At 44.4% G+C, this 60,948-nt stretch overlaps 2 protein-coding genes across 2 annotated transcripts; one reads left to right on the forward strand and one right to left on the reverse strand.

Moving 5' to 3' along the window:
• Nucleotides 1-10,755: 10,755 nt before the first annotated feature.
• EAF2 (ELL associated factor 2) lies at nt 10,756-19,926 on the reverse strand. The gene is made up of 6 exons (XM_063429194.1): nt 19,756-19,926; nt 16,187-16,281; nt 14,041-14,177; nt 13,572-13,717; nt 12,749-12,985; nt 10,756-11,668 (listed from the first exon to the last, which is right to left on the reverse strand). The coding sequence occupies exons 1-6, from the start codon at nt 19,856-19,858 to the stop codon at nt 11,622-11,624; spliced, it is 765 nt and encodes a 254-aa protein (XP_063285264.1). The 5' UTR covers nt 19,859-19,926; the 3' UTR covers nt 10,756-11,621.
• Nucleotides 19,814-60,721, forward strand: IQCB1 (IQ motif containing B1). Its single transcript, XM_063429193.1, has 14 exons — nt 19,814-20,243; nt 47,999-48,107; nt 48,198-48,360; nt 49,650-49,779; nt 50,048-50,141; nt 51,291-51,390; nt 51,993-52,165; nt 52,355-52,464; nt 54,189-54,298; nt 54,769-54,911; nt 55,763-55,911; nt 56,018-56,149; nt 58,091-58,247; nt 60,047-60,721. The coding sequence occupies exons 2-14, from the start codon at nt 48,011-48,013 to the stop codon at nt 60,310-60,312; spliced, it is 1,824 nt and encodes a 607-aa protein (XP_063285263.1). The 5' UTR covers nt 19,814-20,243; nt 47,999-48,010; the 3' UTR covers nt 60,313-60,721.
• Nucleotides 60,722-60,948: the final 227 nt, after the last annotated feature.

Consider the following 60,948-nt stretch of genomic DNA (forward strand, 5'->3'; position numbering starts at 1 on the left):
CAATGCTGCGCGGGATACGGTTAGAGTCGCAATGCTGCGCGGGATACGGTTAGAGTCGCAATGCTGCGCGGGATACGGTTAGAGTCGCAATGCTGCGCGGGATACGGTTAGAGTCGCAATGCTGCGCGGGATACGGTTAGAGTTGCAATGCTGCGCAGGATACGGTTAGAGTCAAAATGCTGCGCGGGATACGGTTAGAGTCGCAATGCTGCGCAGGATACGGTTAGAGTCGCAATGCTGTGCGGGATACGGTTAGAGTCGCAATGCTGCGCAGGATACGGTTAGAGTCAAAATGCTGCGCGGGATACGGTTAGAGTCGCAATGCTGCGCAGGATACGGTTAGAGTCGCAATGCTGTGCGGGATACGGTTAGAGTCGCAATGCTGCGCAGGTTATGGTTAAATTCGCAATGCTGCGCGGGATAAGGTTAGAGTCACAATGCTGCGCGGGATACGGTTAGAGTCGCAATGCTGCGCAGGATACGGTTAGAGTCGCAATGCTGCACAGGATACGGTTAGAGTCGCAATGCTGCGCGGGATACGGTTAGAGTCGCAATGCTGCGCGGGATACGGTTAGAGTCGCAATGCTGCGCAGGTTATGGTTAAATTCGCAATGCTGCGCGGGATACGGTTAGAGTCGCAATGCTGCGCGGGATACGGTTAGAGTCGCAATGCTGCGCAGGATACGGTTAGAGTCGCAATGCTGCGCAGGTTATGGTTAAATTCGCAATGCTGCGCAGGATACGGTTAGAGTCGCAATGCTGCGCAGGTTATGGTTAAATTCTCAAAGCTGCGCGGGATACGGTTAGAGTCGCAATGCTGCGCGGGATACGGTTAGAGTCGCAATGCTGCGCAGGTTATGGTTAAATTTGCAATGCTGCGCGGGATACGGTTAGAGTCGCAATGCTGCGCAGGTTATGGTTAAATTCGCAATGCTGCGCAGGATACGGTTAGAGTCGCAATGCTGCGCAGGTTATGGTTAAATTCTCAAAGCTGCGCGGGATACGGTTAGAGTCGCAATGCTGCGCGGGATACGGTTAGAGTCGCAATGCTGCGCAGGTTATGGTTAAATTCGCAATGCTGCACGGGATACGGTTAGAGTCGCAATGCTGCGCGGGATACGGTTAGAGTCGCAATGCTGCGCAGGATACGGTTAGAGTCGCAATGCTGCGCAGGATACGGTTAGAGTCGCAATGCTGCGCAGGTTATGGTTAAATTCTCAATGCTGCGCGGGATACGGTTAGAGTCGCAATGCTGCGCAGGATACGGTTAGAGTCGCAATGCTGCGCAGGTTATGGTTAAATTCTCAATGCTGCGCGGGATACGGTTAGAGTCACAATGCTGCGCGGGATACGGTTAGAGTCGCAATGCTGCGCAGGATACGGTTAGAGTCGCAATGCTGCGCAGGATACGGTTAGAGTCGCAATGCTGCGCGGGATACGGTGAAAGTCGTATTGTTGCTCTGTACCAGATACAGTTACAGCGCTTATTACAATGAGAAATCACTGAGCAGCTGCTTTCATAATGAATGCGTCCTCAGGAACTGCGCAGATGACAATCCTGGTGTCAAACCGATTCCTTCTAAACATTGCTCATAAACACTCGGAGGTATTTGTACGCACTCTGTGAATTCATCCATAACTGGGACTTACATCGCAATAAGGACAACGCGTTTCACGCTAACGCACACGTGAAGGCGCCCGGAGATCACGGGGCGGAAATCTAATCAGATCTTAGTTTGAAAGCTTGCGATAAATTATTAGCACGTGAAATAAAAGCACAGCACACCCTGGAGTTCAATTTACTTTTCATGTCGACTACTGCTGCGCGATCAAAAAAATGATATTATAAAACATTTCCATCTAAGTGACCATCTGTCTCTAGTTAAAGCAAACTTCAAAGAATGGAGCGTATCCCCTTCTTAATTATTCCCAGGAACACGAAAACGAGGAAGAATTTTACAAAGATGAACTTGGGATCCAGACAATTAATTCCGTTCAGTAATGAACATAAACTCGTAAAAACATGATCTGCGGTGGGAAGGAAATTGGGAGAAGCCTGCCCTCTGCTGTAGGTAGGATAGTACTGCGCCTTTTCAAAATAATGGTATTTCGGACTCCAACCCATGAGACCAAGGCGGCTGAAGAAGGTGCGGGACATATATTTTGTAGTTTGACATTCTGAAAATGCCAACGATAGGACATTCGGCATAACGCCCATCACCCCAAACGAGGACCTCTGCAGGCGGCCACTACTCTCCCAGACCTCCACCAGCCGTAGCCGGAACGCGGCAGTGACCACAATACTCAGGGGCCCGGACTACAGCAGGGCACCACAGTGCATAAGCATAAGTTGACTGTTTTCTATTGTTTCTGCTGTTTTTTTTGTTTTTTTTTGTTTTGTTTTTTGTTTATTTATTTTTCTTTCTCTCTCTCTCTCTCTCTCTGCTAGTATATTTGTAAATTTCTTACTGGTATTGCTGGCAGGTTTTATCTAATCTAGTACGGTTTCATCTAAACTACAACGACCTAGTTTAGCCAATCAATCCTGATATATACATCACCTACCTGCCTACAACCTATGCAAATAAGGCCGGATAGTTAAGTCGTGTTCACCCAACATGTCGGCTCTGCTGATAGTACATCCCCTGTAATCTACCTAAACATGCTACACATAGGCAATCTTGGGCACATACCCACCTATTTTCTAGCCTCTCTGTTTAAACTGCCCACATAACGCTCACTTATGTTAGCAAGAAATGTCGGTACAGTGCTTTAGCTACGAGTAGGAGTATCCTGTTCCGGTTAACTCTGTAAAGCCTTTGCTTTGCTTTACTTTAGTCCAGACTACTGGAATGTCAGCTATAGACTTTACTACCTAAACGAGGAACAAACAACACAGCGCACAAAAGCATAAATGATAGCAAGTTCAAAAGTTAATAAGGCTGTGTTGTTAATCCCACTTCAACTTAGCTGAATCTCCTCCACTCCACACGTAACTTTCTCCAATTGCCATACCAGATCCTACGTGATTTCTTTATACATGCTCAACACACTATATACAAGCGCAGTACCAGCTTCACTATGTTGACTCACTTATTTTGTGTCATGGCATTACTGGACAGTAAGGCGATAGCAATCGAACCATTTTTCTTAACCTTCCCCACATAGTCAGCCAATATGACCGACAAGTAATCTACAACTCGACTGAACGAGACGCTACCGTCGACCAACACATAAAAATAAAAAAAATAGGCATTGTTTAACAGGAAATGTGATTGATGCTGTATACACCCTAACCAATGTGCCACTATTGCATTTCCCCTCTCTTCGTTCTGTACCCCATTACTCATGCCTTAATAAAAGAAAGATTGACAAAAAAAAAAAAAAAATAATGGTATTTGATGGTTATCAGATGCGTTAATTAATGTGTAATGCATATAAATGAATACCAGACATGTTGAAGTCTCTGGTTTAAAATGGTTCATATGCATCTAAATTTATATAAATGGTTTATCATCCGAGAAAAAAAAAATCAATTGATCAGGAGTCAACAGACAACAGGCTGTAAAACGAGTAGGTCACTTTAGTGAGCTAGAATTCTGAAAGATCGTAGTCTTCATTGTGTTGCAAAGTTTGAGGACATCATTTGCATATAATAATAAAAATTAGGGACAAGGCTGCAGCACACAGCTATGTATTCAGTTTGTGCGATGGTCGTATGACCTGGATCCATACCATCTGGATAATGTGACCTGCTGTGACGTGTTTGAAGGATAGGGTTCATTGTGTGCTTTGGGTTAATTATGTGTCGTACCCTGGTAAAACCAGTTACAGAGGGACTTCAGTCTCTCAAAGTCCCCCAATTAATATTTATAGTATTTCGCCTCTTTGCCATTGGTTTAACCATATGAATCACTATATCTCCATCTCAAACTATTTCATGGATTTAATATTTTTGGATAAACTTTTCAAATGATCGAATACGTTAAAAAACATTTAAAATATTTTCAAAATATTTGATATATTTATATATCTTTTACATTTTAACCTTTTAAAAATTTAATTCTAAAAGTTCATATACATATAGAACTATAAAAAAGTTTATCCAAAAATATTACATTGCGGTTTATGTTTTTAAGACGTAAAACTACTGGCCACCTTTGTTTTTCTGGTGGTAACTACAAAACGCCGCAGAGGGGTCACTGCATGTTAAAAACAAAATCCCATCTCAGTGATATTATTTGTGGTTGTGTGATTCGAGCCCCGTTAGCAGATCCTTTGAACCTTAGCACTTCTTGGTAGGTCCCTCTGCACCAAACATCTACCTGTAGAATTAACTTGCGTTACCAAAAAAAGCACCATTAATGGCACTTATTCACACAATGACAACCAAAATCTCAGAACACAAGGATTTAACCCATAAGAGACAAAACACAATCTCTTACGCAGTTTGTGCGATGAAGGGTTAACTTATTCTGCTCCTTGTCTCCCAATGACATTATTTGAAAGGATCAGTCAGTAAGCAAACATGGCTAGGGGCCAGAAAGGCACTCAACAAATTCCACTAATCTGTCTTGGGTGCTTAGAGGTTCTGTGGATTGATCAGGAGCTCACTTCACATTTCGCCATTAGGCAAATAAAAAAGATCAGAAGATTTATCAATAGAAACTTGCCATTGATTTTCCGTAGAGATGTTGATACATTGCCGCTGTTATCAATAAACAACTGGAGAGCGAATGGCTTGTTCTATTCATTTTTCTTTTTTCCATATCTTGTCCTCAATGCAAATATCTTTAAATGGCTGTCAAGACCTCTTCTAGGTATTAAGATAAAAGGGAATCTCCATGAGCAATATTGAACTTTTTTTTTTAAAGGGGACACTCCCCAGAACCCTAATCATCTACAGTTATATAGATTTAGCTATACTAACTGCTCTGCGAGAGGCGTACACACAGGCGACGCATTTTACAATATTATGCTCTAACACAGAATTATAGTGTCTGGGGGAATATTATAGTGACCTTGTTAGGGTTTATTCTTACTAATGAATGTCGCTGGAAGGACAGTATACTCTTAATGAATAGCCGCCATGATTTTAGGCGCTTTCTAGTCATGTTTAAAGTAAATGGTATATATAACGATGTCCTCAGTACTTTTTTTTGTCAGTGACCCTTATTTCAGACATGGAATTAACTTGATGCCCCATTCTTTTATTGTGAACTATCTAATTGCCTTATATCCTTCAGAGTTTAATTTAAAGGAACACGCCAAGTACCATAACCACTATGCACACTGCAGTACCTATGTAGCTTGGAATGTTTAACATAATTCTTTCGAGTTTTACTCGGGAAAGGGATACGATAGGCACCAACACAACTCTAGATTAAATAGCCAGGTTTGGTGTACATAACATGTCACTGCAATCACACTGCAAAATGTGTGCATAGTTAAAGTCAATTTCACATTTAAGGCCAAACAGCAAGTCTGAAAAAATTCTCCATGTCAGCTGTGCTTCTCACGTTGGTAAAAAAAAAAGAAAATAAAAAGGTTTTTTTTTCCCACTTACATTTTCCCCATATTGATTACTTCCCCCGTAAGATATAAGTAGAACAATCTATAATTGGGCCCAGATGAATTACTTCCACAAACAGGCACGTCAGCTTTATACAGAAGCAATAAGGAAGCGTTTTGGAGCCATTGTTAGAAGCAGGTTACAGTCAGACAGAAGAAGAAATCAGGTTAATAATTGGGTAACAATGAGAAAGGCTGAGAACAGGAAAGAGAAGCGGTTTGTTTTGCCAAACTATATGATTAATGAGTCCTTATCGTCTTGTTCTGCAACTCTCCGCACCTTTGTGTCTGTTCCAAGCCACTGCTAATTGCAAAGATACTAAGTGTTATGCAAAGGATACAAAACAAGAGTGTTTTATGCACATTTTACAAATTATCCCCCCCCCCCCCCCTCCATTAACAGGAGAGACTCAGGAATAGAGGCTGAGATAATGAATTACCCCTTCCTATGCCACACACATTAAAACCTGTGAATGGGCATTTTATTTTGATTCCCAGCTCTCTCTCTCTCCAGGTAATTGATGAGCGGTGCATTCTGCCGGTTTGTTAATAGATGTCTGGACACAGATAGAGGATCAGGCCCCGCACTGTACATGTTTTAAGGCAATCTCCAACTCTTCACCACTTGGCTTTTAAAGAGAACGTTTTATGCTGCATCCACAGCGTCGCTGGTTTCAATGGATTCCATACATTTGCATTAAAGACACTATAGTCACCTGAACAACTTCAGCTTAATGAGGTTGTTCAGGTGAGTACTACAGCTACCCGGAGCCTTTTTCTTGTAAGCACTGTGTGTTCTGAGAAAATGCAGTGTTTACATTGGAAGCTTGGAACACCTCTTGTTGCAGTCAATCAGACGGCCATCAGAGGGACTTCCGAGTTCAGAGGCCCTAAAAAGGCCTCGTTCACGTCTGACGTATTCACGCATGGGTGAATACATCAGACGGGCTATCAGCACACAAAGCACTGTGAACGCGCTTTGTGTGCTGAGGCTGTCAGCCCTGCTGTGGGCGTGGCTTCAGCTGACAGCTGAAGACCGAACTCACAGGGACTCTTTCTGGCCACAATAGTGGTTGAAGGGGAGGGGGGGGGGGAGGAGACCTACTCCCCTTCCCCCCCCCGGCCCCCACCCCTGGGCGGCGGGTGGGGGCCATGAAGATAATGAGGGGGGGACCTACTGTCCTCCCCCTCTCCGGCCCCCACCCCTGTGCGGCGGGTGGGTGCCCTAAAAATAACAAAATTGGGGGGGACCTACTGTCCCCCCCCCGGTCCCCCCCCTTTGTATTTAGGGCCCCCACCCACCGCTCAGGGGTGGGGGCCGGGGGGACAGTAGGTCCCCCCCATATTTTTAATTTTAGGGCCCCCACCCACCGCTCAGGGGTGGGGGCCGGGGGAGACAGTAGGTCCCCCACCTATTGTTATTTTTAGGGCCCCCACCCACCGCTCAGGGGTGGGGGCCGGGGGGGGACAGTAGGTCCCCCCCCTATTGTTATTTTTAGGGCCCCCACCCACCGCTCAGGAGTGGGGGCCGGGGGGGACAGTAGGTCCCCCCCCTATTGTTATTTTTAGGGCCCCCATCCGCCGCACAGGGGTGGGGGCCGGGGGGGACAGTAGGTCCCCCCCTTATTTTTAATTTTAGGACCCCCACCCACCGCTCAGGGGTGGGGGCCGGGGGGGGGACAGTAGGTCCCCCCCTTATTGTTAATTTGTGTGTGTGTGTGTGTGTGTGTGTATGCAAAGACTAGATATATAGAAAAATCTCTATATATAGTGTTTGCATGCAAAGTTTGGAGTAGGAGGGGGGCGGGTATAGAAAGCGAGCTGAGCTGTCAGTCAGACAGCTCTGCTCGCGAACGCGCATTCCTCGCACATGCGCGGTAAAACGCTGAGTGTCTTCATAGGGCGGCTATCAATGCCGCTCTATGAAGAACGCGATTGGTGCAGCGCGAAGCCGCGCATGCGCACACCGCGATGACGCTTCTCTCAGAGTCCTATTGGGCCCCGTGATTTCGTCATTTTGACGAAAAAGGTGGCGCGGCATGGCTGGGAGCTCGGCGCTGGAACGGAGGTAAGTTTTTAATATAAAAACACCTCGAAAATATTTTTTGGTAGCTGAAAGTACATATAAAAGCAAGAAGGAAGGCTGGGGGACCTGTCTTTCTTGCTTTTATATGGTGGCTATAGAGTCCCTTTAAATTAACGATGATTTCATTTTTTCAAACTATCACTGGCAGGAATAGATTAACACATGGACGTGATGACGCTGGACGCACACAAAACCAGAAAAAGACGGAACACCATCTTGAAGTATGCGGACGGACGTAACGGTCATACAGAGCAAGTGGGGCAAGAGTGTTTATGTTGTGGGTGGATCTTTTCTGTATTGGGAGGTTGGAGATGGAAGTTCTGACCTTTGCCTAGTAATAGAACAAACCGGAAATACCTTATTTGGTATTCCAATTACCACACCTGCCTTAAGGACCACTATAGGCACCCAGACCACTTCAGCTCAATGACTGACAGCCGCTAGAGGGCCCTATTTCACCTTGCCCTGCAGAGCGTCTCAGAAGGAAGGATTTCCCAGGTAAGTGGGTTATTCTTACAAGAGCAGGCAGTAGGTTGCTAGGATAGAATCCGCCAAAAATGGGGTACACTGACGTTGTGGCAGGATTATACAATGAGTGATCATATACCGTAACTAAACCCCCATTATCTTAGTCCAAGCCAGGAGTTGTAAAAACAAAAACACACAACTATTACCTTTTTAGAGCTTTGCAGTTACTGTTGAGTGAATAAGTGAGTGCGCTGGGTATGTTGTATGAATTGGCCCTATAATGTATGCATGTTCAGGTGAGTGCAGCCTTCCAGGTTTCCTTATATATAATACACACACACAAACAATAGAGCTACACTCACCTGAACATTATACATATATAATCCATGTCCATAACTAGCACCAGGCATCCCCTCATGCCCCCCCTCCAGAGTAATTTAAAAAATAAATAAAAAAATAATAATTTACTGACCTTTTCTCCAGCTCTGAGTCTCCGTCAGCACTGCCGCACACATTTAAGTGACAACCTGAAGGACTTCCTGCCAAGATGACTGCCCAATCCAATTCTTCTCATTGAGGACCATAGGCACATGTGTGGAGCTTGCCGCAATCCGCCAATGGATCTCTTGTCCTGGTTCTCCAATTCAGACAGCTCAGATGCCTGGCTAGACGCGCTTTCGAGCCTTCTAACTATTAAAATTTTGGTAGTTTATATTATTAAAGGGACACTCCAGGCTCCCACATGTTAGATGCACTGTGTAGGTTAGGTTACAGTTAGTTATACTTGGTGGGTTTATATTATAAAGGGATACTCCAGGCTCCCACACACGTTAGATTCACTGTGTAGGTTAGGTTACAGTTATACTGGGTGGGTTTATATTATTGAAGGGACACTCCAGGCTCCCACACACGTTAGGCGCACTGTGTAGGTTAGGTTACAGTTATACTGGGTGGGTTTATATTATAAAGGGACACTCCAGGCTCCCACACACGTTAGATGCACTGTGTAGGTTAGTTACAGTTCGTTATACTGGGTGGGTTTATATTATTAAAGGGACACTCCAGGCTCCCACACACGTTAGATGCACTGTGTAGGTTAGGTTACAGTTATACTGGGTGGGTTTATATTATTAAAGGGACACTCCAGGCTCCCACACACGTTAGATGCACTGTGTAGGTTAGGTTACAGTTATACTGGGTGGGTTTATATTATTAAAATATAAACCCACCCAGTATAACTAACTGTAACTTAACCTACACAGTGCATTGAACGTGTGTGGGAGCCTGGAGTGTCCCTTTAGCAATATAAACCCACCCAGTATAACTAACTGTAACCTACACAGTGCATCTAATGTGTGTGGGAGCCTGGTTAGGTTACAGTTAGTTATACTGGGTGGGTTTATATTATTACAGGAACACTATAGGCTCCTACACACGTAAGGTTATATAAGTTATACTGGATGGGGTTGTATCATTAAAGGGACACCCCAGGGCCCCACACACGTTAGGTATGCTGTACAAGTCCGATTGCACTTAAATTAGCATTTTTTTCTTTAAAGAGACACTACAGTCAACAAAACAACTTTAGCAGAATGAAGCAGTGTTGGTGTATAGATCATGCCTCTGAAATCTCACTGCTCAATTCTCTGCCATTTAGGAGTTAAATCACTTGTGTTTCTGTGTATGCAGCCCTAGCCAAACCTCCCCTGGCTGTGACTCACACAGTCTGCATAAAAAAAACTAAAAATAAATAATAATAAAGTTTCACTTTCAATCACATAGTAATTTGATTTTAAAATGTGTATTATCTGCTCTTTAAATTGGAATTTGATCACATACAGGAGGCTCCTTCAGGGTCTAGCAAACTTAATAAAGCAGGAGATATTAAATTTTTAATTAAACAGAATCTGCAATAAAGGAAGTATAAACATTAGATGACTCTACAGGATGTGTTTAGAAAATGTGTGTAAGTCACATACAGGGAGGTGTGGCTAGGGTGCAGCAACAAGGTGATTTAACTCCTAAATGGCTCCTACACACCAAAACTGCTTCACTGAGCTAAAGTGGTGATTATAGTGTCCCTTTAAAATATAAAGAAAAGAAAAAAGCTAAAATGTAATTACAATTACTTCCCATAAAGAACTGCTCATGAGATAAGTTCTGTGGTGCTGCAGAATTTTAGTAATGTAAGAATTGGACAGAGGTCAATTATCAGCTGATGCAAGTGCACCGTCCAGGCAGTCGTTGTTAGATTCAAGCCATGGCCCAAACTAGTGAACCCTGCAATAGTATAGCGTCATGGAGAGAATATGGCACTGTGACTGTGCGCTCCATTTGCCAGAACCAATTCTAAACAAACTATCAAACCCAACGTGTGTGGTCTGTTAATTACTGGGTCATTCGCCTAAATGTAAAGTGTCAGCAAAGCAAAATTAATTTAAACGTTTTGGGCCAAAATAGCAGAACTGAAAACTGAGATTTTTGTGTTTTCTTAAATTTATAAAATTCACACTTTAGTGACTAGCCCATCCTATAAATTAGTGTGGCAAAGTATTTCCACTATTATTCTGTTTAGAATTCAGAACATCCCACAAACAACACTACTACATCCACAAGAACATTGCAGGACGTGTTTAAATAACAGATTTATTAAATTATGTGTCCACATCGTCTGATGAGACAGATTGCAATTCCTGCAATGCAGCTATTTGGATAGATAGGAAAATAAAAGAAAATTAAAAAGAAAAGTGGGGAAAGGATTGCAAATTAGCATAGTAACAAACAGCAAGACTTGGGTCTTTGGAATTCAGAGAAAGGTGGAAAAACACTGTTTAGAAAGAAGATTCTTTGGCAGCTTATTGGCTGAGCTCACATGTAACAGATATTGCTCCATGTGCCGGCTGGTAGATTACACTAAACTTTGACAAATTAGACCACATCTGGGTCTATTCATGGAGAACGGAACAAGCACGAGAGATTGCTAGCGTCATCACCTACATGATATAAATATTCTTCCATTTTTACATTATATCACCAGTTTAAATATTTGTTTTTCTGAAGGGGGAGGGCTGCTTGGTTTTGAGGTGTGATCAAACTGTAAGCAAGCTATAAATCAGATATTCTGCATTATTTCCCAAAAATACGTGTCATTTATAGTATTAAAAAAAATAAGTCTCTACTTCACACTGCTGCCTCAAAAATGAGGAGGGGAAGAAAAACGAAAATCATAGTCAATTTGATAAGATAAAGAATGTAACAATTTGCTAATTCTGTGAACTTTAGGTGGAAACAGGTGGCCTGCTGGTGTGACAGTGGCAGTAATACAGCTGGTTAAAGGGCACGGAGCACAAACTGCTATTTTAGTACAAACAGAAGTATATCAAATATTTTCATTCATTTCAGTCATTAAGACCTGGGAATTCATGTCCAGAAACAGATGCTGGATTGTTCGAGAGAATTAAATTCAACATCACGGCAAGCAGGCCACCTGTGCTTCTTAGTCATCGCTGTCACTCCCTGTCTCGCTGAGCTGCAAGTCATTTCCTGAAAGAGAGAACAAGTGTCACCACATAGAACACACAGCACAGTTAGCAACACTAAACGAAAAGACAGGAGCAGTGTGACGGTCAGTTACAGGGAGACAACCTGAATCCAACTAGGTGGCTCATAATTACACAATCAAATATTAAAAGATATGTGTAATGTTTGATCTACACATCACGAGAACAAAATATAAATTAAATGTTCTAATTTAACATAAGGGGCCTTTGTCACCTACATCTGAGCATAACACGGCTACTTTATAAACAGACCTGGAATGTGTATAATGTATAAAACACTTATAGTCCTTTTAAATACAATAACCCAGTCAAAAAAAACGAAAAAGTTTAAACAAAATGTAATTATTTTTATATAAATAGACACGACTTGTATAAGCCATGCATGCGCTCCTCTAAGTGGATTTAAATTGTATATAAACACGTTCACATGCGGCAGCATAGACACAGCCCCACCCTGGGGCTGCAGAGGTTGATAAGAGCAGATCCCCAGCATCTGAACAAAACCTGATAACAGAGACGAACATTTAGACGGATGTGTAAAAAAACAACCAAAAAGAATAAAAACAGAACCCCAAACAAATTAATTATATATTATTTCTAAAACCCAGAACAGGGGCAAACATCGCGTTACTCATGCAGTGCCGCATCAGCCATAAAATGCAACTTATGAAAGGATGCACGAGAACATCTTCCATCAACAGGAAGAAAACCAAAATATAGAAAGAACCCATTGAATGCAAGTAATGTTAAACAGATAGTCTGTGTATCAATGAATGGTAGGATTTCTGTGTCATGGAGGTGCTGCATCATGAGAGGAGCGGCGCTGTGACCTTGTGCACATCATCAATGCTAATCACTAAGAATGTTGGCTTACTTGTGCAATAATCCCTGCAATAATTTACACTGGTGGAGCTATATAGAATTCTAAAATGGGACACAGAAAACGGGATGTAATGTATGAAACCCTTCGCAGTATACATCGTGTAGCATTGTCATCAGAAGCAGACACTCCACCTGTGTGCAGTCGTGGTGTGAGTGTACAGGAGGACTTTAGAGTACTCACTCAGTGTGCTCATCATCTGCCCACCGTTGTCCTGAGATTTGTTATGTAGGTTCTCCATGCTGGAGGTAAAATTATTCTGCTGTGGCAGTGACAATGAAGTGGAGTGGGATGACCTGTGCGTTTCGTCCTCCGAGTCACTGGAGCTGTCACCACTGCTTGAGGACGAAGAGCTTTTGGATTCAGACGAACTGTCAGAACTGCTCATTTGGTCGATCGCGGAGACTTCAGCCATCAACTCTAATAATAAGATGAACACAAAACAGAATAAACACTCCACACGCACAACTTTACCCATCACACAGGTCTTCAAAAGAACACATTACATTTTATTGAGCAAGGCAGATATATATTGTTAGATTTTTGGTCCAGGGTGCCCAGTTTTAAAGGCAGTGACATTAGCCCTGATCTAACCAGCTGCTAAATTAAATTGGTACCGTGAATATACTATACAGCACACAGAGAGAAGGGGAAAAAAACACTTTGCTTTTCTAGATAAAAATGTACAAATGAACGGATTAAGGGACATACACAACAGATCGTTAACACGGCATAATCCAAAATCACAATAAAAACCTTATAACATTCAAGGAGCAAGACTCCCAGTATACTCAGAGAGGGGAGATTTGGGTGTACACTGTTTGAAATGAAAAGAGGACTATTGTGCCTGAAAGGTAACAAGCTGTGACAAATATGACATTATATACTGTAATTACTTTGGAAATGGATGGATAAGAGTAATATCACAAAATACAATCAAATGGATTCAATAAGTCAACTCCCCCCCTTCACAAGCTGAAGTTGTTTGGCTGGTTCTTATACGCACCCCTCTCAATATCGTCCATGGGCAATGTGGGGGACATTTTCTCGGCGGGTGAAGAATTTTTGCCGCTAGTTGGCGTTTTACACGCACTGCGCATCTGCTGTTGTTGCTGCTCAATACGAGACTGGATCTTACTGCTCCCTTCTGCCCTGTTAAGGAGTAGAGATTGAAGGAAAAATTGAGACAAAGTCCAACAAACACGGCTGTGACAGCCCCAAATAGACCGGTCCCCATCATGGGACATCGGATCAGGCCTCAGTTTAACATTTGTACATAGGTTTCCAAGAAGCAATGCTTATACCAGTTTGTTACTCAGGAGAAAGGAATAGTTTCCATCTCAACTCATTTATTGAGATCAGAATAAGCAGTTAGAACTCAATTAGATGGAACAACATTACCCAATGCAGTCACTGGATTGGTGGATCAAGATATTATAACAGATACAGGAGACACTCGGCATGTTGATAAATACCTGGTCTTTTTCACGGTTATATTACTGCTCAGTTTCTCCAAGCGACACTCCCCTGTATCGTGATTTACTATCAGAATACATTCCCTGAGATACGGCCGCTTAGAACCTTTAAATACTGTGACCGGAGCAGTTGAGCCCTGTGGGAAGTAATAAAAATAATCAACGAAAACTAAGAAAGAGTTGTCCCCCTGTCCTCCATTTTTTAACAATCACATGTAAAACACTATTTATATATCAATATAAAACTTCACATCAATTAGAACATGCAAGAACTGGTTTTAGAAGAGTGATGGATTCACAGGGCAATTTATAATAAACAATAGAATATATTTACATATAACAATCTATATAATAGAACATAGAATAGTACAATTTAATAAACCAGATAATACTACCAATTTGGGGGGCAAGGCCTGGCTGCCAGCATGGATGGCCGCACATTACTGTAGCTCCGTTGTTCACCACCTCACTGTTTGTGGCAGCATCACTATTCAAGTGTCTGGTACACCCTTCTGCCTAGAAGCATGGTCAATTGCCATGTAAACACACAGAGACCTTGCAGCTACATCCGGCTGGCTCTATGGTTGGAAAAGACGGCCTCCTGGCTTGGTGCAGGTTGCATGCTAAGATACTCTACTGGTGCCCTGTAACCTCACCCTGTTCCCTACCCAGCCACACTCCGACTCTACTGGCTGACCTAAGAGGCTCCTGTAGCGGAGAAGTTGCAGTGGAGCTGAGAAGAATTCAATGCCGCTTTTCGAAGTCATACTTTTGGCTCAGAATTAAGCAGTGAAACCATCAACTCATCCAAATGGCAGGTGGTGTCTGACATCCCTGCCTGCCCTATGCATCCTAGTGAAGAAGCACTCAATACCTTTACCTTGACGCCTGGAGCGGAAGGATCTGAGGGCATAAGGAGATGGTTCCGGGAGTGGCCCAGGCTTTTAGCCCACAGCGACCATTTTACTCTTTTGGGGACATTGATGGATACCACTGCGCCTTTCTCCCTGTACTTTCTAGAGGCCTCCAGTTCCCAAACGGCTGATGGAGTCTCGGGCTGGTGTTTTCTGTGTCTCCTCTGACTATTTCTGGCGGTTTTATTTTTTTTGGAGCACTTCCCAGGGAGAATGATCACTCATGTTTTGTTATGGTTTCTTATTTGTACCTTCCTCTCTCCCCCCCCCCCCCCCCCCCATTTTATTTGTCTTACACTAAAATCATAGCAAGGTACCACGTATCACTCATGGTCAGTCTAGTTTTATGCCAAAAGACAATTTTTCTAAATTAAGAAATATTATTTACACTTATTTATTCCTAATTTAGTTGCTTGCATGGTTTACCATCTTATCTCATTCTGACAATTCCTACTTGGCTTTTAATAGCCTTGAAAACCTTCAGTAATTCTAAATTAAGCTGTCAATCTAAAGCATTAAGGCGGCTGTAATGTTTTTATCGTATACCAATGTCACAGTTATTCTCTTTTAAAAGGAACACTATAAGGTCAGGAACACACATAGGTGTTAAAAACCACCCATCAAGCCCCTCTGCCCCCCTAAATATAGCAAATCGTACCTTTATTGCAGTCTGCTGCTGGCTCTGTCCCTGATCTGGCTGCTTGCCTGACATCATCAGACGTCTTGTTCTGATCCAATCACAATGCTTTCACAAAGGATTGGCTGAGCTCGTCAAGGAGGCAGATCAGGGGCAGAGCCAGCACAAGCCAACCACAGCCCTGGCCAATCAGCATCTCCTCATAGAGATACATTGAATCACTTCTTGATTTATTACTACTAAATAAACGATTTACAGCTTCCTTATGGCACAGACAGCTATAACAAACAACCATTTCTTCATCTTTTTCAATAAAAAGCCAGGAACTAAACAGGTTCTGTTTGGCTGAAGGCATCATGTGTCCTCAGGAGATAAAGAGATGTTTATTTTTAATATTATTCATCACTGGTTTAATTTCATGGTAATTCTGTGATGGACACCTCCAAACAGAAAACCCACCAAACCTTCCATAGCATGTGTAGCCGGAGATGTGTAGCCAGCTGGTAGTAGGATTTATATGGATTTATCTAAGAAATCAGGTGTGCCATCTCACTAACCATGGATTTGTTATCCCACTGAAAGGCAGGTAACTCACCTCTAGGTTGGGCAAAGTGATCGTCACCTGCTCACCTTTACCAACTTCCAGATCCCCTTCACAAGATGTATCGATAGATGCTGGTTTGAAGTCGTCTAAAAACAACAACAAAAAGTTATATTAATTACTTTAGGCCAAAGGTGATAGAAATAGTAAAACAAATGTAAATAACTGATTTTTTTTCTCCGCCTAGTACCTACATAGCTTCTAAGGCATAACTATGTTGTCTGGTTTAAATCCTAACGTACATTTCTGAGTCCTCTGTTAATAATAAACTGCTCAAGTTGAACTGAAATTTGAATAAACCACAATCTATATATTTGCTATAAGAAAGTGTTCCCGCGAGACGTTGCACGTGTTAAAAGGGAAACATATGGGGCCATATATAGTAAGAGTATGTTTTACGTTATTTCCAGGCCTGCTAGCTTGGACAATCTTTTCGTCACTGCTGTTTGTATCGCTAGGGTCACAGAGGTACCTGCTTCAATCATTCCTCCAGCAGGGCTCAGCAAATGCTGGTTCATTCTACAGCAAGGCCGTCTGTCGGATTTCTATCAAATTCATTCACACACATTCTGGCAGCTGGGGCTCACATGGACCTAGCCGGTCCCCAAGCCTGCAAGCAGCATGGAGAGCGAGAGCAAGGCTCTCTACATGGAGCGCTCCGATACCATCAAAGAGCGCTAAACACAATGAAACTCTAAATCCCCATACTGCCACGCTGCATATACAGCCTGTACGATGCACGGATCCTACTAATCCCAAACAATGAGAAATCAAAGAACGAACAAATGTTTTATTCCTTCATCAGAAATATTAAACCTCCAGCACTTCTGTGTTTGTTAATTGATTTACTCTCAACCCATGTACCACCACTCACAGCTACTCACTGTACCTCCTGTGCTGCCCTCCAATCTGTAACTTCACCCCTTCTCCCTGTGCTGCCCCCCAATCTGTAACTTCACCCCTTCTCCCTGTGCTGCCCCCCAATCTGTAACTTCACCCCTTCTCCCTGTGCTGCCCCCCAATCTGTAACTTCACCCCTTCTCCCTGTGCTGCCCCCCAATCTGTAACTTCAGTCTCAGTCTCTCTCTCAGTCTCAGAGTCTCAGTCTCTCCCAGGCTGGCAGTCTCTGGGGTCTCTGACTGCCTCTCCCAGGCTGGCAGTCTCTGGGGTCTCTGACTGCCTCTCCCAGGCTGGCAGTCTCTGACTGTCTCTCCCAGGCTGTCGCGCTGGCAGTCTCTGGGGTCTCTGACTGTCTCTCCCAGGCTGTCGCGCTGGCAGTCTCTGGGGTCTCTGACTGTCTCTCCCAGGCTGTCGCGCTGGCAGTCTCTGGGGTCTCTGACTGTCTCTCCCAGGCTGTCGCGCTGGCAGTCTCTGGGGTCTCTGACTGTCTCTCCCAGGCTGTCGCGCTGGCAGTCTCTGGGGTCTCTGACTGTCTCTCCCAGGCTGTCGCGCTGGCAGTCTCTGGGGTCTCTGACTGTCTCTCCCAGGCTGTCGCGCTGGCAGTCTCTGGGGTCTCTGACTGTCTCTCCCAGGCTGTCGCGCTGGCAGTCTCTGGGGTCTCTGACTGTCTCTCCCAGGCTGTCGCGCTGGCAGTCTCTGGGGTCTCTGACTGTCTCTCCCAGGCTGTCGCGCTGGCAGTCTCTGGGGTCTCTGACTGTCTCTCCCAGGCTGTCGCGCTGGCAGTCTCTGGGGTCTCTGACTGTCTCTCCCAGGCTGTCGCGCTGGCAGTCTCTGGGGTCTCTGACTGTCTCTCCCAGGCTGGCAGTCTCTGACTGTCTCTCCCAGGCTGTCGCGCTGGCAGTCTCTGACTGTCTCTCCCAGGCTGTCGCGCTGGCAGTCTCTGACTGTCTCTCCCAGGCTGTCGCGCTGGCAGTCTCTGACTGTCTCTCCCAGGCTGTCGCGCTGGCAGTCTCTGACTGTCTCTCCCAGGCTGTCGCGCTGGCAGTCTCTGACTGTCTCTCCCAGGCTGTCGCGCTGGCAGTCTCTGACTGTCTCTCCCAGGCTGTCTCTCTGGGTCTCTGACTGTCTCTCCCAGGCTGTCTCTCCCAGGCTGTCTCTCCCAGGCTGTCTCTCTGGGTCCCAGGCTGTCTCTCCCAGGCTGTCTCTCTGGGTCCCAGGCTGTCTCTCCCAGGCTGTCTCTCTGGGTCCCAGGCTGTCTCTCCCAGGCTGTCTCTCTGGGTCCCAGGCTGTCTCTCCCAGGCTGTCTCTCTGGGTCCCAGGCTGTCTCTCCCAGGCTGTCTCTCTGGGTCCCTGACTGTCTCTCCCAGGCTGTCTCTCTGGGTCTCTGACTGTCTCTCCCAGGCTGTCTCTCTGGGTCTCTGACTGTCTCTCCCAGGCTGTCTCTCTGGGTCTCTGACTGTCTCTCCCAGGCTGTCTCTCTGGGTCTCTGACTGTCTCTCCCAGGCTGTCTCTCTGGGTCTCTGACTGTCTCTCCCAGGCTGTCTCTCTGGGTCTCTGACTGTCTCTCCCAGGCTGTCTCTCTGGGTCTCTGACTGTCTCTCCCAGGCTGTCTCTCTGGGTCTCTGACTGTCTCTCCCAGGCTGTCTCTCTGGGTCTCTGACTGTCTCTCCCAGGCTGTCTCTCTGGGTCTCTGACTGTCTCTCCCAGGCTGTCTCTCTGGGTCTCTGACTGTCTCTCCCAGGCTGTCTCTCTGGGTCTCTGACTGTCTCTCCCAGGCTGTCGCGCTGGCAGTCTCTGACTGTCTCTCCCAGGCTGTCGCGCTGGCAGTCTCTGACTGTCTCTCCCAGGCTGTCGCGCTGGCAGTCTCTGACTGTCTCTCCCAGGCTGTCGCGCTGGCAGTCTCTGACTGTCTCTCCCAGGCTGTCTCTCTGGGTCTCTGACTGTCTCTCCCAGGCTGTCTCTCCCAGGCTGTCTCTCCCAGGCTGTCTCTCCCAGGCTGTCTCTCTGGGTCTCTGACTGTCTCTCCCAGGCTGTCTCTCTGGGTCTCTGACTGTCTCTCCCAGGCTGTCTCTCTGGGTCTCTGACTGTCTCTCCCAGGCTGTCTCTCTGGGTCTCTGACTGTCTCTCCCAGGCTGTCTCTCTGGGTCTCTGACTGTCTCTCCCAGGCTGTCTCTCTGGGTCTCTGACTGTCTCTCCCAGGCTGTCTCTCTGGGTCTCTGACTGTCTCTCCCAGGCTGTCTCTCTGGGTCTCTGACTGTCTCTCCCAGGCTGTCTCTCTGGGTCTCTGACTGTCTCTCCCAGGCTGTCTCTCTGGGTCTCTGACTGTCTCTCCCAGGCTGTCTCTCTGGGTCTCTGACTGTCTCTCCCAGGCTGTCTCTCTGGGTCTCTGACTGTCTCTCCCAGGCTGTCTCTCTGGGTCTCTGACTGTCTCTCCCAGGCTGTCTCTCTGACTGTCTCTCCCAGGCTGTCTCTCTGACTGTCTCTCCCAGGCTGTCTCTCTGGGTCTCTGACTGTCACTCCCAGGCTGTCTCTCTGGGTCTCTGACTGTCACTCCCAGGCTGTCTCTCTGGGTCTCTGGCTGTCTCTCTGGGTCTCTGACTGTCTCTCTGGGTCTCTGACTGTCTCTCCCAGGCTGTCTCTCTGGGTCTCTGACTGTCTCTCACAGCGGATGGTGTGGAAGCCGCTCCGGGGATGTTTCTCGAAGCTCTCCCCCAGCCTGAGGATCCTCTCCCGGTTGTCAGACAGAGAGCCGGGGCCGCCATTCATCCTGCCGGCACAGGTAGCTCAGCCGACGGCCGGACCATCTGCTCTGAGCCGGACCCGATCAGCCAATCAGCGGCGAGCTCCGGGGATCAGGGCGCCTGTTCATTGGTCAGCACTGGATTCCGCGGCGCTCATTGGTCATTGCTCAGTGACGACACGCACCCTGCTCCCGTCCCCTGTCGGTCGGTGGGAGGAGCGTCGAGACTGGTGGTTGCAGGAGCCACGCCCCTCGCGCAGCTCTGACGTGTCTGACGGCCTTCCCAGCATGCACCGCTCCGGGCCTGGCCTGAACATAAAGCCTGGCTGGAGTTGTTATCCGTTACTAGGCAACGGGAACCGGGTGTAAGGCTGGGGTCACTGGGGAGATCACCCGAACCGGGTGTAAAGGGTGAGTTATACTCTGACACATTACCTACTCACTGCAGAACGTCCGAGCCCTGACACAGCGCATTGCAGAGCAATATAACCCAGTGCAGAGCATCCTCACCCATTGCAGAGCAATATAACCCATTGCAGAGCATCCTCACCCAGTGCAGAGCAATATAACCCATTGCAGAGCAATATAACCCATTGCAGAGCAATATAACCCAGTGCAGAGCATCCTTACCCATTGCAGAGCAATATAACCCAGTGCAGAGCAATATAACCCACTCCATGCAGAGCATAATAACCCCACACAGAGCAATAGAATCCATTGCAGAGCATCCTCGCCCAGTGCAGAGCATCCTCACCCAGTGCAGAGCATCCTCACCCAGTGCAGAGCATTATAGCCCAGTGCAGAGCAATATAACCCAGTGCAGAGCAATATAACCCACTCCATGCAGAGCATAATAACCCCACACAGAGAAATAAAACCCAGTGCAGAGCAATATAACTCACGCCATGCAGAGCAATATAACCCATTGCAGCGCAATATAACCCATTGCAGCGCAATATAACCCAGTGCAGCACAATATAACCCAGTGCAGAGCAACATAACCCAGTGCAGAGCATCCTCACCCATTGCAGAGCAATATAACCCCACACAGAGCAATATAACCCAGTGCAGAGCAATATAACCCAGTGCAGAGCATCCTCACCCATTGCAGAGCAATATAACCCAGTGCAGAGCATCCTCACCCAGTGCAGAGCATCCTCACCCAGTGCAGAGCATCCTCACCCATTGCAGAGCAATATAACCCAGTGCAGAGCAATATAACCCACTCCATGCAGAGCAATATAACCCATTGCAGAGCAATATAACCAATTGCAGAGCAATATAACCCAGTGCAGAGCATCCTCACCCATTGCAGAGCAATATAACCCATTGCAGTGATACCGGAGAAACTGACGGAAGCCAAGCACAGAGAGATGGACACAGGTTTCTTCAGGAAGGAAGAGATTCTTTATTGGATCACCGATCGGGACTCAGAGGGACTAGCGTCACCAAAATACAGCAAAGTCTGAGTACTGAATACATAGAGTACATTCCTTATATAGCACTGTAGCTCCTCCCACAATTAACTACACCCACACATACCCTTAACCTATTTAATGAATAGAGTCTAAACTCATCCATCCGGTCTAACCACGTGGCTCATCTGATACAAAGGAGAGGGACGCGTAATTCCAGTTCTTACATTCCTGCACCTGGTCAGTACAGTGATGACAGTATCTTAGCTACGTGTAATTAACTAACTGATACTACAAACACATATACATACATATGCCTTGTGGCAATCTTAGCCTGCTAAACTTGTATTTTACTGGAATTACATCACATTCCCCCCTTTGATGCCTCTGATATTTCACAATTACTTGAGGCATCACTTAACCTTGGTTTGCATATACCTCAGGTTACCATGAACCAGACCAGACTTTTCTTATGATGTGAATCTTCAACATTCATCTTCTTGCATTGGTTCTCCCTGATCTAGAGCCTTATACTTATATATCGCCATTATCTGTGCAGCAGCCTTCCTCTCTGCTATACTTCCTATCAGGCTTTGCACAGACCTAACTACTAAGGGTATAAGACACGGTAGGAGTAGACACAACAGTAAAATCAGTAGGACTCCACCTACCACTGCCTTAAGCCCTCCAAACCACTCATACCAGCTACCAAACCAACTACTTGGATTGTACCCTTTCCATACCTGAGTAGGCACATGCGCTAGTTTAACCATATGGCTAGTAAGCTCAGCTATTGCTTGCCCTTCGTCATCTATTTGAAGACAGCAATTGCTTAGGTTAAACTTCCCACATACACCTCCCTCTACTGCCAAAAGGTAATCCAAGGCTAATCTATTTTGGTAGACTGCTGTCCTCATCCTGGTGTTATGCTTCGCTAGAAGATTGAGCGCTTGTGATGTCTCATTTGTGATAATCTCAACCACCGCCTGTAATCTTATAATACGGTTGAGCATATAAATAGGGGTTCTATAACCAAAGGTACCATCCTCAGCCCACGTGGCTGGCCCATAATAATCTATAATACGCTGGGGAGGCCATTCATCATCTTCCCAGGCGCCTATCTCTATGGGTCCCCTTTTCTTCCTATGATTCACATCATACACTTTAACACCTAAAGTCTCACCTGTTTCAATCGGTAACAAGAAGAAGGATGGTTTGAGCATACCCAACACACATGCCCCTTCCCAGTCCTGTGGCAGCTCCGAATAGGCTTTCTTACCACAGATCCAGTACAAATTTGCTGGGGCTCTCCAAGTAGATGTGATGGATAGATCAAACCACACATCCTTTAAATTGGCATATCTAGCAAACGGGTTAGATGGTTCTGAGACATTTGAAGCCGACCACCAAGTTGTATTCTTTGTATCATCATCATAAGCTTTTTGCCCTAGACAAGTTAATTCTCCTACAGAAGTATTATACATTATTCCTTTCCTTGCTATGCAAACATAACCTATGATGGAGGTCTTTAATCTCCACTCAGATTTACCTCTAACACTCATATGATAATCGGCTTGTGTAGATATTAATTGGTCAACTGCCTCAGAACCGGACATTACCTCCTTTGCTTCCCAAGGCCATTGGTCTCCCATGTTAGTACCTCCACACACATAGCAGTTGGTAACATTAAGACTACCGGCAATACTTTCAGCTAAATCGATGAACAGGTTTTTAGCATTATGGGGGATCTTATTATCTATACTCATCTCTTCGTAAAAGGAATGGTATACTTGATGAGTCTGGGAGGATACCGTATCAGTCTCTATCCCTATAAATAATATTGTCCCAGGGTCTAAACCCGTCCCGTATATTTGAAACCCAAATAAATTACCATATTTATCTAAGAACTTGTCGGGGTTATTTATAAGAATATGGACTGGATTGCATTCCATAGACTTACAGTATGGATTGGTAGGCAACTTAGTAACAATCATGTCTTTGTCTACTGTCTGTCCCCAAGTCGCCCACCCCACACAAGACCAATATGGACAAAAGTTATAGTCTTTATTTGGGCATCTAGGACTCACATATTTATTTTTGCTACTGGGACAAATATATTTATCGTTAGACCCATACGTCCTCTCCCATCTAAGATCCCCACATACATTCCACGGCTTTCTACCACTCGATATCGCTTTACACGCATCAAATAGCAGAACACCCGAAGAATGTACGGATTCTAACACCGTTTTATTAATTAGGGTCCCCTGAGGATCTCCATTCCTGAGAGTCAACCAAATTGTACGAGGCTGATACTCCGGACTGAAGCACTTAGGTTCTCCTACTCCTAAATGGCACACACTATAATCTATATTTAAGTATCTACATCTCGATACATCTCCTTTACATTCGTATTGTGAATGCCAAATTAGGGTTTGGGAAATATGGTTACCTGTTCTCGTAGTCTTAATGCATACCTCACAGCTAGGAGTGTCGGTACCTCTACCTTCCTGAATATAAAAACACATATAAATAAACACTATCAAAAGCACATCTTTCGCCGTCATCCTCAGTCTTCGTCCGTGCGATGGCGCCTCAGCTTCCAGGATGTGAGGGGCTGCAGGGAATGGAGTTCTGCTCATCTTCACAGGTGTCCCTTCGAGACTTTCCTGGCTTATACACTATGTGATGGTAAGCGGACAGGCTTTATTATGGCCTTCTCACTCACACCTGTAACAATAAAATTTGTAATCCACAATAATTCCTCGTTACTCCGACTGAGTAGTGCGTTTTAACCGGATCTTGCAGGGATTCTCTGGATCTGCTGTAACTTGCCAAGAATCGACTGCTGCTGGTTTAACCCTGGAGTGATGTATCCACGGAGTCACTTCTGCTACTTTTATTGCTGTAGGGGTAGACAAAAGAACAACATAAGGACCTCTCCACTTGGGCCCTAACGGTACATTATTCCACTCTTTAATCCACACTTGATCTCCTGGATGATAACTATGAACAGGGGGATAAATATTCACAGGTAATCTATCTTGTACCCATTTCTGTACCTCCTCCATAGTCTTACCCAACTCTACAACCTGCTGCCGGGTAATTCCTTCTCCCAACTGACTCAAGTCCCCCCTTAAGTTACCAAGTACGGGAGGTGGTCGCCCATACATGATTTCAAAAGGAGAGAGGCCCATCCTTCTGGTAGGGGTACTGCGGATTCGCAATAAAGCTATGGGTAAGAGAACGTTCCACTTAAGTTGGGTTTCCTGACACATTTTAGCCAACTGGTTCTTTATAGTTCTATTCATTCTCTCTACCTTACCAGAACTCTGGGGTCTATATGCAGTATGAAGCCTCCACTTTATACCAAGCATATGAGTCAGTTGTTGTAGGCACTGGTGAACAAAAGCTGGACCATTGTCCGATCCTATAGAACAGGGTAGTCCATATCGGGGTATTATTTCTCGTAGCAGGAATCTCACAACTTCTCCTGCTTTCTCTGTACGAGTAGGACATGCTTCTACCCAGCCTGAATAGGTGCACACAATTACCAGCAGGTAACGATGTCCACCCGATTTAGGCATCACTGTAAAGTCTATTTGTAGATCGGACATGGGGAGTCCCCCCATAAACTGGACTCCTGGTGGCTTTACTGGTCCTTGTCTTGCATTATTTTTAGCACACGTTACACATCTACGTACAATGGCCTGAGTCAAGTTGGACAATCTTGGTATGTAGAAATGTTTTCTAAGAGATTCTTCAGTACTGTCTCTCCCAGAATGTGTCCCGTTATGATAGTTTTGGACAATTTCTACTGCTAGTGATGCTGGTATAACTATTCTTCCATCTTCTAGCTGATACCACTTGTTCTCCAAATACTTTCCCGGTTCAGTCTTTAACCACTCCTCTTCTTGAGCTGTATAAACTGGAGTCCATTGGGACAGTGGAGTTGGTATAAGAGCAGCTATATGCCCCACATACTCCTGTCTTCCTGATTCAGCAGCACGCTTAGCTGCACTATCTGCCATCCGATTTCCCTTGGTTACATCACCATCTCCTCTCAGATGCGCTCGACAATGTATGATACCGACTTCTTTCGGCTCCCACACTGCTTCCAATAGTTGTAGGATTTCAGCTGCGTACTTGATTTCTTTGCCTTCTGAATTCAGTAGTCCTCTTTCTTTATACAAAGCTCCGTGGGCATGAGTGGTTAAAAACGCATACTTAGAGTCCGTATAGATATTCACTCTTAAACCTTCAGCCAATTGTAACGCTCGTGTCAGTGCTATCAATTCTGCCTTTTGTGCTGATGTTCCTTTCGCCAGTGGCCGAGCTTCTATCACCTTGTCTATGGTTGTTACTGCATATCCTGCATAGCGGATCCCTTCTTTCACATAACTACTGCCGTCTGTATAATATTGAACATCGGGGTTCTGGATGGAAAAATCACGAAGATCTGGTCTACTTGAGAATACTTCATCCATTACTTCCAGACAATCATGTTGACTTTCAGTAGGTTGTGGCAAAAGGGTAGCTGGATTTAAGGTGTTTACAGTCTCTAAATGCACTCTTGGGTTTTCACACAACATTGCTTGATACTTGGTCATACGGCTATTACTAAACCAATGATTTCCTTTGTAATCCAACAACGTCTGTACTGCATGTGGGACTCGTACATAAAGTTCTTGACCCAGAGTGAGTTTATCGGCTTCAGCTACTAGCAGGGCGGCTGCAGCTACGGCTCTTAGACAAGGTGGAAGTCCGCTGGCCACTGCATCCAGTTGCTTAGACATGTAGGCAACAGGTCTTTGCCATGATCCCAAGTACTGTGTCAATACTCCCACAGCCATTCTTCTTTGCTCGTGTACATATAAGTAGAATGGTTGTGTGTGATCAGGTAGACCTAATGCTGGGGCACTCATCAAAGCCTTCTTCACATCTTCAAATGCCGTTTGCTGTTCTTGGGTCCATAAGAAGGGGTCGTGCTCTGTACCTTTGATAGCTGCGTACAGAGGTTTTGCTAGTATCGCATAGCTGGGAATCCATATCCTACAGAAGCCTGCTGCCCCCAAGAATTCTCGCACTTGTCTTCTATTCTTGGGTATTGGTATTTGGCAGACAGCTTCTTTTCTCTCTGGCCCCATAATTCTTTGACCTTCAGAGATATGGAATCCTAGATACTTGACAGTTGGCAAACACAACTGAGCCTTCTTTCTAGACACCTTGTATCCTGCCTTCCAGAGAATGTGTAGTAGATCGTGCGTTGCTTGCTGACAGATTTCTTTTGTAACTGCTGCTATCAACAAGTCATCTACATATTGTAACAATACACACTCTCCTGGGATGGACTCGAAATCCAATAGATCTTGACTTAGGGCTGAACCAAATAGGGTAGGTGAATTTTTAAACCCTTGGGGCAGTCTTGTCCAAGTCATTTGGCGTTTTGAGCCCGTTACAGCGTTCTCCCATTGGAAAGCAAAAATACATTGACTTTCTGCGGCAATTCGGAGGCAAAAGAAGGCATCTTTGAGGTCTAAAACTGTGAAGTAAGTAGCCCCGCCCGGAATTAAAGCAAGCAGGTTATATGGATTGGGTACAACTGGATGTATGCTAACAACCGCATCATTGACTGCTCTTAAGTCCTGCACAGGTCGATACTCATCTGTGCCGGGCTTTTGAACAGGCAGCAATGGGGTGTTCCAGGGGGAAGTACAGAATTTTAGGATACCATACCGTATGAACTTATCCAGATAGGATTGGATGTTCTTCTTAGCCTTCTGCGGAATGTGATATTGTCTTAGGCTCACTGGATAAACCCCATGTTTCAGTTCAATTTTTATTGGTGGAATATTGCGGGCCAGTCCTGGTGGGTTGTTCTCTGCCCAAACTCCTGGTATGTTAAACAATGTCTCATCACTCCTAGGGTTTTGGCTAGTCAACACTGTATAAAGTCGCCACTCTTCTTCCTTTGGTACGGATAAAGTCATAATACCTGAAGGTCCATTAAACTTTAAAGATGTTGTTCCATCTGGTAGGAACGTAATCTGCGCTTGTAATTTGGATAGCATATCACGTCCCAGCAATTGGACTGGACATTCAGGCATATAAAGGAATTGGTGTTTTACTACGTGGCCTCCCAATGTACAGAGTCGACTTTTAAGAACCGGTCTTTCAGCACTTCTTCCAGTTGCTCCTATCACAGTAATAGTCCTTCCAGATGGAGGAGCAACTAGATTAGTCACCACTGAATGTTCAGCACCAGTGTCGATCATGAACGCACTCCTTTTCCCCCCTATTGATACATCGACCATAGGCTCCGCTCGACCAAGGGGGATGGAGCCCGGTCGGTATCAATAGTCCTCCATGACCGTGTCAGCCAATCCTACAAAGTCCCTACCTTCTCTATCGCGAGACCTTTGCGCTGCTGGAATATACCTGTCTTCCCTAACACTTCCTCTGTTCCCATTACTCCCTCTATAACCATTACTCCCTCCGGGACCTCCTCTACCTCTCGCTCTGCCTCTAAAGTTTCCGTAGCCTGCCCTGGGTTGGTCTCTCTCGTACTGCTCTCTTTGCGGACATTCGTTCCTCCAATGCCCTTCTTCCTTGCAATACGCACACTGATCCCTACTCAAAGGCTCCCTACTCCATCTATTATTGCCTCTATCTGGGCCCCGTTTATCTACGCCTGCGATCGCTACCGCTAGCATATCAGCCTTTTTACGCATCTTGCGCTCCTCCTCTTTCTTGCTTTCTGTTTCCCTATTCATATAGACCTTATTAGCTACCTCCATTAGTTGGGAGATTGACATACCTGCAAACCCTTCTAACTTTTGTAGCTTGCGCTTAATATCTCCGTAAGCTTGGCTGACAAAGGCGGAGTTAACCATTCGGGAATTGTCTGCGTCTTCCGGATTAAAGGGGGTGTACAAGCGGTACGCCTCCAATAATCGGTCATAAAAGACACTGGGCGCTTCATCGCTTTTCTGGATCACCTCAACTGTCTTCGACATGTTAATGGCTTTCTTTCCTCCGGCTTTCATGCCAGCAATTATAGCGTCTCTATAGGCTCTGAGTTGAACCATATCAGCACCATTTACGTTCCAATCGGGATCAGTGTTGGGATAATGTGTTGCGGCCCATGCTGCTGGATTAGCTTGGTTCAAAGCACGGGCTCTATCCTCTAATGCTTTAATGGCTGCTTGATTTATTCTTGTCCTTTCCTCATTGTTAAATAAAGTCATTAATAACTGCTGGCAATCAGCCCATGTCGGATTATGTGTCTGTACTATTGAGGTGAACAGATCAGTCATGGCTTGTGGTTTCTCAGTATACGAGGAATTATGGGTCTTCCAGTTTAAAAGGTCGGTAGTGGTGAAAGGGACATATACGAAGACAGGGTCAGCGTGTGCCATTTGACCTGCGGCATCGATATAAGCTGACCCGGGATTTAAGCGAAGAGGCATCTGATAGTGCTTTAATTGTTGGGCACCAGTCAACTGTCGGGTTTGGATGGGGCTACGTAGGGAAGCGTCAGTCATGGGTTCCGGTCGGGGAGATATAGGGTATGGGGATGTGGGAGGTTGGTTTTGGGAAAAGGTAGTGAATAGAACACTTCGGGCCGAGCTAGATGAAGCTTGACCGGAAGTCTGAAGTGGCGCCAAATCAGGATATTCGTTTCTAATGGGGGTGGGTTCTGGTTCCGGAAGGGGAGATTTAGTACGAGGGGGGGTGGATCCTGTACTGGAGGAGGAAGCGGAAGTGGATGAGGGTAATGAGGGAAGGGTTACAGGACTTCCTGTATTTGCGTCACTTCCTCTTACCGGAAAGTAAGGGGGCGGCAAAGGGATCTCGGACTCAGGGGGCGTGTCCAAAATGGGCCTAACACCAGCCCTAGTGGACGAACAAGTCCTAGCTACCATGAGGCGACACTGTTCCTCGTGGCATGTCCGGAGCCATTTTGGCGAGTCATTTACGGCCTGTCTCCAACAATCAATATAAGGAAACTGGCCGTAAAGTTCAGGCCTACCTGATACAGCCACGTGTAAGCGCTGTACCAGAGTTGGATCCAAACTGCCACGTGGCGGCCATGCCGCAACCAAAGTAGGCCACTCCCTAGTGCACAAAGTGACCAAACGTACAGGAGACATCTTTACCCCAAAATCACAAACTTTGAATCCCTTTTTAAAATTCTTAACCATACATCCTAAGGGATCCGGAATCGTTGACTGCGACGCACCCATATTTAACAGTGGAACGTCGTCGACAACGATTACTATACACGCGTACTATTCAACAGTCACACCCGTTTCCTCTGGCAACAGCACCACGTGGTACGGTTACCAAGTGAAACGTACACAATAACAATAAACACTCAGGGAATTCCCGTACACACACAGCTGCTACACCAGTCACTATATAATCAATATTATGCCCTTTGGCGTAACTACACAGTCACCCACGCTATAATTCTCTATATACGAATTACCCGTCTATAACACACCCAGTAACATCGTCTTTTACAAATAGCGGTTACAGTACGGTTAGCATAGGTCAAAGCACAAGTTAAGGTCACAATACAATTATTAGTGGTTATGGTGTTAAAACATGCAATGGACGACAATGATTAGTACTTATTATACAATGTCAGTAAATATACAGGGTTATGGTACCGTGCACTATAATACAGCAACACACTATTAACACTCTCGCTAGACGGCTGAGCTCGCGCTATCTAACAAGATATACACTTTACTAAACAATCGTTAACACATTTACAATTCCCAACTAAACTATTGGCCAGTACCTTGAATGGACTACCTAAAACTATATACACCCGTTTTGGTTAGCCACACTGCCCAATCACCACATATACATAGCGAGCTAGAGATCCGAATTTACACAGGCGCCTCTTAGTCGCACTATACAACGAGCTAGAGAACCGAATTTACACAGGCGCCTCTTAGTCGTACTATCAAAAGTCTAGTGGGTTCCAAATTTACACGCCTTCCCACTTAGCCCAGATAGGATGAGAACTAGCGAACCGAATTTACACAGGCGCCGCTTAGTCTCCCGGTCCCTCCGACCTAGCGAACGTAATATACACCCTAGAACGCTAGTCTAGACAAGACACCGGTGTCCGGCTAGGGCTATTTACACCAGGACCCCGCCTGACTAACCAAATCAAACGGTCTGACTAAAGAGCGTTCGATCGAGCGGTGCGCCTTCGCTCCTTCCCTCCGACAGAGGGGGCAGATACAGATTCAAAAACCCCTTTGGGCCTACCGCACAATCGGTATACCCCTAGCGGGTCCTGCCGTCTAAAACAGCAGTTATCTTACCTCCTCGTTCCTGAACCTGAGTTCACACTCATCGACGGGGACACCCCAGCACTTCTCACGTAGAGGCCGATGATCTCCTGGACAACAGACCAGTGGCGCCGAGACGAAGGGAGGTCCACGCAGAAGTTCAGGGGTGCAGCCGTAGAGAACGTGGGCAAAGATAGACCGTCTCACGCCTCTGCCTCTCAGCTACCGTTGAACGATGAGCTTCCCGGCCAATGCACCAAATGATACCGGAGAAACTGACGGAAGCCAAGCACAGAGAGATGGACACAGGTTTCTTCAGGAAGGAAGAGATTCTTTATTGGATCACCGATCGGGACTCAGAGGGACTAGCGTCACCAAAATACAGCAAAGTCTGAGTACTGAATACATAGAGTACATTCCTTATATAGCACTGTAGCTCCTCCCACAATTAACTACACCCACACATACCCTTAACCTATTTAATGAATAGAGTCTAAACTCATCCATCCGGTCTAACCACGTGGCTCATCTGATACAAAGGAGAGGGACGCGTAATTCCAGTTCTTACATTCCTGCACCTGGTCAGTACAGTGATGACAGTATCTTAGCTACGTGTAATTAACTAACTGATACTACAAACACATATACATACATATGCCTTGTGGCAATCTTAGCCTGCTAAACTTGTATTTTACTGGAATTACATCACAGCAGAGCAATATAACCCATTGCAGAGCAATATAACTCACGCCATGCAGAGCAATATAACCCAGTGCAGAGCAATATAACCCAGTGCAGAGCATAATAACCCCACACAGAGCAATATAACCCAGTGCAGAGCAATATAACCCAGTGCAGAGCAATATAACCCAGTGCAGAGCATCCTCACCCAGTGCAGAGCAATATAACCCCGAGCAGAGCATCCTCACCCAGTGCAGAGCAATATAACCCCGAGCAGAGCATCCTCACCCAGTGCAGAGCAATATAACCCCGAGCAGAGCATCCTCACCCACTGCAGAGCAATATAACCCCGAGCAGAACATCCTCACCCAGTGCAGAGCAATATAACCCCGAACAGAGCATCCTTACCCAGTGCAGAGCATCCTTACCCAGTGCAGAGCATCCTTACCCAGTGCAGAGCAATATAACCTCGAGCAAAGCATCCTCACCCAGTGCAGAGCAATATAACCCCAAGCAAAGCATCCTCACCCAGTGCAGAGCATCCTCACCCTACACAGAGCAATATAACCCAGTGCAGAGCATCATAACCACTCCACGCAGAGCATAATAACCCCACACAGAGCAATATAACCACTCCACACAGAGCATAATAACCCCACACAGAGCAATATAACCACTCCACGCAGAGCATAATAACCCCACACAGAGCAATATAACCACTCCATGCAGAGCATAATAACCCGACACATAGCAATATAGCCACTCCATGCAGAGCAATACAGTATAATAACCACTCCATGCAGCGCACTGTAACCCTGTGCAGAGCAATACAATATAACCGCTCCCTGCAGAGTATTACAGTATATAATTACCAATATAACCACTCCATACAGAGCAATATTATACATCACTCCATACAGAGCAATATAATATCTCCATACAGACTATTACAGAATAATAACCACTCCATGCAGAGCTATGTTATAATAACTCAATGCAGAGCAATACTGTATAACAACTCAATGCAGAGCAATACACTATAACAACTTAATGCAGAGCATTAAAACAACTCCATACATATCAATATAACCACTCCATGCAGAGCAATACAATGCCGAGCATAATAACCTACACAGAACATCCTTACCCAGTGCAGATCAATATAACCCTACACAGGACATCCTTCCGCAGTGCAGAGCATTATAACCCTACACAGGACATCCTTCCGCAGTGCAGAGCATTATAACCCTACACAGGACATCCTTCCGCAGTGCAGAGCATTATAACCCTACACAGGACATCCTTCCGCAGTGCAGAGCATTATAACCCTACACAGGACATCCTTCTGCAGTGCAGAGCATTATAACCCTACACAGAACATCCTTACCCAGTGCAGATCAATATAACCCTACACAGGACATCCTTACCCAGTGCAGAGCATTATAACCCTACACAGGACATCCTTCCGCAGTGCAGAGCATTATAACCCTACACAGGACATCCTTCTGCAGTGCAGAGCATTATAACCCTACACAGAACATCCTTACCCAGTTCAGAGCATTATAACCCTACACAGGACATCCTTCCGCAGTGCAGAGCATTATAACCCTACACAGGACATCCTTACCCAGTTCAGAGCATTATGACCCTACACAGAACATCCTTCCGCAGTGCAGAGCATTATAACCCTACACAGGACATCCTTACCCAGTGCAGAGCATTATGACCCTACACAGGACATCCTTCCGCAGTGCAGAGCATTATAACCCTACACAGGACATCCTTCCGCAGTGCAGAGCATTATAACTCTACACAGGACATCCTTCCGCAGTGCAGAGCATTATAACTCTACACAGAACATCCTTCCACAGTGCAGAGCATTATAACCCTACACAGGACATCCTTCTGCAGTGCAGAGCATTATGACCCTACACAGGACATCCTTCTGCAGTGCAGAGCATTATGACCCTACACAGGACATCCTTAACCAGTTCAGAGCATTATTGTCAGGGTACCTGAGGCCTCTACCTCTAAGGGAGGTAGAGACTTGGTGGTTTATCCGTCCAGGCGAGCTGCTCCCTCCGTTCCTCGCGGTTCATCCAGTCACTTAAACACCGGCCGCGAGGAATCCACGTCCTTTTCTAGCAGGACGCTCAATACGTGACGTCATGACGCTATCACGAGCGACCTGTCACTCAAGTGTCCGATATCCAATCGGTACTTGTCAGAGGCGTGCTAGCCATCCGGAGCCAGGGTATTTAAGCTTACTTCTCCCTTCAGCTCATTGCCCTGTCGTGGTTCTAGCTTGTCTAGTCACTCAGTGCTCTGGTATTCTCGTTTGCTCTTTTTGGTTTTGACTCGGCTTGTTGTACTTTCCTGCTTCTCTGTTATCCCTTGACCCGGCTTGTCCCTCGCTTATCTGTCTTCTCGTTCCCTCGACCTCGGCTTGTCTCTGACTATTCTCTATTACTCTCGGTACGTTAGTCCGGCCATTCTAAGGCCCGGTATACGTACTTTTCCACTCTTTGTACTCTGCGTGTTGGATCCCTGTCCCGATCCTGACATTACGACAGGGCCAATGGATCCTGCAGGTACAAACAGTCAGCTTGGTTCTTCGGATCCCAGGTTTGACGCCATGGAGCATAGGATGGATCAGATGGCTTTGGCACTACAGGCACTTTTGTCTCGTGCTAGTAATCCACCTGAGGAGACACGTACTCCGTCTATCTCTCCTGCAGTCTCAGGTCTAGAGGTAGCCACTGTAGGTGCTTCTTCCCGTATTACCCCACCAGTACGTTATGGCGGGTCACCGGAGAGGTGTCGTGGCTTTCTGAACCAGATTAGCATCCATTTCGAATTACAACCCCGCTCTTATCCTACAGATAGAGCGAAGGTTGGATTTGTTATTACTTTACTCATTGAAAAAGCTTTGAGATGGGCCAATCCTTTATGGGAGAATGATAATCCACTAGTCTATAATTATAATGCCTTTGTAGCTGCGTTTAGAAGAACTTTTGACCCTCCTGGTAGAAAGGTCAATGCAGCTAGATTACTGTTGCGCCTTAGACAGGAGAATCGAACACTTGTGGATTATGCACTAGAGTTCAGGTCCTTGGCGGCAGAAGTTAAGTGGAACGAACAGGCTTATATAGATGTGTTTCTGAATGGGTTATCAGATGTAATTCTTGACGAGGTCGCTACTAGAGAACTCCCTGAAAATTTGGAGGATTTAATCTCTTTTATATCTCGTATTGATGAACGCTTAAGAGAGAGGCAGAACACTCGAGATAGGACCCGTAGACCCTCCTTTAAACTAGCGCCTACCTTTCAAAATTCTGAGTTCGAGGACTTACGTATTCCTGAACCTATGCAGATAGGCAGTACTCATCTCACAGAGAGAGAGAGACAGTTCAGGAGAAGGGAGGGTTTATGTATGTATTGTGGAGTCAGAGGTCATTTACGCCTAAATTGTCCCAATCGTTCGGGAAACGCTCGCACCTAAGTTCCTCTAGAGGACAGGCCTTGGGTGTTTCTACTTTGTCCTCTATTCACAACTACAAAGAGCTCAGGCTTCTGTTACCCGTTTCTTTAAAGTGGGAAAAGGGAGTAGTTAAGACTATGGCACTAATCGATTCTGGAGCTGCTGAGAGCTTTATAGATCAGGGTTTTGCTGCCAAGCATGCTATTCCATCCCAGTTAAAAGAGACACCACTGGCTGTTGAGGCCATCGATGGTAGACCGTTACTTGAGCCTGTTATTTTCCATGAGACCATACCGATTAACTTAACTGTTGGCATCCTACATAGAGAGGACATATCCTTACTGCTCATTTCTTCTCCGTCTATTCCCATAGTTCTGGGGTACTCCTGGTTGAGGAGACATAACCCTATTATTAATTGGGAGTCAGGGGAGATAGTTTCGTGGGGACAGAATTGTCAAGAGAAATGCTTACGGAAGGTCTCACCTCTCGGCTTGACCAACACATCGGCTAACTCTGACAATCCTACAGAGACACAAATTCCGTCTCAGTATCTAGATTTAAAGGCTGTATTTGACAAAAAGAAAGCCAATACCTTACCCCCACACAGGTCCTTTGATTGCAAAATTAACTTACTTCCTGGTACCATGCCGCCCAGAGGTCATGTATACCCGTTATCTACGAAAGAGAACTCAGTTCTAGAGGAGTATATTCACGAAAATTTAGACAAGGGATTCATTAGGAGGTCTTCCTCTCCTGCCGGGGCTGGATTTTTTTTTGTTAAAAAGAAGGATGGTTCTTTGAGACCTTGTATTGACTATCGAGGCCTAAATAAGATAACCATTAAAAATGCCTACCCGATTCCCTTGATCACCGAACTCTTCGATCGTTTGAAGGGCTCTACAATTTTCACCAAGTTAGACCTCAGAGGGGCATATAACTTGGTGAGAATCCAGCAGGGACATGAGTGGATGACGGCATTCAATACTCGATATGGTCACTATGAATATACTGTTATGCCTTTTGGGTTATGCAATGCGCCAGCTGTATTCCAGGATCTGATAAATGAGGTTCTTAGGGAATTTCAGCAAGATTGCGTCATTGTATACCTAGATGATATACTCATTCATTCTAGTGAGATTGAGACTCATCACAAGCAAGTCAGGAGAGTTTTGCACAAGCTTCTCCAGCATGGCTTGTACTGCAAGTTGGAGAAATGTAGCTTTGATCAAACCCAGGTAACCTTTCTCGGCTATGTGATCTCTGGGGAGGGATTTAAGATGGATCCGGATAAGCTCCAATCCATTCTAGAGTGGCCTTTACCCAAAGGTCTTAAAGCCGTACAGAGATTTATTGGTTTTTCTAATTATTATAGGCGCTTTATTAAGGGCTATTCTTCCATTATCGCACCTATCACTAATATGACCAAACAGGGGGCTGATACTAAGAATTGGACTACTGAAGCTCTCCTTGCGTTCAAAACTCTCAAGGAGCTTTTCGCTTCCGCTCCAATTTTAGTTCACCCCGACACTTCTCTGCCTTTTCTACTTGAGGTAGACGCATCGGAGACTGGTTTAGGTGCTGTCCTATCTCAAAGGTTGGGTGTTGATAAACCATTACATCCATGTGGATTTTTCTCTAAGAAATTGACCGGTACTGAAAGCAGATATGACATTGGTGACAGAGAATTACTAGCGGTTATCAAGGCTTTGAAAGAGTGGAGACATTTATTGGAAGGTACATTACATCCTGTTACCATTCTAACTGACCACAAAAATTTGTCTTATATCGGAGAGGCCAAGCGTTTGTCCTCCAGGCAGGCTCGTTGGTCGTTGTTTCTTACCCATTTCAATTACGTTCTGACTTACAGACCTGGGTCAAAGAATTCTAAAGCCGATGCGCTATCTCGCCAATATGAGCCCTCTGCTTCAGTTGAACCACTTATGTCCTCCATTGTACCCAAATGCAATATTATTGCTAATACCAGTCTCAAAATTCATTCCCCGCTACTTGACCAGATCTTGAAGTCGCAACATCTAGCTCCCGGAAACACTCCTGAGGGAAGAAACTTTGTTCCTCCTGAACTTCAACTGGAGCTCTTACAATGTTTTCACGAAAGTAAAGTAGCTGGTCATCCTGGTATTCGCAAGACATACTCTCTGATATCCAAGGATTTCTGGTGGCCTTCACTTCGAAAAGATATTGAGGAGTTCGTCGCAGCTTGTGAAACTTGTGCCAAGACTAAACTACCTCATGCTTCTCCATGTGGCCTGTTACACCCCTTGGACATTCCTGAGAGACCTTGGTCCTGCTTGTCCATAGACTTTATCGTTGATTTGCCTGCTTCCAAGAGACAGACTGTTATTCTCACGGTGGTGGATAGATTTACTAAGATGGCTCATTTCGTGCCATTACCTAAACTTCCGACTTCTCCTGAATTGGCGGAGATTTTTGCGAGAGAGGTTTTTCGTCTACATGGGATTCCTTCGGAGATTGTTTCTGATAGAGGCTCTCAATTTGTCTCACGTTTCTGGAGATCCTTTTGTTCTCAAATGGGCATCAAATTGAACTTTTCCTCTGCCTATCACCCTCAGTCTAACGGAGCTGCTGAACGTACCAATCAAAAGATCGAACAATATCTGCGTTGCTTTGTTTCCGAACACCAGGACGATTGGGTCGGTCTGATTCCTTGGGCGGAGTTCGCACACAATAACCTTGTTTGCGATTCAACTCGCTCTAGCCCTTTCTTCATGAACTATGGCTTTCATCCTTCGATTTTTCCTTCGGTTTCCTCTTCTCAGGGGATACCGTCGGTTGATGATCATGTCGCCAACCTGAAGAAATTATGGGATCAGACTCGGCAAATTCTGTTACATAGTTCCTCGTTGTTCAAGAAACACGCTGACAAGCATAGAAGAGCGGCTCCTGTTTTTGTCCCTGGGGATAGGGTATGGTTGAGTACTAAGAATGTTCGCCTAAAAGTTCCATCTATGAAATTTGCTCCTCGCTACATAGGCCCTTACAGGGTTCTCACTCGTATCAATCCGGTTGCGTATCGCCTGGCTCTGCCACCTGCCTTACGCATTCCTAACTCTTTTCATGTCTCCTTGTTGAAACCTCTTATTTGCAACAAATTCTCCTCTAAGGTTTCCTCACCTCGTCCTGTTCAGGTGGAGGGTCGGGAGGAGTACGAGGTCAGCTCCATCATTGATTCCAGAATTTCGAGGGGAAAATTGCAATATCTGGTCAACTGGAGGGGATATGGTCCTGAGGAGAGGAGTTGGGTACCTCAGGAGGACGTTCATGCTTCTCGCCTTCGCAGAGCATTTCACCTCCGCTTCCCATCTCGCCCCGGTTCCTTCCGCCCGGTGGGCGTATCTGAGAGGGGGGGTACTGTCAGGGTACCTGAGGCCTCTACCTCTAAGGGAGGTAGAGACTTGGTGGTTTATCCGTCCAGGCGAGCTGCTCCCTCCGTTCCTCGCGGTTCATCCAGTCACTTAAACACCGGCCGCGAGGAATCCACGTCCTTTTCTAGCAGGACGCTCAATACGTGACGTCATGACGCTATCACGAGCGACCTGTCACTCAAGTGTCCGATATCCAATCGGTACTTGTCAGAGGCGTGCTAGCCATCCGGAGCCAGGGTATTTAAGCTTACTTCTCCCTTCAGCTCATTGCCCTGTCGTGGTTCTAGCTTGTCTAGTCACTCAGTGCTCTGGTATTCTCGTTTGCTCTTTTTGGTTTTGACTCGGCTTGTTGTACTTTCCTGCTTCTCTGTTATCCCTTGACCCGGCTTGTCCCTCGCTTATCTGTCTTCTCGTTCCCTCGACCTCGGCTTGTCTCTGACTATTCTCTATTACTCTCGGTACGTTAGTCCGGCCATTCTAAGGCCCGGTATACGTACTTTTCCACTCTTTGTACTCTGCGTGTTGGATCCCTGTCCCGATCCTGACAATTATGACCCTACACAGGACATCCATAACCAGTTCAGAGCATTATGACCCTACACAGAACATCCTTACCCAGTTCAGAGCATTATGACCCTACACAGGACATCCTTCCGCAGTTCAGAGCATTATGACCCTACACAGGACATCCTTCCGCAGTTCAGAGCATTATGACCCTACACAGGACATCCTTCCGCAGTTCAGAGCATTATGACCCTACACAGGACATCCTTCCGCAGTTCAGAGCATTATGACCCTACACAGAACATCCTTGCCCAGTTCAGAGCATTATGACCCTACACAGAACATCCTTACCCAGTTCAGAGCATTATGACCCTACACAGAACATCCTTACCCAGTTCAGAGCATTATGACCCTACACAGAACATCCTTACCCAGTTCAGAGCATTATGACCCTACACAGAACATCCTTACCCAGTTCAGAGCATTATGACCCTACACAGAACATCCTTACCCAGTTCAGAGCATTATGACCCTACACAGAACATCCTTACCCAGTTCAGAGCATTATGACCCTACACAGAACATCCTTACCCAGTTCAGAGCATTATGACCCTACACACGGAAAACTTAGAGTATTATAACTCACATAGATCTTGATTTAATATTTTTAGAAATTAAAAAAATATATATTTATTTTTTATTTTAGAATATCAAAAAATATAATAATTTTTTACAAATAAATCAATTTGTGGTCAGGCACAATAAGCTGAGTTATAGTAGGGTTGGTGTAAGTCGATTGTGGTGTACCAAAACAGGTGTTCGGGTAGGCCTGTAAAGCGATTGAATCGCTTGGGAGAGGTGGGTGGGCTGAACCAGGCAGTATCGGCAAAGCGGAATAGGCTGCCTGTGTATTTATAGACCAGGTAATCTCTCACAGAACTTCAGGCTCAGCCTTCCTATTTGTGGTCAGGGACATAGGGTATACGTCAAAGAGAGCTGAAGTTTGACTGAAAGATGGTAGGCTCTGCATCACTGATGGCTATATTTCACGGAACCAGTTATTCTTGAAAATAACTGCAAATTCAGTGAGGACAGCAGCTTCAGTCCAGATAACTGGGAAATCGTTGGACAGTGGGGGAATGAACATGGATTTCACGTTCCAGTGGGATAGGAACTTTTAGCCTGTGTGTTGAGTGTCTCAGTGCAGTTGTCTGTAGGTAACCTCGGAGCAAGCTGAGTAGTCGAGAAATAAAGTAGCAATCTTATGGTAAACGCGCATGGCAAAGTTCAGACAACCAAGGAGATATTGGAGATCCAAACTGAGACAGGCAACTCTGCCCAGGAAGGACCCCATGTTTTCCTGATATGCTGGATCTTGCCTGCAGAGGGGCGTGCAATATCGAGTCCAGCTGTATGCCCAGGAAAATGACATTGGAGGAGGGGGGCCTATGGTTGCATCTTAAAACCGCTGATCGATCGGGGTGAAAACAGATCCAAGGTCTTGTGTTAATTTGGGATTTATATTATTCGGTTCCTCTACTGATAAAAAATCGTCTAGATAATGTATCACTGTGGCCAGTTACTTGCGTTCGAGACAACTACCAGAATTGAAAATGTTGCAGATTGCACTTAAGACCACAATAGGTCTATCCAATTTCCTTTAAGCCCACTCTGTTGGAACCGGAGGTAGCATTACTCATAGTGTGAACATAAATCGGTGGAGTGGGAGTTGGAGGAGTCAATCGCACAAAACAGTGGTTTAATGCCAGTGAAATGATGGCTGAATAGTTCTGTGTCTGATAGGTTCCGATTTAAATGGGTGTTGAATTGGGTCAAAAACAAGGCTGATTTGGCCTAAAATGATTAGCGATGGTCATAGAATGTGTAACCACCATACTGGTGCTACAGGTCCACCGTTTTATGTAAAATAGAGATCCAAAACTCCTGACAATTCTCTGTAGCAGTACGCCTAGTTCTCTACAAGGTTTTGGAAGACAATCGACAAGGAGACCAAATTGAAGTCTTGGTCTTCCAGTATGTCCTTCCTAATTGGCAGGGCAACTAAATCTGCTGGTGTGAGTATAGTGAAGATACTGGATTGTAACTGGTGATGTTACCCTCAGAGGGTGGAAGTAAGGGGTATGAAGTAGAGTACTCCATGGGAAGGTTAGGAACTCCAGCGTTAGGAGATTCTTACCTTTCTCCAGTTTGTCGCTATGATATTTCTTGAGGTGTGTGTCATACTATGATGGAGAATAAATGTGATTGCCATGCTGGTGATAGTGTAACCCTGTATCAACTGGCTGCTTGCATAGAGGCCCATAAGGGCGATGCAATTTATTTTTTTTGGATTGTCACAATACATTCTTGCATGAGGGTCGTGTATAGGGCAGTTTAACCATAGAACAGACATAAATTGAACAACGTAGATAATATATATCAAAACCACATTTAAAGGGAAACCCCAAAAGTGAAGTGGTAGTAGAAAAACATAAAATAAAAATACAACCTGAATATTGAGGGGTAGCAAGATGCAATCTAAAAAATAAATACATAACACAACATAGTGTAAACTGTAATACAAAAGTAGTAGTATCCAGGTTGTATTTTTATTTTATGTTTTTCTACTACCACTTCACTTTTGGGGTTTCCCTTTAAATGTGGTTTTGATATATATTATCTACTTTAATCTATCTTTATTTAGTGTCTGGGAAACACTGTTATATCAACCACCAAATTGGACTTACACCTAGATTTACTATTTTTCAATTTTGTGAAGCGCCTACACACTACTTATTTTCTTTGATAAATTGACCAACATTATTTTAAAGTACGATTGACTAGGCTGTGAGAAGCCCTGAAAGGCTGAAATAACGGAAGCAATGTAGGACCCAAATGAAGGGCCATAATTCATGTTATAGTAGTTTTGCCAACGGAGGGCTCTATGTAGTTGTATGTTGTGGAAGGTCAAGTTGAGGCTGAATATGAGCGTGTATGTGTAATAGGCCAAATAAGGGTCCAACGTAATTATACCGAGAGGCAAGATGGCTAAATTAGGGCCTAATGAGAAGTTACGAATGAATGATACAATTAAATGGGATTTAATGAATGTTGATGAAAAATTGAGTAGACTGGTTACAATTTTAGTCTGGTTATTAGTGACACCCACTTGGCAGACCTGGTTTATGGCATGTCTTGATTTGAAGTGTGAAAATAACACACTTTGGTGATGTCCCCCCTCCTTTTTTCTTACCTTTGGACAGGGGGGACCGGGGACACTGAAATCCCTGGAGGTTCAGTTGTGTTGCGATTACTTCAGCCTGCAGCTCCTCTGGCTTATCTTCTCTTGCGAGCTGTGTCAGAGACTTCTCTCCTCCTGCTCGCGGGGGGAACTATCTGCCACCCGGGTCCTACCCCTCCCGCACGAAGTTCCCGGAGGCTGGTGAGGGAGGCCCCATGCTTGTGGCGCCCCTGGGCAACAGCCCAATGTGCCCATGCGTAACGACTGCCCTGGTCGCACTACGACTCCCATGGCTCTCTGCCCATATATTGCATTCAAACAAGTTTGGGAATTGTAGTCTGTCAACATCTGGGAGGCCAGAGTTTGCCAACCGTGGAATAGGGAGTGAGTTGAAGATTGTGCAGAATATAGGGAGGACATGTAGGGTTACAAAAAAAAGTGCGCTGTGTCTTTAAGACAAACTATTAATGTACATCAGCTGTAGCATCAACCATATGAAAGTTTATTTATCACCCGTATTGCCCTATTGTTATATGCTGTATGAAATTGCCTGCAAGCATATCAACCTATATAATATATGGGAGAAAGATAGATATGTAAGTAGAGTGCTACACTGTATATTTACACAATATTGGTAGCACTTTATTATTTTTTGTATTTTGCAGTGTTGCACATAATAAGTTTGAATTGGGCACACTGCACTTTAATATAGTTTGAGTATATGTCACTCTATGTAAAGCCCTTTTCTTTGTAGCACATTATTTCGGGTGAGGTATTGTTTGGGAAACCCCTTGAAGAAGCCATCAAGAGAGCACTCGATGTCAAGCAGGTTCTGCTTCCGCAAGATAGACGTCCAAGAAGACCTCCACTTGAACGTCGTTCATATAGGTAACTCCCTTCCTATAGAGACAGTAAGGCTTATAGGCCAGGTCGTGAATACTACAGACCTAACTCCTGGAGAAGTGGTCAAACCAACAAGTCCACCAGAGGAAAGCCTAACACCTCTTCCTTTCGTCCTTCCAAGCAATTCTGAAAGTTACTACGCCCAAGCACCTTTGGTAGGAGGAAGACTTATGCATTTCCAAAGGGTTTGGGCAGAGATCCCAGACAAATGGGTGAAGACCATAATTACAGAAGGCTATTCTCTGGAGTTTATGGACAATCCCCGATCAAGATTCATAAGGACCAGTTTGCCCCATAATTCACAAAAAAGAGAAGCGTTAATTCAGTACACTGGAGATCTTCTACATCAAAGGGTGATTGTTCCTGTTCCAGACAGACAAATGTTTCAGGGCTTCTATTCCCCTCTCTTCCTAGTGAAGAAACCTGGAGGAAAGTGGAGACCCATTCTGGATTTACATTAACTCAATATTCACTTGAGGGTGAGAAAATTCGCTCTATCATACCAGGGGTACGTCAAGGAGATTGGCTAATTTCAGTAGATCTGAAGGACGCTTACTTCCATGTGCCAATAGCTCTTCATCACCAGAGGTTCCTCAGATTTTGCGTAAACAATCTACATTTCCAGTTCCAGGCTCAACCGTTTGGAATCAGCACAGCCCCAAGGACCTTTTCAAAGATCCTGGTGACGGTTATCGCATTACTCAGAAAGAAGGGAATAGCCGTATTTCATTACCTCGACGATATCCTGATAGTCGCTCCAACATGCAAGGTTTTGCTAAAACATCGACTGAAGGTACTCCAGACACTAGAACGCTTTGGCTGGTTAATCAACTACCAGAAGAGTCAACTTCTGCCTGCCAGAAGGCTGGTGTTTTTAGGAGCGGAATTTGACACCATGTCAGCAGTAGTGTCTCTGGCCCACGACAGAAAACGGAGTATACTGTCACGCATTCGAGAATTTCAAATCGAAAAGACGACTACAGCAAGAAAATGTATGAGAATCATAGGTTCCCTTTCCTCCACGATTGGCCTAGTGAGATGGGCTCAGTGGAACCTCCGCCATCTACAAGAATACTTCCTTCAGAAGTTCGATTCAGGCTCACAGGAATGGGAAATGAAGATGTCCATCCCGGATCACATACAGTTGTCCCTCAACTGGTGGCTTTCTTGGGAAAACCTATCCAAGGGTTTCCCTCTGAGGGAAGTGAACTGGATGATAATCACCACGGATGCCAGTCAGGATGGTTGGGGTGCACATCTGAAAGACCATTTTGTTCTCTATGGCCCCTGCACACCCGTCATCTTCCTTCCAATATAAGGGAATTGAGAGCAACCATCCTGGCCCTTCTACACTTCAAGCCTCTCATTCAGAATCAATGGGTGAAACTGAGGATCAGGGCTGCTGTTGCATACATCAACCATCAGGGAGGTACCAGAAGTTATGCACTGATGAAGGAGATCAAGCCAATCATGAGTTGGGCACAGAAAACTCTAGCCGGGCTCTCTGCTCTATACCTTCCCGGGAAGGAGAATACGATTGCGGACTTCCTGAGCAGACATCAAGTGAAGGAGACGGAATGGAAGCTATCCGATTTGGCCTTCCAACAACTGGTAATGATGTGGGGGCTCCCACAGGTGGATTTAATGGCTATTGCTCAGAATACTCATCTTCCATGCTTCATGACAAGGAGATTTCACCCTCTGGCATATGCTCAAGATGCCCTTTCATCAAGATGGCCGTTTCAGCTGGCATATGTATTCCCTCCGATCCAGCTCATTCCCGCCCTCCTGAAGAAAATCTCCAAAGAACATTGCAAGATAATAGCTATCGTCCCGTTCTGGCCCCGTCGTCCCGTCGTTTCCCCTCTTGAAGAGTCTGTTGATAGACACACCATGGGAAATTCCAGTCTTCCGGAATCTTCTGTCCCAAGGACCTCTAGTACACCCGGAGCCACACAAGCCGCGTCTTCATGCATGGCTATTGAAAGGAAATCCTTAAGCGAACAGGGTTTTCCGAAAGATGTTGTTTCCACCTTGTTGCGTTCCAGGAACATTTCTACCTCTTCTACGTACTATAAGATATGGGGGGCCTTCGCGGAATGGCTTCATGAAGATGTGAAGGATTTAAAGTCACCTTCTATTTCTCAGGTTTTAGGATTCTTACAGGCAGGGTTGGATAGAGGTCTAAGTCTGAACACTCTTAAGGTTCATTGTTCTGCTATCTCTGCCATGTCTGGTGTCAGATGGGCTGTAAACCACATGGTAATACGCTTTATGAAAGCAGTTCTTAGGATCAGACCACCGATCCGGGCATTCAAGTGTCCCTGGGATTTACCTTTGGTCCTACAGGCCTTGATGGAACAACCTTTCGAACCATTGGACGAAATCCCTATGTTATCCCTGACTCAAAAGACCCTGCTTCTATTGGCATTGGTTTCAGCTAGAAGAATGGCGGACATAAGAGGTCTTTCGGTGGGGGCGGAGCCTGACCGCCATGCCGAGCGGTCACACTTCGTGAGAGCTCCGGGCCAAAATACTTATTCAACCGCATTGACAGCATTAGCCCCAAATCTTAAAAGTATACCAGGCCTGGAGACGGAGGTCCACATCTGCGGCAACAAGCGTCAGGTCCCACGACTAAAATCGGTGGACATATCCCGGGTTCAGACCTGAGGCCTACAGGAGGCCTACTCAGACGGCGCAGGGGAGGTAGCCGATCCCTCCGCTGACTGGAGCCCACTAGCCTGCAGGTCCCCCGATACACCCCCCCCTGCCGGTGAGGGATATCCCGGCTACTAAATCTTGTGACCCAGCAGCATAGCGCCAACAGTGCCATACTGGCACTGCCAGACATGGCGGACGCCACGTGTGAGCCGCGGCTCGCCTCTCCGCTACCCCCGCTGGAGGAAAGACTTGATCGTCTGTTCACTGCCTTCTGGGCCAAACTTAAACTCCGCGGGGGCACAGATGAAGAGGCTCCACTGACAGTAACCTCACCAGTGCCAACACAGCAGAATATAAGGGCACACTCTACCAGATCGATTGCCACTTCATGGGCTGCAGAGTCTGGAGTATCACCAGAGAGCATTTGCAGAGCTGCTAATTGGTCTTCTATAGGGACGTTTATTAGTCATTACAAACTGGATGTTTCTTCGGATTCTAATCTGCAATTTGGCCTTTCGGTCCTAAATTCTTGTTCTTCTCAAAGCAAATAAATATTTCTGAGCATCTATTCCCTCCCATATGTTAAATGCTGCCATGATTAGCCAGGAATAGGGAAAATGTATTCATACTTACCGTAATTTTCTTTTCCTGGCTATTATTCATGGCAGCATTTGGGTTGCCCACCCATTTTTTATTATGTCGGATCAGCTTGCTACTAGACTGAGGAACCTAGTCTTCTGGGATCTCTTATACCTCAGGGATAATTGAATTCTTTAATTGTTTTTCCTGTCCTATTGGCTGGAGGGAGGAGCTAACCCATATGTTAAATGCTGCCATGAATAATAGCCAGAAAAAGAAAATTACGGTAAGTATGAATAAATTTCCCTATTGTTTCTGTTTATGCAGCCCTAGCCACACCTCCCCTGGCTATGATTGACAGAGCCTGCATGGGAAAAAAACTGGTTTTACTTTCAAACAGATATAATTTACCTTAAATAATTGTATCTCAATCTCTAAATTGAACTTTAATCACATACAGGAGGCTCTTGCAGGGTCTAGCAAGCTATTAACATAGCAGGGGATAAGAAAATCTTAATTAAAGAGAACTTGCAATAAAGGAATTACAGGAAGTGTTTAGGAAGGCAGTGTAAGTCACATGCATTGAGGTGTGAATAGGGCTATATAAACAAAGTGATTTAACTCCTAATTGGCTGAGAATTGAGCAGTGAGACTGCAGGGACATGATTTATACACCAAAACTGCTTCATTAAGCTAAAGTTGTTTTGGTGACTATAGTGTCCCTTTAAGGTTTTGAAGCGGAAGTTTGGCAACTCGAACCTTCAGCTCCCTCCACAGATTTCTTATGGAATTAAGGTCTGGAGACTGGTTAGGCCACTCCAGGACCTTAATGTGCTTCTTCTTGAGCCACTCCTTTGTTGCCTTGGCTGTGTGTCATTGTCATGCTGGAGGAACCATCCACGACCCATTTTCAATGCCCTGGCTGAGGGAACGAGGTTCTCTTCGAAGATTTGATGTACATTGCCCCATCCATCGTCCCTTTGATGCGGTGTAGTTGTCCTGCCCACTTAGCATAATGTTTCCACCTCCATGTTTGATGGTGGGGATGGTGTTCTTGGGCTCATAGGCAGCATTCCTCCTCCTTCAAACACGGCGAGTTGAGTTGATGCCAAAGAGCTTGATTTTTGGTCTCATCTGATCACAACCCTTTCACCCAGTTCTCTTCTGAATCCTTCAGATGTTCATTGGCAAACTCTAGACAGGCCTGTACATGTGGTTTCTTATTATAAGAATTATTGCACTCACAAACAATCCGCCACTAATAGTGGTCAGGAGTGATGAAAGTCCACATCCAGGACTCACGCTTTCATCACTCCTTGGGATCCGGAACCCCGGTGTGTGTGTGCACAAGCTGACTGAGAACATCTTGCAGTCCCTCTGCGGCAGGTCTATTTGACCTATTTACTGCCCTTCTGGCCACTATTAGTGGCGGATTGTTTGTGAGTGCAATCATTTTTTATTATTGTATTATACAGTTTTACACTATTTTTTATGTTTTTAAGTGATTAAAGCTGGAATTACTGTTTCCTAACTTGAGTATATATATTCATACCAGTATATCTCGGGGGACTTGTAACCAGTGTATGTATATTATCTAATCAGTGTTCCTCACAGATGTTTGTATAGCACACCACACCATTTCCTTGTGTTTTTATTATTATTTACATGTTACGGCTATAGATTTCAATACATATTACTGTTATGGATTTATACACTTAATAATAATAATATTATATTTTTTTTATTTATATGTTACGGTTATAGATTTTTTTATTATTATTATTGTTATTATACATGTTGCCGTTATAGATTTTTGTACATATTACTGTTAAGGATTTATACACTTATTATTATTTACATGTTACGGTTATAGATTTTTATACAGGTTATGGATTTTTATTATTATTATTATAATATACATGTTCTGGATTTATACACACATTACTGAGTATCCTTCATATGTCCTTATATTACTTATTTAAGTGGTTGGAGAAAATGGCGGCTCCTGTGGACTCCAGATTATTGAAACTTGTGGCAGAGATAACAGAAAGCCGCGTTGAGGAGGTCCCAGTTCTGTTACTAAAGTTGAAAGGTACATTTACGTATGGTATTTTCTGCTTTTTTTTTTACATTTCATGAAATGTTAGTTTTGTTTCATAATGCAGTTTCTCTTCCTTGTCAGATTTTTTAAAACATGTGCCCCCTGGGAGCCAAGAACTGAAGGAACTGAAAGCGGGTTTGTACCATTATGACCTGATTCAGTACTGTGTTCTGGTTCTGAAACAAGACTTTAGCCGTGTGCGAGGCAGCTGGGGAACCGCGGCAGATCTGGCTGATATCCTGAGGTAATATGGTGCTTGTATCAGAAAAGTACTTTAATAGCTTTTTGCCTTCTGAACTTTATCGTGTATTTACAATTGTGTCTGATTGTGGCCTTTTCTAGGCATCGACCGATATTGATTTTTTTATTTTTATATATAGAGCCGATACTGATAATCTGTGAACTTTCGGGCCAATAGCCGATAATTGACAGATATTCTGTACATTTACACTATTTTTTTTTTACACAAATCTACTGTTAACTGAACATGTTTATTTTATTTATTTAGCAAATAATTTTTTATTTTTTATTTTTTTTATTAAGGTAAAAGCACAAAATATACATGTCCAGTGTGAATTTTCTTTTTCTTTTTTATGTTTTCAAGAATATATATGTGTGTGTGTAGTGCATGCAGTGAGCGTATTGGATTAGTGGATTCAGAGTGTGTGTATAGTGAATTTGGAGTGTGTGTGTGTGTGTGTAAATAATGAATGCAGAGTGTGCGTGTTTGCACAGAGTGTGTGTAGTGTGTGCATAGTGAATGTAGTGTGTATATATAATGAATGCAGAGTGTGTGTAGTGTGTGCATAGTGAATGTAGTGTGTGTTTGTGTAGTGTGTATATATAATGAATGCAGTGTGTGTATATATTATTAATGCAGAGTGTGTGTGTGTTTGTGTTGGGCGCATTTTTATATTTGTAACTTTTTTATGTCTTTTTATTTTTATGTTTTAGTCCCCCCTCCCTGCTTCTTACTTGGCCAGGGAGGGGGGATATGACATTCCCTGGTGTTCCAGTGGCATGGACTCTGCAGAGGGGGCCCAGCAAGCGCTTACTTTCCTTCCCAGCAGCTCCCCTGTCTAACTCCTGCGGCCTGCGTGTTGCGCAGAGCGTTGCCAGGGTAACCCACGGCAATGCTCTGATGGCCGCGAGACTCGCAAGATTTACACAGGGGAGCTGAAGGGAGCTGCTGGGAAGGTAAGAAAGTGCTTGCTGGGCCCCCCAGGACCGCCGTGGGTCCTCCAGGACCCTGATGGCGGTCCTGGTCTGCATTATCGGTATCGGTATTGGCAGATACCGATATTTCTGAAAATAGAGAATATCGCCTGATAATTGGTTGATCCCTAACCTTTTCACTATCCGTACATCTATTGCTCGAATGCTGCTTTGGTTAGATATGGGAAGCCGAGCATTGCTTCATACACACCTGGTTAATAACCATGGCAGCATTCCGTTCCCACCCTTTGCCTGGATTGCAGAGCTAGTTGAGTAGAATGGTACTTTAAGTATTGAGCAATTTTCTATTTTTCTCAGTAACTGCTGCGTGGGCTTGGATCCCAAGGAAGATCCTGATGAATTTTACAATAAATTGCTGCCCTCTGCCCTGCTTCACATGCTCATTTTGGGAAGAAGGATCCAAGCTCGTTTTGTGCGCTCCATCAAGGTAATCCTTTATATTCAGTTTTCTAGATATGAACGTGAAATCCGTTGGCATTTTTTAATCTAAAAGATCGTTCTTGACGACCGCTGTATTTCTGTAAAAAGGTGTTCGTATAAAATGATGTCACTCGGTTGTTGTGATGGTTTTGTTTTTTTACAGGGGGAGGGGATGTTTTCTAATCAAACACCTGTTAAATTAACCTGATGTCAAGTAATAGTTTGTAATTAAAAGATTTCATAGTTTGGAAACTGTATTTCTCTTTCTGTGACAGGATGAAGAGAGAGGGCAGTTATTTTGCAGTTTTAAGATGGTGACTGATTCACTTTGCTGGCTATTTACTGGCCATTTACAGCTCGCTAATACTGGTAAATCTCACGATCCCGTATACATAATGGTATAGATTAATAACATTCAAGAAATAACAAGTGAAATGATGTAGAAAAAACTTGTAGAGGTCCATTGACAAGAGTGTTTTGGGGCTCCATAGATTTTATACCCAGATTTCTTCCTGTGAGAGTAAGCTGTGGGGTTGGCAGAGATCAGATCATTCCTGTACTTCCTGCTGTAATGTAGCAGCTTATTCTGTCTATAGGCTGAGACAGGAGCCTTGCTCATTAACCATGATCTATGGCAACCCAGTCCTAAAGTACACCCTAACAGTCCAGGACTTGGGGATTACCCAGTGACGTCCAAGTTGTTTTTAGAAAAGGGGGGAAAAAAAACACTTTAGACACAACAAGGTAATCCCTAAATCCTGGACTGGTAAGGGGGTATTTGAGGACTGGGCTGGGAACCCCTGATCTATGGGATCACTTTGATTCTGGTTATTGATCACTTACCGGCCATGTAATAGAAACTTACAGATCCACTTTAGCCTGTTGTAGTGGTTTTGGTGCCAGGAATGCCCTCCCAGAGTAAATTGTCAAACCTTTTAAGGAGAATTGGAGCCTTTGTGCTAAGCATGGTCCGTTTCATTGACCGAGAGCTTCGGTTGAGCACTCTCAGACAACAAGCGAGCTCCTGTATCTGACCTGCTTCAGCTGATTATAGGCAGAGTTTCCCGATACGGTGTGGGGATCCTTGGGGATTACTCTGGGAGGGTGCCAGGGCGCTCCTTGAACCATAACCACTACAGTGGGCTTTAGTTCTATGGTAGTTGGATTGGTACATTAACCCGGGATTATATAATAATGCCACTCCAAATAAATTAAATCTACTTCTATTTGTCAAATCTGGAAAGGCTGCAGTACGTATGGAGAAAAAAAAGGTGTTAACTCCTAGTGTAGCTGGTCAAATAAACACTTTTTTTTAAATTTAAAAGAGGGGCAGGTTTCTAATTTGCAAATAGCTTGAACTTTACCTCTGTAGCTTTTCCTTCTGATTTTATCTTTATATATTTCTTTGTGATGTCACTTCTCACACGAGCCCTTTACATATAAAGGGAGGGGACTGATTTATCCTGTGATTTTGTTGTAAGTTGATTACTTGTGGTTTTTGTGTTTCCATATTTGTAGTTTTGCAGCAAGAGCATTTTTTGCAGCTATTGATGACTGATGATGTGGAAACCGGGACAGTTGTGATGTCTGTCTTGCAGAGCATTCTGCGTGCTGACCGGTAAATGCTAAAAACAGGCCCCATAAACAACCCTATCCTGTATTTTGGGAATATTTGACACATATGATGTTCCAGGTGTTCAAATTTGGGCTACTTTAGTTGCACGCCTTTTGTGGGGGAAAATCTACAAATATCACCAGTCTCTTTACTGGACATTTTTATTATGCACAGACTGCCTTGCGCTACCTAATAATGTAATTGTAGCCCATTACTCAGCGCACTTCCACATGCCTTGTGTTATAATGTAACCGGTTACTCGGCGCACTCCCAGAATGCTTTGCGCTACTTAATAATGTAATTGTAGCCTGGTACGCAGTGCACTTCCGCATGCGTTGCATTATAATGTAACCTGTTATCCGACGCACTCCCAGAATGCCTTGAAATAGGAGCACTTTCTGCAGCCTGTTGTAGTAGTTATGGTCCCAACATGCCCCTGCTGCCTTCCCCAAGTTTTGTGCCAAACTGTTTTGAGTGTTTTGACAACTAATGGTTCCCATGGCTCAGCTCCTCACTTTGAATTTTGCTAATGTGGAAGTTGATTTAGTCACCGTGATTGGTTTCCATACATCATTTACAGTCTGTTCTTCACTTATCTTCGCCAGAGTCATACTAAATCAGGTACCAGACAATGTCCTTCACCCCATTTTGGATGAACTTGTATACAAGCTTTCAGCATCTACAAATCCAGTCGTTGGGAGTGCCGCTACCAGATCCCTGCTCCAGATGATAGAATCCAGGCCTGATGTTGGACGGATTATGGGCATCCGATATAAAGGTAGATTGAATGTTGCATCCATTCTACCATACTCCACAGTTTCTGGATAAGGAACCAGGGAGACCTTGTACTGTAGAGAAGTTTTATAGCAGCTACATGGTTCTCTAATAAAGAGAGAATTTGATGAAAGTTTGTCGGTATCTCTGCTTCAGTGACTCATGGATTATCGTAATGTCTTTGTGAACACAGGGCTCCGGTCACTATTAAGCAAGCAGTGGACTGGAAAAGGATTTGGTCGAGAGCTTGCTCATCTTTTAGATCGCTTGCAGTCTGGCTCCTACCAGCGAGAGGAGATGCAGGTAAAATACACAATGCTCCATTTAACCAGTTAGTGACCATAACTACTGTGCTGCTAATGACAGCCACTAGAAAAGAAAGGGATTGTTCTCCCATTCACAAATAGTGATGTGTTATGAGATATATATGTTTAAATTAATCCATAAGCTAAAATGGGGATATCTGCTATAAAAATACAAATTGTTTATAGAAAGCAAGTCTTTTCCCATTCTCCGTTCAGGATGTGGGTTTATATATACACGAATGATAAAGAAAGAAGCCCACAAGGTAAAGACCGCATATACCCAGTTTGTTTATTTTAGGGCCGGACATGCAGATCATGGCATGTTTTGCATTTCCATTAGGAAACGTTAAATTATGGTCCATTAAATACCAAATTGCAAAAAAATCTCTTAAAGTCTTCTATATTTCTATCACATCTATTTTAACCTAAATTTGGGAATTGATTTTAGATTACTGCAATTTGTGTTTTTTTTTTTTTTGTAACATTACAGGAAACGGAAAGACAAAACCATCTGTTTGGGAGCCCACCCGCTGTAAATCTGAGGGTTGGCGCCCTCTGATATTTGTGGTTTGATATATGATTTTAAAGGTACAGTGTACGCACTATAACTATTTCATCTCATTGAATTATAGTGCCTTGAGTACCCTGATGCTGTCCCTCCATTCAGTGTTATACCATTTTCAAGTGGTTTAATACTGTCTTCTCATAGCTCAGCCCCCATTGGACTCTGCTCAGGCACAGAATACACATTACAGAGATTCCTTCTAGCCATAGTGATTCATAACTGAATGGACGCTGTAATTGGCTGAAAGCAGTTAGCTGACACTCTCAGTCAATTAAAGTCGCCCATTGCTGCTCAGGCTAAAGCTTCCTCATTACCCCAATCAGCACAGAGGGGATGGACTTCTGGGAACTCTCATATATCATTAGAACATTTATAAGCACTTTAACAGTGAATGGAGGAGGGGGACTCCAGGCACTATAACCACTTCACTGAGATGAAGAAATTACAGTGTTCCTTTAAGTCAATTAAACAGGATTTCAAAATCCCTACTAGGTGGCAAAATGTGCTGTGGCTTTCAATCCATATTGCCACCTCTAGGATACATTATTAAGACCTTGGCTGCAATGCACATGTTTGCCTAGAATATGGAGTGACTGATGGCCAACTAGCTTGTTTATTAACTCCCGCTTGCCAAGGAGTGTCCCTTTTAAACGACACACATTATTCATCTTTTAAAACAATTTTTTTCTGTTAAACAAAACATCTTAACATCACAGAATCACTTTAACTGAACAGGATCAAGTCGTGTTCAATGATTTACCCTTCCTGGGAAGTCTTTATCTGGATTGAATACAGTACAATAAGCGTGTGCTGCTACTTTGGGCACAGACGGTGCAATAAGCGTGTGCTGCTACTTTGGGCACAGACGGTGCAATAAGCGTGTGCTGCTACTTTGGGCACAGACGGTACAATAAGCGTGTGCTGCTACTTTGGGCACAGACGGTACAATAAGCGTGTGCTGCTACTTTGGGCACAGATGGTGCAATAAGCGTGTGCTGCTACTTTGGGCACAGACGGTACAATAAGCGTGTGCTGCTACTTTGGGCACAGACGGTACAATAAGCGTGTGCTGCTACTTTGGGCACAGACGGTACAATAAGCGTGTGCTGCTACTTTGGGCACACACTGTTATAAATTACATGTGTTTTACTTTTCAGAGACTGCATAATGCCGCGTGTACTATCCAAGCCATGTGGAGGGGATTTCAGATCCGGAAAAGGGTCAGGAGACTGCCAAAGGCCGTTGCAACCTTACAGAGAAGTTTTAGGTGCAATACATGTCTTTGAGTTTTATGGAAAATCTTTTTCTACTGCTGGCTTGGAATTTACTCCCTACATCCAGCTTTAAAAGCATACACTATGGCTGCTGAGTTCAGTGCTGGCTGTTTGTTTACAGGCCCCATGAGTTTCCTCTTAGATCCTGGGAATAATGCAAATTAATACTAATTAAAATTTTGATGTAGTCTGTCAAAATACTTTTCACTGTTTCTCCTTGTGAGGTTGTTACTATAAAATAATACTCGGTGATAGCTGTGTAGCATGAATTGAAATTAAGTTCCCTACAATTTGTAAACAACCACATAGGTGTTCAATTAAAGAACAGAGCCCAGAGTACACAGGAGCCTTTAAAGGAAAACAGTCATCATTTTTATTATTATTGAATTATATTTCTGCCATATTAAATGTTTCTCTTGTATGGCAAGATAACTAAGCCTTATTTTATTTATTTATTTATTAGAGCTAAAAGGCAGAAAGAAATGATTCAGTTCAAGAAACAGAAAGAGGTAGAAGACCTCAGGCAACAGTTGCAGCTGCACAGACTGAGAGCAATGCGGGCATTTCGAGAGAAGCAGCTAACCATGCTAGAACTAGTCCACGCAGGTACGTGGCATTAGAAGGATCTCACCCTGCTAGAACTAGTCCACGCAGGTACGTGGCATTAGAAGGATCTCACCCTGCTAGAACTAGTCCACGCAGGTACGTGGCATTAGAAGGATCTCACCCTGCTAGAACTAGTCCACGCAGGTACGTGGCATTAGAAGGATCTCACCCTGCTAGAACTAGTCCACACGGGTACGTGGCATTAGAAGCAGCTAACCCTGCTAGAACTAGTCCACGCAGGTACGTGGCATTAGAAGGATCTCACCCTGCTTGAACTAGTCCACGCAGGTACGTGGCATTAGAAGGATCTCACCCTGCTAGAACTAGTCCACGCAGGTACGTGGCATTAGAAGGATCTCACCCTGCTAGAACTAGTCCACGCAGGTACGTGGCATTAGAAGGATCTCACCCTGCTAGAACTAGTCCACGCAGGTACGTGGCATTAGAAGGATCTCACCCTGCTAGAACTAGTCCACGCAGGTACGTGGCATTAGAAGGATCTCACCCTGCTAGAACTAGTCCACGCAGGTACGTGGCATTAGAAGGATCTCGCCCTGCTAGAACTAGTCCACGCAGGTACGTGGCATTAGAAGGATCTCACCCTGCTAGAACTAGTCCACGCAGGTACGTGGCATTAGAAGGATCTCACCCTGCTAGAACTAGTCCACGCAGGTACGTGGCATTAGAAGGATCTCACCCTGCTAGAACTAGTCCACGCAGGTACGTGGCATTAGAAGCAGCTAACCCTGCTAGAACTAGTCAATGCAGTTACAGGGTATTAGTGGCAGCTCACCCTGCTAGAGATGGTCCAATCAGGTACGTGGTTTCATGTGATTTTTTTTTTTTTCCAGGGCAAATGGATAAATACCTTCAGGAAATTCAAGAGAATGCGGCTTTGGAAATTCAGAGTTGTTGGAAGGGATATAAAGAGAGGAAAGCTTTCCACCAACAGAAACTTATCCTGAAGAAGTACAAGGCAGCTGTCACTATCCAGCGAGCCGTGAGTCTCCTGCCCATTGCATGTGGCTTCTAGATTCTAACCAAACATGGTGGATGTCTGAGATATTCACCTGCCTGTTACCTGATCGCCATTCTTCTCTACTCAGGTGCTGCGGTTTTTAAAAAAACGCAGAAAACTTTGCGATTCATTATCCCCTTGGAAAAAAACACGCAGTCTTAATGATGAACAGCGGCTTCATTTACAGCAGAAAATCGATGCTCACATCCAGCTCCACCCTGTAAGTTGCGGTTTGTTTTTAATCAATTTTTGCTAAATATCAGTTCGTACAATACATATATTGGTCATGTTGGATAATGGAGGCATACACTTTCCAATCAATGTTTCTCAAGTACCTCGAAGAAATTTAAATGAAAACCACCAAGAATGCAAACTGTCAATATATGTCACAGTAGTAACTCCATTAACATGCTAACATAGCCGGCAATTCAACCGTGTCAACCTGGTCCAGATTGCCACATAAGTCTGTGTGTGTGTGTGTGTGTGTGTGTGTGTTTTTTTTTTTTGCGCCAAATAATGGATTTATTCCATGATAGTGGTGTAAGACCCTTGACTATATTCAATATACAATTAACCATGGATTTCTTATATACCAATCTAATCCTAATGATTATAATAATAATAATTAGCCATTTTTATAGCACTTTTCTCCCCGTGAGACTCAAAGCACTTTACAAATAAACAAACATAAAGACATAAAAGTTAGGAGTTTCTGACGGTCAGATGAGCTGATGGAAGAGGTGGGTCTTTTTAAAGTCTGTAAGGATGGTGCCTCTCTGATTGCGCATGGTAAAGAGTTCCAGAAGGTCGGGGCAGCGTGGCTCTTTATTCTGGCCACTGACCGGAGGGATTTTCTGGCTGACCAAAGTGAACAGGATGGAATGTAGGGTGTCCTGAGCCCTTTCAGGTACTGTGGGCCTTGATTGTTTAAGGCTTTGAAGGTCAGCAGGACAATTTTAAAATCTGTTCGCCATTTAATTGGAAGCCAATGCAGGGAGTGGAGAACAGGTGTTATGTGACAGGAGCGAGTTTGATTGGTCAGTAGTCTGGCTGCTGCATTTTGTACAATCTGAAGGCGATGGAGTTCTTTTTTCTGGGAGGCCCAAGTAAAGTACATTGCAGTAATCTAGCCGAGAGGATACAATGCATGGATTAATGTTGGCATATCATCCGGTGGAATGTAGTGTTGTTTCCTGGCGAAGTTTTTCAAATGAAAGTAGGCAGATTTTATTACGGAGGAAATCTGCTGTTTAAATAGTCCAGAGTCAATCAGCATTCCAAGGTTTCGTACCGTTGATGAACTGATGAGTTCAGAGCCTCCAAGCTCCAGGCCAGTTGGGTGATCATGGGATATTTTTGTTGCCCGTGGTCCCCTCACCAAGAGTAACTGTTTTGTCCGGGTTCACTTTAAACCAACTAGCATTCATCCATTCTATGAGGTCTGCTAAGCAACTGTTGATGCGGCATGTTGGGTCTGTTGTATCTGGAGCAAAGGAGACGTAGAACATTCCCACCATATTTTGACCTCTCCTGTGCCACCTGTATCCTGTAAGTTTTTATATGGAAAGGGAGCATTTTTCTAGAACTGGTCGTTGTAGTTTTGGAGTTGTTGTTCCTTGACATCTCCTGTTCTGTAAATGCACGATGGAGTAATGCTGCGTTCCTCCCGCCAGTTATTTTGACCAATTTGCCATGTGTATATTATTTATTTATTTAATTCTATGCTTTTATGTTGTAAGGATGAAAATATGAAAAGCAAAGTTAGGTCGTAATGTGTATAACATTCACAAGATCTGTAGATTTAAAATAAAAGTCTAATAATAATTTGATGAATTAAGCTGATGGGGTATTATTTCCAGGGATAGAATATCTAGTTAATTACTGCAATTCATACATCGGACTCGATCTGCAGCCTCCGTTCTCCTGGTCCCATGCTGTTTTTGCAAATTCTTAAACCGATAAAATGTTAAACATTAAACGTAGTTCTCCATAGCTATTCTATAATTTGTTCAGTTGCTACCTATTAATGCATATGGTTATAGTGTGTATTGTATATTCTGACTGCAGTCGTGGGATTAGAAGACAATGCAGCATTCAATGTGTACAGTACGGTCTGCCAAGATCAGCCCAATGCTCAAACAGACTATTTGTTTCTCTCCAGGCCCAGCAGAGGGCGCCAGAGCAGAGCCAAGAGCTCCATGTACAAGCTCAGGAGACGCTGGGTCAATACCTTCTGCGTTGGAAACTGGAACACGGTGCTGAACAGCGTAGAGAAGCTCTGCTCGCCCAGATTAACACGGATATTGGCATGCTGATGGGTAGGATTCAATTCCTATAGTATAGTCATTGCAATTACTGACCGTGTTCAGAGGAAAATAAACGGCCAAATCGGTTTATTCACTAAACACTGAATTGTAGTGAAGTAAAACCAAATGGCAACATTTTCTCAAAAATAGCCAAACTGAGACTAATGCAGTATTTAGATAGTTTCTAAATCAATACATTTTCCCCTAAATTTTACAATTAAATTTTCAATTCAATCCACTGATTGGTGGAATAAGGCTTAACCCCTTAAGGACACGTGACATGTGTGACATGTCATGATTCCCTTTTATTCCAGAAGCTTGGTCCTTAGGGGGTTAAAGGGTTAACTCATTATATGAGCCTGCCTGATCTTCCGTTGAGTGTAGTTGGTTAAGTGGAGGTATAGTTACCCCCAATAGATACTCCTGGGGAGGCCTAATCTCTCATACACAGCTTCCGCTGTTAGAGGGAGCTGTCATACTATTTAAAAAAACAAAAACCTAAAGTTCTATTTAGCAGTTTTTTTGAGTAAATGTGTAGATTTCGAGAAAAGCCTATTAAAAATGATGTCACTCCATTTAGACTCTGGCATGCTGGCAATGAAGTCAGCGTGTTGGTGTCACCGAGGAGGTTTGCTCTGCTTATGGAAGCGTCTCCAAGCAGGACAAATCAAAAAAGACTGCGAGGGTTAGTGTTCCAGAAAGGTAACTAGACATGGTGGGAACAGAGGTGCAGTGTGTTTCTATTTTAATATTTTACAGTTAATACATTCTGTATCTCTGTGATATATTATGTATTGGGTGGGAAGGATCATTTTAATGGGGTGTAGCTGGTAGCCATTCCATGCAAACCGTGGTACATGATAAATGTTATGCAGATACTCTGGGAACATAACCCCTTTATAATGTTCCATGCCATCATTAATGATCATTAAATTAGGACAGCATGAAATGTCCTGCACTTCAGGTGTAAGCTGGGTTAAATCCCTGCTCATATCGGGAAAGCCAGATATCAATCAATACCTGGGGCCATGTTTAGTAACCTCAGACTGACAGGTAAGTTGTATGCAGAGCTCAAAGTGAATGCTGCATACATCCATTTAAATCGCCACAGCAATTCTTTTTTATTTTGTTGGTTCGTTTTTTTTAAGTTGCACTTGTTGAGTAAAATGTATTGGACTTAAAACTGTTAAAAAAAAAAAAAAAAAAGCAGGGTTGTTTTCCTTCTTTCCCCTTTTCCTTAAATTATGGTGGAACATACACATGGGACATTTTCTAGGTTTTGTTTTGGTTCACAAGTTCAACAACGGCTTTCATCCTTGAGGGAATAAAATGTTGGCAGTTTTTTGTAACTCTGGTGGGGTTTTGGTTCAGGCTCATTGGGGGACGTTGATCAAGGTGTTATGAAAAGTAATCATTTCAATCCCATCATTATTCTAATCCTAAATTGATCACATTTGTTAAAATGTTCTAAAAGTGATCTACAACTTGCCATTCATGTTCATAGTAAATTTCGTCAGTTTTTGCAGTCCTATTTCAGAAGACTGTCAAAATTGGTGTGGTGGAAAAGTGAAACACAAGACTTTTCCATTGGGGGGAAAAGTGTCAAAAAGATTAAAAATCAATTGAATCCAATTAATTTAAAGATGGTTTAAATTAACTTTGGCATAGTGAAAAAGAGGGAGGGGAGAGGGGCATTTCATAAATAGCACCACTATTAAAAATCTACCCCACTGTGTTTTCAATCCACCTCCCTATGTACATAGCTAGTCTCCATCACTTCAGTCAATCATGAAACGTAATTTCTCTACCAGGTGCTCCAAGCCTCTCGGAGGGCACAGAGAAAGACCTGGAAATCTTCAGCAGCAGATCTGTGCCTGTGGCTCTGAAAGCCAAGCAATCTCACACAACTATGCTCAAACGCAGCCGATGGCCATGGTGGAAGAAACTCAGTGATGAATTTATTGAGGAAACCGATGCTGTCATGAATGACTCCTTAGACATGGATCAAGGGATCATGTTCGTTGCTGGTGCCAAGACTGCCAAAGTTACTGACTCCTCTGGCTGTCCCCTTCCCTAGGTTTATGGGTTCCACACTGAAAGCCAGCAGGTCTGGTTACCCAACTTCCCAGTATTTCAGGTTTGCAGATTCTGTGCAGAAGGCATTCCTTTGGGTCTCTGGTACTTTGAACGTGTTTATTGAAGATTTCGCTAGACCATCTACTCCGTGCTTCCATTACTTCTTTCCAATGATCAGTCTACGGATTGCTGTAACTGCGTTCCTCATTTTTCTTTGCAAACGTCAAATCCCCCACAAACCTTTCTGTTTTGTTTGTACTAAATGCTAGGTACCTACCAAGGCTGCACAACTCTCATCTGTGTTACAAACTGTTTAATTGTGACAAATGTAATGTTCTTTGGAAACCAAAACGATGCTCTGTTTATTACGTATGATCACAAATACTTTGTGTTTCTGTAAAATCTGTAGTGTAATAATTCTGATTAAATGTTCCATACAGCAGAACAACCTGCTTACTTTATGTTTCCTTATTGCTGATGGTTTCCATTTGGATCTTGTAGGTTACGTTTATGCCAGTACAATAATGGAACAGAATGAGAGCCTCAGCAGTGTAAGGCTTAGTAGGAATCAAATATTCAGGGAATGAATCAAGTACATTTATAAAGAAACAGATAGAACACAGAAGGTAAGTTAAAC

Source organism: Pelobates fuscus, chromosome 8 (assembly GCF_036172605.1).
Source record: "Pelobates fuscus isolate aPelFus1 chromosome 8, aPelFus1.pri, whole genome shotgun sequence".
NCBI classification, from domain to species: Eukaryota; Metazoa; Chordata; class Amphibia; order Anura; family Pelobatidae; genus Pelobates; species Pelobates fuscus.

Coding starts and splice junctions, on each gene's coding strand:
- IQCB1 (XM_063429193.1), top strand. CDS start 48,011: ATGGCGGCTCCTGTGGACTCCAGATTATTGAAACTTGTGGCAGAGATA. Junction 51,391..51,992: donor AGCATTCTGCGTGCTGACCG/GTAAATGCTAAA, acceptor TATCTTCGCCAG/AGTCATACTAAATCAGGTAC. Junction 55,912..56,017: donor CTGTCACTATCCAGCGAGCC/GTGAGTCTCCTG, acceptor TTCTCTACTCAG/GTGCTGCGGTTTTTAAAAAA.
- EAF2 (XM_063429194.1), bottom strand. CDS start 19,858: ATGAATGGCGGCCCCGGCTCTCTGTCTGACAACCGGGAGAGGATCCTC. Junction 13,718..14,040: donor ATAACCGTGAAAAAGACCAG/GTATTTATCAAC, acceptor ACTCCTTAACAG/GGCAGAAGGGAGCAGTAAGA. Junction 12,986..13,571: donor CATGGACGATATTGAGAGGG/GTGCGTATAAGA, acceptor TCTTATTATTAG/AGTTGATGGCTGAAGTCTCC.